Raw genomic sequence first — 71,706 nt, 5'->3', positions numbered from 1 at the left:
TCCTTATTTTTTTAAAATTCATTCTTAATTGTTTATGTTTTTTTACTAAATCATTGCATATCAAAAATCTGCTTAAATTTTGAAAAATTAAGGCATTATTTGTTATAGTTCATTCAGATATTATTTTTATAAAAAGCTTTAAAATCATTAATCCATCCCTCATTTTTATTGTGAAATGGTTTGAATTCAAACCTTAGGTATTCCAGTTTGTAATACCTAGTTTTGCATATTTTAGATTTTAGTCTATTTTGTCCCTTTTTATTCTAATTTTTGGTTTCCCATTAATATATCCGATTTTTTCCCTGTTTTATCTTACTTATTTTTCCGATTTTCTATTGTTTTTCTTTTTCCTCCCAGCCCTTCTAAGATTTTTTTTTACATTCTATTCATTTTTTATTCATATTTCAGAAATGAAATGCAAGTAAAATGTCAGTAGTAAGTGAGTCGTAACAAGAATCGGAAAAGGAATAGGTAATCATGAAGAAAAAAAGGTCTGTCAGTCATGATGAAATTTTGAGTGAAAATTCCTATGACATATGCCCATCTAATCTACACATTGTTTTGTTCGTCTGTTTGTTATTTGGAGTGCTAGATCGATTCCTAGATTTTTTATGTTTTCGCAATTTTCTTAACTCCTTTTAAAGATAGAGGGCTGAAATTTTCAGGGGTTAATTAATTTACATTCTACATAATTCCACGAAGTTTGCAAAACAACTTCGGGGACTCTAGTGAATTTTGATTGGTTGGATTATTAAGTTGAGTGTTCAAACGTTTCATACACTAATTTTAATCTACAGAATGGGTAATTTTGTGTAACATCATTGTAGATATACATCAATTTAACGGCCATGGTCTTATCCCTTTAGATATCTGCATTATTAGGTAGCAATCTTCCTGGGTAAAAAGTAAGATAGAACTGTAATTTTTTTTATAATTTGACCTTAATCTTAATGATAAATGATATTTTTTTCAGGTATCATCTTATGATAGGTAAACTTTGAAAATGAATAACTGTAGATACTGCAACAAGGAGTTTACAAAACTAAGCAATCTAAAAGAACATGAGAGAAAACACACAGGAGAGAAACCATTCTCATGTCATATATGTGATTATACTAGTGCATATAAAAGTGCACTTAAAAGTCACATGAACAATCATTTAGAAAACAAACCATCTTATTCTTGTGATGTTTGTAAGAAAACATTTTCTCATAATAATACATTAAATGATCATATGAGAATACATACTGGAGAGAAACCTTATTCTTGCGATTTATGTGAACATACATTTAGGACATATAGTTTGCTTTATTCCCATAAAAGGGTTCATTCTGGTGACAAACCATATTCTTGTGATATGTGCAACAAAGCTTACTCACAAAGTTATAGATTAACAATGCATAAACGAGTCCACGAAGGAATAAAATCATTTTCATGTGATTTTTGTGACAAGAGTTTTACTAGAAGGGATGAATTAATTTTGCATAAGAGAACTCATACCGGTGAAAAACCATATTCTTGTGATTTATGCGGTAAGTGTTTTGCACAAAATAACAACTTGATTTCTCACAAGAGAGTGCACACAGGCGAAAAACCTTACTCTTGTGATTTATGCGACAAAACATTTACTGTAAAGAGCAGCCTAAATGTGCACAAACGCATGCATGCAGGAATAAAACCATTTTCATGTGATATCTGTACACTATCTTTTTTCACAAGTTCATGCTTGTCAAATCATAAAGAAACAATGGCTCATAGACAAAAGGCCGAGCTAAAGACATTACGTTTGAAAACTGATTTTATTTGTAAAGATGGAGATGATATTAAGCATGAAGGAAAATGTTTAGCGGAGAATTTTGTTGAAATAAAGATGGAGATAGAAAATAATGAAAATCTTGAGGATTATATAAAAGTAGAAATTAAAGAAGATGGTTCTTAAATTTTTATATCGTTTATTAATGATAGATTTGATTGAATATTACAAAGAGTGACAGGACTAATGGGAGATCTTGCTTCTAGGACATTTAGAAACACCATAGAAGGCAAAAAAAATCATTTAAAGATTCCTATCAATAAACTAAAGGGGTAGTTGCACGATATGCATTTGAACTTAAATTTAGTAAACTGAATATTTTTTCCTGTTCACTAAACAGTATAACGACTAATTTAGTGATGTCTAATTGTTTGTTATTTATTGTAATACAAAATTATATAGGTATGTTTGATGGTATACTTGTAACTTTGCTTGAAATCATTTTTCTAAAATGCACTTCATTCCATCACCCCTATAAATTAATTTGAGATATATTTGTTATAAAACTTAAAAATGATTTGTTTGAATTTATTCTATACCCAGATTTCTCTGCAATGCGATTGATGCTTGTTTATAGATACCGTAATAACACATATTAGGTAGACTGTTTTTTAATCATTTTTCAAGGGGTATCAGAAATAATTTTAGTTTTTTGATAAAATTTACATTTTTCAATATACTTTGCTTTATTTCAGATAATAAAATGAATAATAATGTTTTTAATGTAGAATGTTGATACCTGGATTGTAGACATTTTGGTTGAAAAACTGCTGTTTCAGGTAATGTCATGTTAGAAGCGTAGCTACTCTATCTACAATACAAAGTAGAATGATGTTTGTCTGTCTGTCAGTCCGTCTGTCCCTTTAAATCTCGGTAACGACTGAACCGATTGGATTCTACTCAACAGGGAATATATCTACTAGTCCTGTAATGGTTTTAAGCTATTTTCTTGGGGGTGGAACACCCCCAACCCCCTCCAAAAAAAACATAAAAGATCCCCCTCATTTTTTTTTAAATGGATAGGTACAGGCACATCCAATTTTTAATTTTTTTTTTTTTAATTACCTCTTGGGGCAAAGACCCTAGAGGCTAGGGGTAAAGCCGCTAGTAATATGATATTGTATAATCGCACGTTCCATAGCCAAAACTAAAAATGTTTTTCTACATTCTCCAATGCCACACAAAAAAATATTCACTAATTTAAACTCTTTCTCGTCATTTATATTAGTCATGAATCGTCCAAAACAATGGTCTCCAAAAACTATTCTTATATGTTTGGGTGTAATACTTTTTTTTTTAATTCCCTGCTTCTGTTTTAAATGCCCTGCTTCTTTGCCAATTTTTATAAGATTAACATTGAAATAAATAACACATCATTGTGCACTGTTTTCTTTTTAAAAACAAGACAGACATCTAACTTGCATGCACCACAAGAATATGATTCTCAAGTTTTGATGTTTTTGAACTACAAGATATAAAATTTAGATAAAAGCCCTATAGATGTAGTTTTAACCATTGAGCAGGAAAATAAATGCGGTTCATCTAATCGTTTTTATTTTAAATAGTAATGAATTGAAAACTTCTCTTTTTGATTACACGATGTTTGTAATGAAGTCTTAACATAATAAATTCATGTGTCTGTCATGGTCTTATAATATTGCAGTAATAATTTAGATTCAATTTTCTAAGTTGTTAAAACCTTCTTTTTTCAGGTGCTCAAAATTCCAAGCTTAAAGTTGAAAATTGTGAAATAATTCAAGATGTTTGTGTGCGAAATATGCAACAAAACATTTACAGAGACCAGATACCTAATTGAACACACGCGCAGCCACACTGGAGAGAAACCATTGTCATGTGATAAATGCCAGTTTACCTGCGCCTACCAGAACTCCCTGAAAGCGCACATGAATACGCATTTGGACGTGAAACCTTACGCATGTGATCAATGTGATTATACCGCCTCGTATAAAGCATCATTGAAATACCACATGAAATCTCATTCAGATGAAAAAGAACTATTTGCTTGCGATATATGTGATAAAACTTTTTCAGTTAATGTTAGTTTAGTAAGACATATTCAGATACACCATTCCGATGAAAATCCGTATTCTTGCGATTTATGTGAGATGGCATTTAAGACTTTGGGGTTATTAAACACTCACAAAAAGATACACACAGGTGAAAAATCATATGCTTGTGATTTATGCGATAAAGCATACTCACGAAATGATGCATTGAAAAGGCATAAAAAGTTACACACAGGCGAGAAACTAGAGTTTTCTTGTAATTTTTGTGACAAGCAATTTTTACGAAAACAGGAACAGGTTGTCCATGAACGGATTCATACCGGAGAAAAGCCATATGATTGTGACATGTGCGAGAAAAAGTTTGCTCGGGCCCATAGTTTAGCTGAGCATAAAAGATCCCATACCGGCGAAAAGCCGTTCATTTGCGATATTTGTTACAGAGCTTTTACCGCAAGAAGCACCTTGAATAAACACAAGCAAAAGCATGCAGAAAATCTACCATATCCATGTGATACATGCAATCTTACATTTCAGACCATTCTAGACCTGACAAAACACAGCGTATCATCGCTCCATAAACAGATGCTTAATGCGAACAGGATAGAATCAAATTCCTCAAGTTTTATTGATTGTGGCGAAGCTGCTGAAACTAACGTAAAGGAAGAAGTTGATTGCTATGAGGGTATTGAAACTGTTGTAAAGGAGGAGGTTAGAGAAGAAGGAGAAACTGATGCGAGTCAATTTGTTGTTATTTCTATGGAAGCTGAGGAGGATGAACAGGAAATTATTAAACAGGAAATCAAAGAGGAGGTCGACTCATAACTTAAAATTCAACTTCTGAGCAGTTTAATATTCTTTTGATATGATAATAGTGCTTTAATTGTATATGAATTAGGTTTGTAGGTAGTATAAACCTTTTTTGTTTTGATAATATTTAGAAATAAACTAAAAATAATGGAGTTAGTATTTTTTGTTTGTTGATTGTTCAATATAGTTTAGGTTGTATATGGTACTGGGTAGTCCCGTGGATTAGAATCCCCTGCAGGTGATAGACAAAGGAAGATAAAAAAAAATAATCCCCCCCCCACTCAACATATATTTCAATCAACTTTTAAATTAAGAGGCGAGGTATTTTCAGTACTTGAAATAAACTTTTAGCAAAAGTATCTATTCTTTAGGTATAAAGTTTGTTAATGTCAAAATTATAATGTATATTATTTTCAGATTAAAAAATGTACCTAATGCTATAGAAATATTAGCGAGTTATCAGGCCTATGAGGTAATTTGATTTGTTTTGCTACAAGATTATAAAGTAGCACCATACTTTTATCCTTATCTAAAAGTAATAGTATGTCCGACTGTCTAATGTACCAAAGGATCTCGCTAATCGCTGAACCAATATGATTCTCCTTTACAGTGTAGCTTCTTTTTGGTCCTGGGAAGGGTTTATAATTATTTGGGGGGATAGTATCGATACCACCCTTAGAGAAATTGTCCTTTAAAATGTACCCCTTTCCCTCTTTTTAAAGAAAAAAGGAATTTTTGTCATGATTTTTTATGTTCTACTTTTGGATGTCGTCAACCATAATAATTAAATTGATATACCTATACTTATCTGTTATAACAATTTTATGTTGTTTTTTGCTTATTGTTGTTTATATATTTAGGTTGAATCAATTTGAGGCAACACAATGTATAATTGTGATATATGCCCGAAGGCTTTCCAGAATGTCAAAGGCTTGAATGCACACAAGTTGGTTCATGTCGGGGGTCAACATTACTCATGCGATGTATGCCAAAAAACATTCTCCAGAAGTAGTGAATTCAAAACGCACAAAAAGATATATCACAATACTATAGAAAAACCATTCTCATGTGACATTTGTGATATAACATGTACAACAAGTTATGAACTGAACACACACAGACGGATTCACACGGGTGAGAAGCCGTTCTCATGTAGTCCATGTGACAAGTTTTTCACACGCAAGTCCCAACTAACTGAACACTTAAAAACACGTATACATGCTAAAAGAGTGGAGGCAAATAAAGCCAAAGCTCTACTCTCCGCCTCTAAGAAGTCTGATCATGTTGATGAAATTGATGACAATGTTAAACATAAAAAAGAAAAGAGTGAAACTATTGATATAGCTCCTGACCCTATCAAGCAAGAGACTCTCTTATCAAATAAAATTTAGAATTTTTGTTGGAAGTATATACCTGGCCTAGTGTAGCTACTTTTTAACTAAATTATTTCTGTCCGTACATAAAAGTAAGTAATACCGCGCCCGTGCATTCAAAGCAATTAAGCTTGAAAATACTTTTTGAATACACTCTTACATAGTCCATTGCATAAGACAACATTGTTTTTTTATATTTAATTTTAAAAATTTTACTAAAGCAATTTATTATATTTTGAGAGTGCGTTACAATTTACTGCTCTTATTTCATTTAAAACTCATAAACATTAACAATACTTCGCTACTTATGGAGATAGTTGTTCTTTTGAAATGAGAGTGCCACGAATTTTATTTGATGAGATTTGGTCTAAATAGATAAAGAAAATTATTGTGATTTTAACTTAAAGGGGGGGGTGGGGAGGCGGTTGTGGCACTTCTAGAAACAAAGTCAAAGGAACTCAACTAAATAAATAAATGTGGCATGGCTACATAATCTGTAACTGTGAAGCACCGCTCTCACAGAAAAGCTCAATTAGTTTGCCTTTTCTCGCTAAATCAGACGATTGGGAATCATCTGAGACAAAGTTATTTTTTTCCCTCAAAATTTCGCTTATAATTTCATTTTTTAAAATACAGGTCCAAATATTAGAAAATTTAGTTGTAAAAAAAGTTTGAACCAAGGTGGGGAGGGGTTCTGACACATTTGCGTAAACCTGGTGCATAGACTTTATCTTTGGACTGAGAGGATAGGTTATTAAAGATAAAATCATTCTTATATGGTGAATTTTTAAGTTTTTTTTGGATAGGCCTCCAGGTTCCGGAGGTCCAGGCCTCCAGGTGGTCTCTGTACAGGTAAAAATGAAAAAAAAAAATTTTTTTTAAGTTACAGGTCAACTTATAAAACAAAATATGCATCTTTTTAATATTATTCAAATATTTGAAGAAAAAAGATGCATATTTTGTTTTATAAGTTGATTTGTGACTTATGAAAAAATTTTTTTTTCATTTTTACCTGTACAGAGACCACCTGGAGGCCTGGAGCTCCGGAACCTGGAGGCCTATCCAAAAATCTTAAAACTTGGGAAAATTCACCATATAAGAATGATTTTATCTTTAATAACCTATCCTCTCAGTCCAAAGATAAAGTCTATGCACCAGGTTTACGCAAATGTGTCAGATCCCCTCCCCCCCCTTGTTACAAAATTGTTTAATTTGACGAAAAAGGAAAAATTAAACATTTCAACGGAAAACGGCGGATTTTGGCAAGTTCGGCAGTTTCGCCACTATTTCTTCACATTTTTATATTATACCTCTTTAAGGCAACTTGTACTAGGCCAGAATAAAGAGGGCCAGTATTTTGAACTATAAAGGGGGGGGGGGGAGGAACTTGAAACAGCTATCTGTGGGAAGAAAATGGAAGACATCTTTTTCTGTAAAATCATTACTCGTTATTTGAACGGTAATATAATTTACCTAAAAAACATTACAATTAGTAAAAGGTAAATTATATATAAAAAATGAAAAATTTAAGAATTAAATTTAAATAACTAAAATAATTTTAACTTTACAATGAAAATTAAATTGACTAGATTACTAATACTCTTTTCGAGGGTTTCTTATGTAAAAGTTTCTTACTTCAGACATCATGGGTTGAAAGGCTCAAAGCATAGGATCTTAAATATCGAATTCCTCATGAAGGTTATGGCATTAGACCAGAAAGAGGCCAGATTAGCCAAAGGAAAGACCATCAAAAAGGGTTGATACTCCGGGGACGTCACCATAGCTTTGTCCTTTAGGATCACAAGTAAAGCATAAATAGAACATAACTAACAAAGATCTGAAACACATAGTTGACTCTTAAAAGAAAATATTTGCTTTTACTTTAAAAGAAGAAACAAAATAAAAGTAAAGTAAACTTTGAATTATTTATAAATAAATTAATATTAACTTAAATAAAGAGAATTAAACTAAAATCACTGAATTATTTGAAGTTGATACATTAATTGTTAAGAGACAACTGAACAATTGAATGAAATAATATTGAAAAGTAATTTTACAATGTAATAGAGAGAGAGGGGGGGGGGGGTAGTCAAGTACAGATGAGTTGGAACAAAACAAGTTTGAAGAAACAAGAAAATTTGTACTTTTTAAACTTTGAAAAAGAAAGGGTTGTAAAAACCAGAATCTAAACACAAAATCTAGTTTGAGCTTATTTGAAAAAGGGTAAATTAATATGACAGTGTTCATACAAAACATATAATATAATAACACATATATGTCAAATAAGAGCAAATAATGCAGTCAGATGTTTAACTACAAAATAAGGGGAAAAAAGGGGATTGATACTTTCAGTGTCAATTCGACTACAACACAACTGTCATGCCAAATTTCAGTGCAGTGACTCTTTTTTTTAGTTGAGCTTTTTTGACTTTTAGTTTTGGATTCTAAAAGTGTCACAACCGCCCTGCCCCTATAAATGCATTTATGCTTATTACATTTTTAGGATCTACTGCAGTTCACGGTAAAATATTGCTGGTAACTAATATGGCCAAAAATCTATGAATTTTAAAAGGCTGCTAGCTGCCAAACGGCTGAACGTACAGATCATGCCCTCACACTGTTTTAAGCGGCATAAGAAGGCCTACAAATAATCTGGAATAGCCATAAATCAATAATGCATAATTATCTCGCAGTGCAGAATAAGGCGCGAAAAAGGCCTATTTTACGCGTTTTTCTTCAGTGAATCTTTCCCTGTGCATAATTAGATCTTGTCTATTCCAGATTATTTGTAGGCCTTCTTATACCGCTTAAAATGGTGTGCGGGTATTATCTGTACGTTCAACCGTTTGGCAGCTAGCAGCCTTTAAAATTCATAGATTTTTGGCAATATTCGTTACCAGCAATATTTTAGCGTGAACTGCAGTAGATCCCATTTTTAATTTAGTTAATTATGTTGTATAACAAGAAATAAAATTATGAAATAAACAAGTATCTAAACTTAAGAAGTTGCGCACTTATGAAAAATAGGGTTTAATTTACTAAAAAGTGTTTGTGTAATACATTTTACAAATGAAAGTTTTTAAAAATATAATAGGTATCTTATTTGTATTAGAAAACTTTAATTTTTTATTGGATTGTCTGGGCCTAAAGATTAAGGTCCACAAGTTGCATTTAATCAAAAAATTTGAGAATCCTGAATTTTTAAAATATTTTATTAATACAACCGCATTTTATACATATGATTAATTTAATTTTTACCTAACAATGTAATTTTTAAAGTGTTGTTCAGTTTTAAAATGTTATGAATTTACATAATACATATATTGTTTGAAATAAATTTATTGAATATGTGTCGCATTTAGATCTTTTATCTATTTATTTAAAATGTGATTGTTAGAATTGAATATTATTTTAAGTAACTATTCTACATTATTTTGATCTTATTTTATAATTAAAGAAGTTCTACCCTTATACAATCAGGGTATTCCAACCTTGTCCGACGATACGATTATCCATCGTGAAAATCCATGGAGGATGGTGACATTGGGCTGTTTATTACTAGGGTTGGCAATCCGAATCCGGAATCCGCCGAATTTTTGGTCAATTTTGGAATCCGAATCCGTATCTGGAATCCATTTTTTAATGGCGGATTCGGATTCTTAATTGGTAGGCTAAAGTTAGCGTCTTGAGTTTTTTCTTTCAACTCTTGCTTTCTGAAGTCAAAGATTATCATCATTATATATAAAATCTTTAAAATCTGGTTCGATTCTCTTGAAGTGAGTTATAGAGAACACCAAGAACATTAATTTTTAGGACATATGTAGCACTTAATTTTTTTGATATAAAAAAATACCTTTTTAAATATTGCTAGAATCCGGAATCCGCCAAAAAATAAGAATCCAGAATCCGCGAGAATCCGCTATTTTTTTGACGGATTCTTGTAAGAATCCGAATCCGGTCCAAAAATTTGACGGATTGCCATCCCTATTTATTACACTAGTCACCAAAGTATTACAGTATGACCCACGAAAAAGTATCTTTTAGGGATTATAGCCCTTATTTCTCAATGTATCATCAAAAATAGCTTATATCCGTGTTCTCTGTATTTCCACACTAGCATATATAAAAAATGTAATTTTACCTCCATTAACACCGGAGATTTTTAGAGCTAAAGTTTTGAAAAAGTGACTGAGAAAAAGATTTTTTTGTTTCTCATAATTTTTGGATGGTTATATTATGTCTTTCTGATAACTGAAGAATGACATACAAATAAAAATAAGTTAACTAATTATTTCTTTTTTATTCCACCAAAAAATATCAATTTTTAATGGTAAAAATACTACCTACTGAATGAATTGATTATTTGCAAATTTTAGGCTATTTACTTATCCTTATTTATGAAAAGGATTTATTATGACAGTTGCTCCGCCCCCTTTTCTGACATCTCAATCACTTAAAAGGGGGTTAATTAACCTTTTTAGACTAAAAAATTATTATGTTGTAATTTTATTTTCTTCATAACTTTTTTGTTATTTAAGTTAGGATAATAAAACAAAAACAATTTTCCTGCTATATTCATAAAGATTTATTTGGTTTTTTTTATAAAACAATTTTGCCTGATAAGTAAGTTTTTCAAAATATCATTAAACTAAAAAGACTCAAAAATATGTGTAAAAAAATGCTTTTAACTTAAAATCTAAACTTTTTATTTCATTTTTGTATGAGTTTCTGCTAGTAACAAAAATAATAGGATTTCTATCTTAATTTTGCTGAAAAAGTCATTTCATGTTAAAAGTTATTTTTTCTCAGTCACTTTTTCAAAACTTTAGCTCTAAAAATCTCTGGTGTTAATGGAGGTAATATTACATTTTTTATACATGCTTGTGTGGAAATACAGAAAACACGGATATATGCTATTTTTGATGATACATTGAGAAATAAGGGCTGTAAACCCTTAAAGATACTTTTTCGTGGGTCATACTGTGTATATATACATTTATTTTTTTCATTTAAAAAGAAAAATGAGGACGACAACATCCATAAAAGCTAAGCTCTGAATCGGTATGACAGACGAACATTAACACTTGTAGAGTGTCAGAACTGAATATTCATAAAAGTATTGACAAAATTATACGTAAATTTGTTTTAATACTTTTTAATTACAGAATACTGTTTAAGGACGTACTTACATTTATAGGCCTTGATAGTTCAAAATCAACATGTTTAGAATGGACTTACGGACATTCTAGTAACGATTATAGAGTTGCCACGCTTTCTAAATCGTACCTAACTGTTAAAGGAATCATCACTCAACGTTTGAAAATGATAGAACAATTCTAACATTCCTAAACTAACAAAAAAAAGCCAACCGTTACGGACCGACCCTAATTATAGAAAAGCTTCGCCATTAGAATTTTTTTACGTAACGCTATATGGGAGAAATTTGAATTTCTTTTAATATTAAAGAATAAAGATAGGCCTATGATACCCTTTTCCTTAAACACTCAGTATACAACTTACTTGGACCGTCGGTCTTGCTACAAAAGACATAAAGTACTAGCGGATACGGCACTAAAGGGCTCTAGTGGCACTTTAAATGTTTTCTTTTGTTCAAGTCTCTACGATACCTACCTATGTTGCGTTCACGTCTCTCAAATATTTAAAAAAAAAATTGTGATTTCTCTTGGGAGGATGGGGGTACCCTCCACAAGATAGTTATAACCTTCCCGGGACCTATGAGATAATGAGAAGCTATCCTGTTAAGGAGAACCCGATCAGTTCAGCGGTTAGCGAGATCCTTCTGTACAGACAGACACACATCCTGTTACTTTATTGTAAGGATTAGGGTTTTTTTTATCTGTAGGGAAGGATCTCGCTTACCGCTAAACTATTATGATTTCCCTTTACAGATTACTATAGAAATTGAAGTAGGGAATTGGTCGACTTATACCCATCTTTATGTGCCCATAGAGGCCTACAGTGGGTTAAACCGCTAGTATATATATATTTTTATGATGGTTTAAAGATTTTTTTCCCTTATCATTATATAAATGCTTCTTTCTTTTTTATTCTTTCTTTTGTATGGCCACTGAACATCTACTTTATAGTTTAATTCAGGTCAGCTGAATTTGAGTTTCCGATTGTGTGATAGTTTCCTCATCCTATCTCAATATTTACTACTAGCTAAAAAATCTTCAAAATCCCCCCCCCCCCAAAAAAAAATCGAAAAATTGAAAAATAAAAATTTTAAATGTATACATTTTAAATCATTTATACATTATATCGCTTTTCCCTTAGACCGGAGTAGCTGAAAATAGATTGTGCAATATTTTAGTTATCTGCTGTACAACTTCGGAAATTAGGGAAATAAAAGGCAATCAATTTTCAGTAGATCTTAATTTATCCTTTTGTCCCTCCATGATTGGTTTTGCTTCGCTACTTATGGATATCATCCTTAGTTTTACGGATATTTGTATCCACTTTTTCTTATCAATCATTATCATTCATCTTGCAAAAAGTATGCACTAGCTTGCGATTATGTGCAAAATGTACGTTCCCTTGTACGTGTTGAACCACTTCTATGATAGACAGTAATAAAATGCCGTTTCTCGCGGTCAAGCGCAATGTTGGAAGGGCTCAGATCTCATTTTTCGTCTTTTTTTTTGCATATTTTCTCTCTAAGATTAAAGTGATGCTTGCAAGATTATTTAATTCGCTAAGATACATATAAAGATAAATCACCTCAAATCGCGAAAACTGTGATATGAAATTTGCGCCACCATTCCAACATTGCGTATGAACGCGTACGACCGCGAGAAACGGCATTTTATTACTGTCTACCATAGAAGTGGTTCAGCACAAGGAGACGTAGTTTAGTCTGTACATTTTGCACATAATCACAAGCTAGTACATACTTTTTGCACGTAGGATTTGTAGTGAAAATATTTTTATCCATCCCCTCAATGGATTTATTATTACTTGGATCTTACACCAGATTATCATGTAGTACTCTTATAGAGTGAAACTTGTAGCTGGCTAAAATAACGATCCCCTTCCATTCACCCCTTTAGCTCCCCCCCCCCCCCCTACTGGATGAACGAACTGGCCAATTACCGATTTCCATGTTAGCAACAATTTTTCTCCAGTCATAGTATCCACGTATATTCTATATCCATTAATCATTCCCTTATAAATCATAATCAACAAATTTTTTATCTAGCTTCTGGACCTTATGCCAAAGTATGTGCAATGTATTAGTGAAAAGTAATTCACCGATTTTTGCGATGATTTAAAAATTGAAACGCATCAGGAGTATTTTATATAGGTTTTAAAAGTTCAATTTTTGAGAAAAATATGTAGACTTGAATCAAGGTATAGAAGAATATTTTTCCCAGTTATTTTTAGCTACCCCTGGAGCCGGCTCATGCAAAATCATGCATCACTGATAATTAGGGTCTGTACATCCGGAAGGGTTATCTCATTTCGTTGTTTTAAACATTTTAGAATTGTCCTATCAATTTTAAACTTTGCATGGTGATTCCTATAACAGTTAGGTACTATTTTGGAGGCGAAGCAAATCTATTATCATTACCAGAAATTCCGTACGTTCATTTGAAACATACTAGGTATTTTCCTACTTTTTTGACAACAAATTTTTGTTTGATATAATTATCCTATTCATCCTTTTTTTTGGAATACTGATTCGAACTACAAGCAAAGCATCTGCATAATCTTATCTTACAAATGTAAGTATGCCCTTAAATAGTATAATGTATTTAATCAGTTTTGCAACAAATTTACTTACAATTTTGTTTAGACTTGTACATAAATATATTCTGCTTATTCATTTCTTACACTCTACAAGGGTTAATTTTCTTTTGTCCCACCGTTTAAGAGCTTTGCTTTTATAAATGTTGTCATCCTTTCCTTGTTAAATAATATGTAATCATCTGTAACACATGAAACTAAACTAATTTTATCTTATGTGACTTGTAACTCAGAGAATGTAATTTTTTGTATAACATGTAAAAAAGACATTTGGAAACGCGCTTCCTTGTAACCTTTTAAGACTTAATCTATTCTGTCATTTAAGAACCGTGCATGTTCAAGTTTTGTGCAAATATTTAAAACCTGAATTTTATTTTGTCTAGCTTTTTGCATCTTGGAAAAGTACTATGCAAGTGTACCTAAACAAGTATCCACTCAGGAATGAGGTATAGCCAACAAGCAAAATAAATCTAAAATAATTTTTTGGTGACAGGTAAAAAGGTCCCCCAACGACAGCTGAAAAGAATTTTCGAATTTATTTCGTTGTTGGTATAAGCTGTAGGGTTGGGCCGGATATCCGGTGTGGCCGGATATCCGGCCATTTTCAATATCCGGTCGGATACCGGATATTGAAACTATCCGGCCGGATATCCGGCTATAACTTTTTTTATATTTTACACCAAAAATCTCTGCTTTTTAAAATATTAAATGGCTATAATTTTTATATTATTGAAGCTAGAAGAACATTTTTTGAATATGTTTATCTTTATGTAAATTTTATATATGAAATCTCAAAAGTTTACTAATATTTTTTTGCTACTTTAATAATTGGTAATTTAGCCGGTTATCCGGCCGGATATCCGGTAATTTGGCCGGATAACCGGATATTTACCGGATATCCGGCATTTGAAATCAGCCGGATATCCGGTATCCGGCCCTACCCTAATAAGCTGGTTAATCATCAACATTCAATTTTGTTCATTGTCCGGACATATTGTGCATTTTTTATGCAAGACGCACAGACGTACTATTCATTGGCAATTTATGAAAATTCAGGTGAGGGGGGGGGGTGTAGTCATCACTCAAGCTAAATATCCAAGAGGAGGGGGGGGGGGCTGAAACAATGCTACAATATTACATTAGATTAGATTTATATCCCATAAAACATTCTTGATGATAATTTTTGTTTCGCTGCTGCGCGCGTCCAACCCCCCCCCCCCTTCCTTGTGAATGTTTATGCACACGTCAGTAAATATTTATTGAAAAGTAGAAAATAGCTTAAAACCACCAGAGGACCAGTGAGTATATTCCCAGAAGGGTAGAGCCCAATTTGTTCAGCAGTTACTGAGATTTTACAAAAAATGTAAATAATTTTTTTTTTGGGGGGGGGGTTAGTTTTGGTGTGTCCCACCCCCCAAGAAAATAGGTTAAAACCCTCACAGGTATATACCCTGAAGAGTAGAATCCGTTCAGTGGTTACCGAGATCTTAAGGGGCGGACAGACATCAAGCTACTTTGTATTATAGATATATGGATTTTATTCAGACGTCTTAATTCTTAAAAATACAAGTCATTTTTACTAGGTTATAATAGTTATTTCTCGCATCGTATTTTAAACAGCTTTCCGCGGATAACAATATATAGAATGTACAATTATAAGATTAAAAATATTCGTTGAAATCTGGATATAATACGATGCTAGACATAATTTTCTTGTATGGATGAGAACCGGTTCCTATCCACCGGATTCGTATGAATACGAGAAAAAGTATTAACAACAATTTATGACAGCAACGCAGTCTGCTAAATTGCATGTTCAGTATAAAGAAAAGATTCAGGAATATAAAGGGATATACAATGGTCGACAAATTAATGAAATTTCCAATGATGATACACAAAACTACCCCTTCTATAGATTACAATTAGTGGTTGAAACGTTTTAACACTCAACCAATTAAATTCAATGATAGAAAGTTGTTAAGCCAACGGATAAGAAAATGTTATTAAACAACTTTGGGGACAAGAATATTCCCTCTCTCCTTGGGGAGAAATGGTTATTTGTGGTCCATAATGGATAATTATAAGCGCAATTAAGCAAATTTATATTAGTCTGTAATGCATTACAACTTTGCGATAAAGACAACATGAGGGACAAGGAAAGATAAATCGATGTACACCCCAATTACGACCAACAAAACTATTAGAAATTGTAAACAAATTTGACACCAGCAATGAAGAATAGATGAAATTATAGAATCTATTTTAGCTGACGAATTTGGAGCGCGTTAATACAATTTTTAGTACCACCACCACTTGAATTTACTGATTTACATTCCAATGTCCTTTCCCTTCCTAAGAAATATGCATCTAGAAGCCTAAAAGAAGATAAATGACAAGGATGACAACATCCATAAGTAGCAAAGCAAACTTAAACATCTAGGAATCGACCTAGCACGTACCCCAATCAATACACAAATCTCAGTGAAAATATGAAGAATATGAACTTATTTAGTCCCTGAAAATTTCAGCCGTTTCTCTTCAATAGGAGCTGAGAAAATCACGTTTCCCCAAAAACTTTTCAAAAAGATGAACATTGAAAAATATAGAGTAGCTTTGCAACTAAAACATTGGCAGTTCTTTAAAGATCAATATATCGTAAATGTGACTTTTTAATAGTCCTTTTAGTGCAATTGTTATTTTAAAGACCTTAAAAAGTTAAAAAACATTTATATTACAACTTAATTTTCTCAATTACTTAATTTTCTTAATTATACCTTGTTGTAATAAAATCAAATTTTATGCTAAAAGACAAAATTTCTCGAGATTTTGTTAATTTTACTGTTTAGTTTTTCTTTGAGACTAAAACTGCTGCTAATCTCAAGAGATAAGAAAATTGCCTATAAATTGATGTATATACCTAATGGTGATACGAAAAATTTACATCTCTTGCAATTAATAATTATTGGTTGAAACGCTTGGACACTCAACTTAATGAACTAACTAAACAAAATTAAATAAAAGTTAACAAATGGAAAACGATATTAATAAACTGTGTAATAAACAGCCCGATGCATTTTAATATACTAGCGGCTACGCCCCTAGAGGCCTCTAGGGACACTTAAGAAGGGGAGAATCGAATTTGATAACCTAATTTATTATTGTAGATTTTAAAAGTAAAAAAAAAAAATTTTTTTGGGGGGGGTTGCCACCCCCCCATTTTTTTAATTTAGATTAAAAAATTTATAGAAAAAAAATTTAGGGGGGGGACTTTTTTCTAGGGGCGATTTCTCTTGGGAGAAAATAGTTATAAACCTTCCCTAGTTTTAAACCTATGAAAAGCTAACCTGTTAAGGAGGACCCGATCGGTTCAGCGGTTAGCGAGATCCTTCAGTACAAACACACAGACACCCTGTTACTTTAGTATAATGATTCAGTTTATCAATGTTGAAAAGCTTGTTCTTATCTATATTTGATCAGCCTGCCCAAAATAACACGTAAATTGCTTGCAAGAAAACTTCTCTTTTCTAGGGCTCTTTAGCCGCGCTTTGTCAGGGCCTGAACGCTACAGCTGAAGTCTGTCGACCAAGGGTCTTAAGGGATTAGACAATCCTTATAATAAACTAAAAGGATGCCCGTCTGTCTGTCTGTTTGTCACGCTAACCGATCAGGTTCTCAATTGCAGGGTAGCTTTTCATTTTAGGTTTATAACTGTTTTGGTGGAGGGTACTACCACCATCCCAAGAAACAATTTTTTTTACTTTTCTTTTTAAAACTAAAATTGAAAGTGGAGGACGAATTCCCCTCCCCACCCTTAAGTGCCCCTAGAGGCCTCTAGGGGCATAGATTGTAGTGAAAGAAAAAGTGATACATATCTCAAATGGACAAAGTTACTAATATTGATTTGAAAAGTTTGGACACTTCTATAGTCTGGAATCAATCAATTAAGATTCAACAATGGTACCCAAAAGTTTTTGGTCCAATTAATATGATTAATCAATTTTGGGTACCAGTGTAATTTACAGTCCAATATCCTCTCCCTCCCTGCTGTGGACAGGTATACAACATGTCTGTCGATGCAGACTGCCCACAAATTAAGTGTGGCTGCGGCTTCTGGCTATGTCAGTTGGTTGATTTTCTTGCGGCTGTTAATTAAGATGAGGCAAGGTGCGGCTGGCAAGACCTAATATAATTCAGGTTTTAAAGATATGCACAAAACTTGAACATGTATGGTTCATAAATGCATAGATTTAAGTCTTAAAAGGTTACAAGGTAGCGCGTTTCCAAATGTATTTTTTACATGTTATACAATTAATAAATTACATTCTCTGAGTTACAAGTCAAATAAGATAAAATTGGTATAGTTTCATGCGTTACAGATGATTAAATATTATTTTTAAAAATTATGCGAATATCTATATAACATGCCAAATGGTCTATAAGTTGATGTATATCCCCAATGATGATACACAAAATTACCCCTTCTGCATATTACAATTAGTGGAAACCAACCAATCAAAATTCAATAAAAGTCACCAAAGTTGTTAGACCAACGAATAAGAACACGTAATTATAATACTAGTGTAATAAACAGCCAAATGCCCCTCCCTCCCTGGCTGCTAATGCTCTATAATTATAATGTTTATCATAATATATTCAGCTTCGCTTATATCAGTATTGTCGTCATTGTTTTGTACTATTTGGCCAGTCTGCGCAGATTGCTATAACAGGAAAATTTCTCTTTTTTAATGCAAAATCTTCGAGGGCTTAACAGCCGCACATTCATGGCATCTGTTGACCAGGAAGACTAATGATAGAACAATCCTTATACTAAATTAACAGGATGTCTCTGTGTTTGTACCGATCGGTTTTTCCTTAACAGGGTAGCTTCTCATAGGTACCGGAAAGGTTTATAACTATTTTGGGGGAGGGTACCACCACACTCCTGAGAGAAATCGCCCCTAGGAAACCCCCTCCCCTAAAAAAAAAAATTTTATAAATTTTTTTAACTAAAATTAAAAATGGGGGGCACTCCCCCCCCCCCCCCCAAAAAAAAAAAATTCTCTCCCAAATAATTTTTTTTTACTTTTTGTTTTAAAAACTAAAATAATAAATTGGATTATAAAATTCGACTCTCCTCTCCTCAAGTGCCTCTAGGGGCGTAGCCGCCAGTAAATGATAATGTGATATACAACTTCCAAGATGATGAACAAAATTACCGGTAATATTGATTTGGAAATGTTTGACCACTACAATAGTTTATAGAACCAACCAATTCAGAATCAACAGCGGTATCCAAAGTTTTTAGCTCAACGAATGATATAGACGCAGTTTGGGTACCAGTATAATTTACTGTACAATGTCCCCTCCATGCTGTGGATTGTCCACAAATTAATTCTATAGTTGACGAATTGAAATCTTGTCGCCAAGGTTTATAGAGTAGATTAGTAATCAAAGCAGCTGTCGGCGAGGTTTCTGTAAGCCGTGCGGCTGAATGTGGCCGCGGCTTTTGGCTATGTCGATTTCTGACGGCTGTTGCTGAGGTGCGATTAGCAAGAGCTAGTCTATTATATGTATTTCAGAAATGCACGAAGCCAGAACTTGTTCGGTTTCTAAATGAATATAATTTGAAATTAAACTTTTACAATGCAGATAGATAAGAAGTTAGAAAGTTTGACTGGAAGGGCGGGAAAGCTTTAAAATATAGATGTCCACCAGTACGTCCAAGCCTTTTTGTTTTAAAGGGGTTAAATAAGTTTTAAATTTTGACGTGGACGTAACGAACATAAATGTAGAAAAGCTTTTAAAAACAACAGCGAGTTATCACCCAAATGGCTTAAAATAGTGTGATTTATGCGAATATTTTATTATGCTAATTCATAAGTATTAATGTTGGTGCAAATAATTAATTAGGCCTGCAAGATGCCGTGCAAAAAAGAGGCGCCCAGTTTTGCACAAAGTTGTATATATACATTACATACAGAAAATCATTAGTACTTCTTGCAAAAGTAGAGTTGAAGTTTTTTTCGCTAGTGCAATTACACAAGGATGACAACATCCAAAAAAGTAAAACGGTAGGACAAACGAACATAATAACTCTTGTAGAGTGTCAGAACTGATTGAGCAATACTGTTGAGAAAAAAAGTTAAAAACCAACATGTTTTGAATGGACATATGGACATTCTGGTAATGATTATAGAGTTGCTGCGCATTCTAAATCGTACCTATCTGTTATAGGAATCATTGCGCAAAAAAAAAATATAACTGGTCTAAGTTTACGAAAAAAAATAGCCGTTATGTTCAGATGGATGGACCGACCTAACTATAGAAAAGCTTAGCTATTAGAAAGTATTTATGGCAAACTGAATTTTAACTGGTTTATTAATAAAACTATTTAACTCCTGGGCAAACATGGACCTAATATTATTTTTACTAGAAAAGCTACTCTAAAATTTACTTTGTCTGCCCGTCAGTCAGTCTGTAACGCTAAGGGTAAAATGTGATTTTCTCGGCTTCTATTAAAGCTAGACAGCTGAAATTTCTAGTAAAGATTCCTACGACACATTCGCATCTATGTAGTTGTTTCCGTCTGTCTGTATGTCATGCTTCAAATGATGAAATACCTAGTAATTTTGGGAATAGTCTCTTTCGTGGCAACGCCCCTTAAGGGGCGATTTGTCGTATTTTTAAAATGGCTTTTGATAGGTTATTTTAGGTTAGGTTATATTGGGTTAGGTTATTGCCCCACATGGTTAGGCAATTGGCCCTGCAGGGTTAGAGTAACCCGCAGGGTCTAGAAATAGGAGAAAAGCTACTGTGAAAAAAAACGAAGAATCGCCCCTTAAGGAGCGTTGATACGAAAGGGACTATACCCGTAATTTTAAGTTCCGTGATTTTCTTGGAATTTTTATCTATTTTTTTTATTGTTATGAGAACTAAAAATCTGCTCTATAACTCATTTTCTCTATTTCAAAAGGTTTTTGTGCTTCGCTACTTATGAATGTTGTCATCCTTGTATATTTATCACATAAAATAATTAATCATTTCTCTAGACTTTCTTAAAAATTATTTTTGATTTCATAGAAATTGATTTTACAATTTAAGAGACAGTACAAAATTTAACGGCTGAGTGACTTTTTCACGTAGTATTCGCTTCTCCCTGTAGCCTCTAGGGATAGCGGTGGAGGCCTGGAAATTAGCATAAAACCACCCCAAGACACTTCCCTGAAAAGTTTAACCAATTTTAACTAGTATTTTCAGAAATCATTAGCTTCAAACAAAACAAAAAATTCTTGCATAGGAAGATTTTTTACTAATATGTAAAAGGTTGGGCGATGGGGGGGGGGGGAGATGACCCCTTCCTCGCCCTATACTCCGCACCTTTACTTTCCTAATACTGTATATGCTTACTAGAATAGCATTATTTTGTGAATCCTTTATTTTTATGTGAAATAACTAAACTATCGGCGTCGATGGTCGACGGGAAAACGGCGGCAAATCATTGCAGCCTTTAAACAATCTTAGATTTAAAAGTAAACAAGGATGACAACATCCATAAGTAGCGAAGCATAAAAATATGTATAAGAATTTAAAGATTAGTTGTCAAAAGCATGTATTGTATATTAGGAAATAAATCACGAAACCTTTTCAAAATTTGTTTTAATTTCATAATATTTATATTTCAGTAATACGACTAACAGACTGACGGTCAAAGTAAATTACATACTGGATGCTCAAAACAACAGGAAATTTAATTTTGATATTTTTAACTACAAAAATTTTAAAAATCGGACCATAAACACCAAAGATATGAGGAAAAATGTGAAAAATATAAAAATAGCCAAAAACCTGCAAAAAGGCAGTCTGACCACCATTGATGTTTTCTTGAAACGACAGGAAATTTAATTTTGATATCTATAACTGAAAAAAATTTGGAAATCGGACCATAAACACCGAAGATATGGAGAAAAATGTGAAAAATACAAAAATATCCTAAAACCTGCTAAAAAGCGGTCCTATCGCTATTGATGTTTTATAGTTAATTGTGCTCCTTAATAATGGGAATGTTGTCAAAAAATTTCAGCCTTTTATCTTTTATAGGAGCCGAGAAAATCACGTTTCCCCCAAACTAAGACATACGGACATACGGACATACGGACATACAGACAGACGGACAGACGGACATTTCAAATTATAGAGTAGCTTCGCTACTAAAAATGAGTTTATTATCATCATGCACTATTATCTAATGAGACAAAGTTACAAATTTATGTATTTTGTAAGGAAGGGGAAATTTGGAACTTTAACACACTAGTCCCCAAAGTTTCAAAATAACTTTTTCTTATTCATTGTATCAACAACTTAGGGGGATTTATAATGATTTTGATTGGTTGGTTACTGAAGACGGGTAATTTTGTGTATCATTATTTGGGATGTCATTTTATCGGCCATTGTCTTATCCCTCAGATCCCTATATTTTACTAAAAGTACGCGCCTAAGTCTCCCTACATCTTAAAACATTGTGATATACATATAGGAATTTTTTAGAATGGTTAATTAGGCCTGCAAGCTGCCGTGCAAAAACGAGGCGCGCAGTTTTGAACACCTGATTAAACATTACATTGCATTATTCTTTACCGATTCTTTTTAAAAGCTTTACTGTCTAAAACTAAATTACAAACACCCATATAATGAAGGAAAAGGATCTCTGTCTGTTTGTCTTTCCGAAGGATCTCGATAACAGCCTAAACGATAGGGTTGTTCTTTACAATGAAGCTTCTTATAGGTCCTGCCAAGGTTTAAAACTATTTTGGGGGAGGGTTTCAACACCTTCCTAAGAGAAATCGCCCTAAGAAAAAAAATAACCACTTCCCCCCCCCCCCAAAAAAAAAAATACTTACTTTCTCTTTTTAAAACTACAATTAAAAGTAGTGGAGGTCGACTTCTCCCCCCCCCCCCCTCCCTCTCCACCCTCAATGGCCTCTAAAGGCCTCCAGGGTCATAGCCGCTAGTATTATATAAAATAGTTAAACAAAATTAATGTCTGAAGCTTAAGATTTTAATAACTACTAAACCTATTTAGTTCTCCTTATAACGAAGCTTCACATATGTCCCGGGATAATTTTAGGCTATTTTATTTGTAGATTTAAGCATAGGATTAGTTTTAGGCTGTTCTCCTTTTAAACTTAAAAAAGCTCCTTGATGCCACATTTTGGAAAGCATAAAAAACTTTTGCGCTGTACAAGCTAATATGCTGATTTAAACCTAATCCTTAAGTTTAATGTAGTTATTATATAGCGACATAAGAATGTAGTCATAAAAAGTCAGCCCTGGCAACTTTTAGAATATGATTAAAGTCCCTCCACAGATTATGACGTCATACGATAGAATATTCAATGAGTGGCCAACATAAGTTTTACCATTGCATTGGTCAATTACAGTGTATACTGGCCTCTCATTGGCTATTCTATCGTATGACGTCAAAATCTGTGGAGGGACTTTAATCGTCTTCCCACTTTTAACTTCTGCAAAATACTGCATGTCTAGCAAGACGATAAATGTGTGTCTGTTTGTACTGAAGGATCTCGCAATCCGCTGAACTGATATTGTTCTCCTTCACAATAAAGCTTCCTGGAAATGTTTATAACTGTTTTGGGGGAGGGTACCACCACCCTCCCAAGAGAAAGTTCCTTTTTTTAAATTTAAAAAATTGGGGGTCAAATTTAACCCTTAAAACCTTAAGGGCCCCTAGCTGCCTCTAGAGTCGTAGTCATAAACTGATAAAGTTGCACGTCATGCCGACAGAATGCTTGAATTTTGCACAAAGAGAAATTTGATGGATGAATTTTTTGTTTAAGCCTAAAGCCTTAATAACACAAATTAAAACGGATAGCCTGGTATGAAATTCTGCCGAATCTTCATTTTAAGCAAGCGACTGGGACCGTTGTGGACCCTAGGAGTGTTTTTAGGACGGGGGATGGGGGGGGGGGGGGAGAGGGAGGGGTACTCCCAGCCTGACTAAGTTTGAGAAAGAAAAAAAATATTTTGTTGTTTTCTTTGGGAGAAAGAGGCGACAATTTACTAGGATAAAGGGGGAGGTAGGTTGTGTTAAAAATCCGTACACGTGTGAGTAAGCTTCCAATCAAAAGCGATTATTAAGTCTAACTATTATTCAATATGCGTTTAACTATACTATGAGTTTTGTCAATATTTAGGACAATTAGTCTTAATCGCTTTGGACTGAAAGCTTACTCACACTTTTACACAACCTACCCCCCCCCCCTTTCTTTTGGAAGAGGTGCAGGTTCCCTCCCATCAAAAAGTAAAAAAATCTCTGCGGAACCTGTAAGAAGATGCAATTCAAAGGTGAGCTAATTGGTCTTACTGTTTGTGAGATCTTTTGTAACAGATATATAGACAGACAGATTATATTTCACAGGGAGAGCAAATTGTAGTTAATTTTCCAAAGGCCCAAAATCTGAAGTTTTGCAATAATAACAGGATGTATGTATGTCTTTGTGTGTAACGAAGGATCTCGATAAATGCTGAACTTATATTGTTCTCCTTCACAATAAAGCTTTCTGGGAATGTTTATAACTGTTTTAGGGGAGGGTACCACCACCCTCCCAAGAAAAATTTCCTTAAAATGTAGCTTTTCATAGGTCTACAGCAGCTTTATAACTATTTTGACCACCCTTTGAAGAGAAATCGCTCGCAGAAAAAAATTGCCCCTCCTCAAAAAAAGATTTTTTTTACTTTTCTTCACAAAACAAAAACAAAAAAAATTATTAGGTCAACTCAAGTGCCCCGAGAAACCTCGCAAACCGTGCAAAAACCGTGCAAACAATTGAACCATGCTAAAACAAAATTATTGTTATTGAACGTATTTGCAAAATCATTTCACCAATCAGATGTACACTGTATACATATGATTCTCATGAGCTGCCGCTGCCAAGCAGAGTTAACCAACTGTATCAAGCATACAACCCTTTTTCCCCGTTTTTAAGGTGACAGACACCTGCTAGACCGAGAAAGTATGCAAATTTAAAAAGTACATATAAGCAAATAACTACTAAAATGCTGCTTTTGAAATTTAATGAATAAACTAAAATATGTACTGTACATAATCGGCCACAAAAATAACCAATCATCGTGTTTAAATAATTTACAATTTCTCGTTTAAATTGTAGCTACTCTGTAGATAATCTCCAATATCAATAGAAAAAATAAAAAAATATTAGGTTGTCATTCCTTCCTTTCTTTCTCTCTCTATTTTCGTCTCTTTCTCATCCTGCCTGTTTGTCTTTTTATCTCGCCCTCTCTTTCTGTCTGTCCGTCTGTATGCCTCTACCTGTCTGTCTATTTGTCGGCTTCAATGTCTGTATGTCTGTATATTTCTTTTCTGTCTCTATATCTGTCTGTTTTTCTCCATTCCCTCTCTGTCTGTCTGTTTGTCTTTTTTTCCACTCATTATCTTTCTCTCTCATTCTCTCGCTTTCTCTAGCTTTCTCTCTTTTTCTTTCTATCTCTCTTTCTCTCTCAGTGTATCTCACTCTATTTCTGTCTGTCTCTCCCGCTCACTCACTCTTTTGCTATATATTTCTGTCTGTCAATCTCTTTACCCCTCTATGTCTGCTTCTTTATCCCTCTATGTCTGTCTCTTTATCCCTCTATGTCTGTCTCTTTATCCCACTATGTCTGTCTCTTTATCCCTCTATGTCTGTATCTTTATCCCTCTATGTCTATCTCTTTATCCCTCTATGTCTGTCTTTTTATCCCTCTATGTCTGTCTCTATATCCCTCTATGTCTGTCTCTTTATCCCACTATGTCTGTCTCTTTATCCTTCTATGTCTATCTCTTTATCTCTATATGTCTGTCTCTTTATCCCACTATGTCTGTATCTTTATCCCTCTATGTCTGTCTCTTTATCCCACTATGTCTGTATCTTTATCCCACTATGTCTGTATCTTTATCCCTCTATGTCTGTCTCTTTATCCCACTATGTCTGTATCTTTATCCCTCTATGTCTGTCTCTTTATCCCACTATGTCTGTATCTTTATCCCTCTATGTCTGTCTCTTTATCCCACTATGTCTGTCTCTTTATCCCTCTATGTCTGTATCTTTATCCCTCTATGTCAGTCTCTTTATCCCTCTATGTCTGTCTCTTTATCCCTCTATGTCTGTCTCTTTATCCCACTATGTCTGTCTCTTTATCTCTATATGTCTGTCTCTTTATCCCACTATGTCTGTCTCTTTATCCCTCTATGTCTGTCTCTTTATCTCTATATGTCTGTCTCTTTATCCCTCTATGTCTGTCTCTTTATCCCACCCCTCTATGTCTGTCTCTTTATCCCTCTATGTCTGTCTCTATATCCCTCTATGTCTGTCTCTTTATCCCACTATGTCTGTCTCTTTATCCCTCTATGTCTGTCTCTTTATCCCACTATGTCTGTATCTTTATCCCTCTATGTCTGTCTCTTTATCCCACTATGTCTGTATCTTTATCCCTCTATGTCTGTCTCTTTATCCCACTATGTCTGTATCTTTATCCCTCTATGTCTGTCTCTTTATCCCACTATGTCTGTCTCTTTATCCCTCTATGTCTGTATCTTTATCCCTCTATGTCTGTCTCTTTATCCCTCTATGTCTGTCTCTTTATCCCTCTATGTCTGTATCTTTATCCCTCTATGTCTGTCTCTTTGTCCCTCTATGTCTGTATCTTTATCTCTCTATGTCTATCTCTTTATCCTTCTATGTCTGTCTCTTTATCCCACTATGTCTGTCTCTTTATCCCTATATGTCTGTCTCTTTAACTGCTTCACTGTCCGTATGTCTATCTATTTTTCTTCCATTTTGTCTGTATGTATATGTGTAGCAGTGTCAACATGTCTCCCAATATATCTCTCTCTATCTGTCTGTTTCTCTGTCTCCCTCTCTCATTCTGTCTATTAGTCTTTTTCTCTTTCTGTCTGTCTGTCTGTCTCTCTCTCGTTGTCTATATCTCTCATTCTCTCTCTCTCTCTCTCTCTCTCTCTCGTTGTCTATCTCTCTCATTCTGTCCCTCTCTCCCCTTCACTCTCTCTCTCTCACACACACACTTTTGCCTATCTCATAACTTCTAACAGCTACACAACCACTAAACATAATCATCTTTGTTTATTGTTTGTACAAATAGATGTAGAATATACGTGGATATTATGACATGGGATAATTTTTGGTCAATTTTGCTATTTCCCTTCTCATTTATAGGTCAGTTTGACTATCCAGTAGGAGGGGAGGGGCGGGGTAAAAGGGGAGCATCGTTATTTTAGCCAACTAAAAGTTTTACTTTGTTAGAGAACATATAAATCTGGTCGAAGATCCATGTTTTAATAAATCCATTGTATGTACTGAAGGGACCCCTAATAAGTGAATAATTCTCGTTTTCTCAACTCTCTACTCCAGGTTTCTGCAGGTGTGGGAAAAAAAATCTGCAATGCAAAACTCTAATAGTGACAAACGTTAATAAATAAAGTAGGTAAGCAGTCTCATTCCAGTCTTTCAAGGTAAAACACAAATTTAATTCTGTTTCTAATCTTTACATTGAACATAAATCGAGAATTTTACACAACTTTCACAATTTTTAAGTAACTTAATTCTTATAGTTATTTGTTTATCTTATTTGTCTATTTTGTTATCAGTTAATTTGCTTTTCTACAATTATCTCTTGTAAATGGTTTATATTTTGTTGTGTATTAGTTCAAGGACGTCCAAATGGGGGGGGGGGGGTTAAAAAATAAAAAAGCTTGGATTGGACGTCCTTGCTTACATGATATAAAGATTACTCTTCTACTCACCCCCCCCCCCCACAAATTAAAAAGCTTGGACGTCCTTGTATTAATTAGTTAGTAAAGCTATTTTTTAAAAAGTAATTTACATTGGCTACTCTTAGTGGAACATCATTGCAATTAAATGTGTTAATTTTTTTTAGATTTTTTTTGGAATTTTAATTTTCAAAATTACTTATATCTTTTTTGACAAAGCCTAAACTGTGTTAAAATTTTGTCAAAAATGATCCACGTGACGTAATAAAATGAGGGAGATGTGAGGAGAAGTGGGAAAAAAACCTAAAAAAGATTTGGATAATCCCTCATTTTTATTACGTCACATGGATCATTTTTGACACAATTTTAACACAATTTGGGCTTTGTCCTTTTTTTAGTTAGTGGGGGGGGGGGGGGGTGAGTGTCCCACAGTCCTGGAAAAATAGCTTGAAAACACCATATGACCATTATTATAACCTGATATCTTAATTGGCGTACAAACAAATGCCGTTATGCTTTGTATTTTATTGATTGACATTTCTTAGTTTTTTGTTTTTCAGTTTCTAATAAAACTCCTTCATTTTACCCCTTTCCTAAAACCTCTGTACAACCACCTTTTTTGCTATACATTAATCGTCAAACGACGCGGCAGGCGCGCTCTCTTTTCCAGAGCGCCATTTTATTTTTGCCAGTCATTTTATATGTCAACTTTCATTTTACATTATGAAAAGCGAAGCTTTTCTTCTGATTGTATTATTATTCATGAAAGAATTGTCTAATTGTTATGAATCTTGTTATGATTATTTATTTTGTTACTTCCAACAAGTAATGATTGATTTACAAGACAGAGCATTCATCCAGTTATTAGTTTCATTACCTAAGCTTCGCTTTAACTGACGTTGTCATCCTTGTTTCCATTTTCTCTCTTTACGGTTTCCGGCCTTCCTTCAATTTGCGCATTTCCATTTTCTTCTCCCCCTCCCTTTTTCTTGTTTGCAATTTCTTCCCCTTTGAATATCTGCATTTATTTGAAACTAATAAAAATAAAAAACATGCAAATTTCACGCGCCAACACACACACTCACATGCAAATGATCAATTAATGTTAGTAGCTCCATAGAGCTCCGAGCTTGGGACTACCCCCCTTCTTTGAAACTCTTTATTTAACCCCCCTCAAATTAAAAAAAACCATTAGATTACCCTCCTACAAACCCCACTGCACCGGAGGAATTCTTATGGGACTTTGTTACAAACAAGGATGACAACATCTATAAGTGGCGAAGCACAATAACGGAAATCGGACAAAGTTATTTAAAAAGCAGATGTTTGGTGTTAAATAAGTTTTAGATATCACAAAACCTTTCTCATTTTTTTTACACTAGCGGCTTCGCCCCTGGCCTCTAGGGGCTTTGCTCCAAGAGGTAATAAAAAAAAATTAAGTACCTGTGGTGCTGCCACCACTAATCTAAAATAAATTTTAAAAAATTGAGGGATTTCTTTTGTTTTATTGGGGGGTTGGGAGTGTTCCAACCCCCAAGAAAATAGCCTAAAACCTCCACAGGACCAGTAGGTATATTACCTGAAGAGTAGAATCCGATCTGTTCAGTCGTTACCTAGATCTTAGGGGACGGGCAGACGGACGGACAGACATCAAGCTTCTTTGCATTATAGATAGGTTGACTGACTATTTACTGGTTGCTACTGGTATATAGAAAATCTGTACAAAAAAATCATCAAGCTTCTTTGCATTATAAATAGTTTGACTGACTATTTACTGGTTGTTACTGGTATAGAAAATCTGTACAAAAAAAATCAGCCATCTAATTATCTTGAATATCGTTACGGTCTGAAAGACAAAGTGAGTTTTAGAATTATAGATTAGTTTTTACACTAAAAGGATTAATTATTTTCTTAAGGAAAATTTTTGTTAATCTTGACAAGAACAATACCTCGGCATGAGTGCGCAGTGCAACATATGTACGAAGCCTATGGACTCTCTTAAACCAAGATATGGAAGTAAGTTTTAGTAGCAAAGCCACTAGTGGGTTAATTTTCTTGGTCAGTCCGTTAGTCTGTAAAGCTATGGAATTTTTAAAAGCGAAGCTCTTTTATAATTATGGTCGGTCCGTACGTCCGTCAGCCCGTAACGGATGGCTTTTTTCTTTAATTTAGGCACGTTAGAATTGTTCCATCGATTTCAAATATTGCACGGTGATCCCTGTAGCAAATAGGTACAATTTAGAAAGCGTAGCAACTCTATAATCAATATTATTTAATTATCCGATTGGTCTGATTTTTGGTGTACTGATTCCTGGGACTACAAAGTACAATATTATAAGCGAAGCAACTCTATAATCAAGTCCTAAAAATGTAGGTTTGTCCTTAAACATTATCCTGCATCAAGCAATTTGTCAACAAATTTACTTACAATTTTGCTTCGACCTTAATACATTTATATTCTGATTATTCAGTTCTGATACTCTTCAAGTATTAATGTTCGTTTGTATTACCGTTCAGAGCTTCGCTTTTATGGATGTTGTCATCCTTGATTTGATGAGTCCCTATATGTAAGAGCATAAAGAATTGAATGATTGCTCTGGTATATTGGCAGCTGTGCTTCAAATATAAATATTAAAACAATAATTTTTTTACAGACATTTATTCAGACATCATAAATTGTTTCGTGCATGTTTGCACTCTTCAGGTGTCAATGTAGAAACATTTATTTAACAAATTGCAAATTTTTTTTATATTTATGAGCACTAAACATCTGCTTTCTACTTACTTTGTCCATATCATGTCTATGATTTTTGTGCTTTGCTAATTAGGGATAAGGCAATGACCAATAAATTGATGTAAATCCCCAATGATCATGCACAAAATTAACCTTTCTGTAGATTACATTCAGCGGTTGAAACTATCGGACACTCAACTTAATAAACCAATTAATCATAATTCAATACAAGTCCCAAAAGTTCTTAAGCCAACGATTAAAAAAATTATTATAAAACTTTGTTGTCTAGTGTAATAAACAGCCTAATGTCACTTGATTTTCTTGTTGATGTGTAGGCCAGTCATGCTGCCTCTCCTGCAGAACTTTCTTCCGCAGGAGTGTTCTCAACGGAATGTTCCGGCTCTGTAAACAGAATGGAAATTGTAAAATATATCCCCAAGACAGGTAAGAATTAGCTTATACCATTATCAACAACGAAATTAATGCGGAAAAAGATCACGAAACCTATACGTCATTTCAGCTGTCGTTTGGGGTCAACACATCGTATAATTGTCGCCCTCTACATCTGCCCCCCAAATATTATTTTAGATTTATTTCGCTTGCTGATTTTACCATAAGATTAAAACTCTAGAGGGAGAAAGGATTAAATAACTGTATCTCCCCATAGCAACCACCTTGTGCAACCTTTCTATCTGGTCATTGAAAATCAACCAATATAAAGTCGCTTATATTAAAACAGCCAAGAAGCAGAAAATAATTTAAAAACAGACGAAGAAGGTCTTTGAAAAAGGAATGGAGGTAGTTGTCTTTATATAGATCTATACTATAGATCTGTTATTATAACTTATTCCTTGGTAAGAATAATGCATATCCTACACATTAAAGCAGTGCAATGTCTGCCAGTCTGTATCAAAATATATGATGCTTTCCCTCAAAGTGCATAGCGAGCACAAAAACCAGGGGGAAGGAGGGAAGTAAAACACAACCGCCCCCCCCCCTGAACCCCATTTATTTCCAAAATTCAAGTAAATTACAAATTACAATTAATTAAAGAGGTAAAATTGTAAACTAAGGTTGTTAAAATGTTCATGATTTATTAGTCATTTTGTTCATCCAGTAGGAGGGGTGTAACGGATCGGACGTGATAGATAGCTTTTTAAAAACTATTAAAGCCCGCCTCGAGCGGTGTGGCGGCACTTCACGTTGGAATGGTAACGTTGTGGCTGAAGCGATCCAAGAGCGAAGCAACTCGTTCCCTTCGTTTGTACGTCTCCGCTAAGTTAAATAACGAATACTACACGCAAGTACCCACAGGGGATTTTGTATGTTTCTGGATAATTAATTGCAGCTATGATTAGCTGCCCACAAATTGGAGTTGATACTCTACTAACAACTGTTTGTGCGGAACTGATGTATTTTCAATAGACAAGTATAGTTTACACAAAATTAATGAATACATATTATATCAATATACATATAGGAAAATTACAGAGAGTATTGAAGTATTGAGGGGGCGTTTCTGATCATACAGGGATGGCAAGGGATACACGTAGGTCTGCATAGGTTATATCAGCAGGCCGGAGTGTATGTTGAGTTTCCCGTTTAGTCACGTTCAGTTGTGCAGGGGAAATCTCCGTGATGCATTGAGGATGCCAAATCCCTGGATAACTGGAGCTCTCTTCTACAAAAGTACATAAGTTAAATATCGCCTAAAACCTACACGCGTAGATGATAGAAAGGTCAAATATACATATAAATGCGGAGCATTATATGTATATTGATTTCTTGGAAAAATATGGCCTCATATGAGATATCACAAGATTTTAACAGAATATAATAAGTACAAATGTTTCATAATTAAAACTCGGGATCCGTCATTTGTGGGCTTAAAAATTCAAATAAAAGAAAAATCAATGGAGAAAAATTAACGCTTTAAAATGGTACTAATTTCATAAAAATCTGTCCACTCGTTTAGGATCACGAAAATGCCATTCTGCTTATTTTACAAGTATCTCAAGTAAGACCCACTACATTTTCTCCCCTTTTTATCTGGCGAACAGACGTGCCAGATAACATAACGCTCAAATTGGCAAAGACAATAGACTGGTCGGCCAATATTACCTATTGCGATGTCATGGTATTAAGGTTGATAGCCTAGATGTTTTAGTCGCAGTGCTGTATGATGGCAAGGATGCAGGATCTAACATGATGGGCTGTATCTCTGTCATCTGGATCTTCGGGGTTGATGTCGTTGGTAATAGCGACGTTGTCTCTGCTGTTGTCGTAGGTTCTCGCCTCTCAGGTCTGGTGTCGGCCTTCTTCTTTCTCATAAGCTTCTGGTAGGAATGCTTATTATAAAGACAAAGGTGGGCAATTAAGGCGATGGCGGCTCCAGGTCCTACACGTAAAAATGTGAGGATAATGCATATCAGATCAGTAATAAATTTTAGCCCTAGGATGACCAGGCATGCGAATGCCATTAGGTCGCCATATTCATGGAGCCAGCTCTTGACGCTGCTCCACAAATCAAGTTTGCGTTCCATGTCCGGCACTAGATTCTCAAGGGTGTACAGGGGTAGGTTGTTGGTAGAAAGTTGGTTACAATTTCCATCTCCGATGCAGAGTCCGTAGGTGATCTCCTTCAGGCTTGCCTCGGTGTAGGAGGGGAAGGTGAGGGTGTGTAACCATTCAGCTCTCTCTCTTTCCGTGTAGATTCCTCCATGGCTGAAATCCGTCCAGTTAACTAGAGGGGTGTCGATGGTCATTTCCATGGGGGCCTGAGTCTTGATGATGGCGGGAGTCAGCTGAATCCATCCTTCTTTAGACTTGACAGTTAGGGGGAAAGTTGCTGAACACGTTACCCTTGTAGAATGCAACTTATAATGTTTAGTTGCAGCATCTGCATAACCATCAGGATCTAAAGGTATATCTTGATAGCAGTTGATGTCGTCCTTGATCTTCTGAGTCCTCTTGGTGCACTGGAAGGTCATCAACAGGTCTCCCTTCAAGAGTCCGTAAGTCTGCTCATGCAGCAGCACTGGTTGGTCTGACTTTCCATGATAATGGGTTTCGCATATGGTCTTCCGTAGTGTTACATCTAGTTGGCTGAAGGTCTGGCGCATACTGTAGGCTAAATAATTTAAATGTACTGCAGCTTGAAGATTTACATCTATTTGTCCGGGGTCGATGGTGGCGAGTCTGCTGAGTTCGCTGGTCTTGCCCAGGTAGATGCCGTCGTGGTCCGTGGTGATGACATTAAAGGGGCAATGCATTAATTTCATTGCGCCTGTAGTGTTAAGTAAAACTTGCTGCTGGTGGTCCACTAGGTAGGTGTCCATGGTGGTGAGGGGGTTGATGGTGTTGACCATCTGTAGAGTGCAGGAGCTGTCGTTGATATTCCAGACGAATGTCGCGGCGCCAGTGATGCACTCCCCTTTATGATATGGACATGGTAGAGATAGATGATCCGTTTCACTCTCTACCTTGTTGTTGCTAACCAGGAAAGTTTCTTCTTTAAGCAGAATCTGGTACTCAGCTAACTTCAGGGTGTTGTAGTGGATGGTGTCGCCCATGCGGATGGTCTGCCCAATGCAGGTGATCTTGTCGTCTTCCATCTTCAGGGATCCGGCCAGGGTTGCCGAAACGTAGGTTGGGCGGTTAAGTTTCACTTTGATAGGGTCACCGTAGCCGGAAATTTGATATTCCTGCACCAGTGACATGCGGCGGCAATTTTCTGCAGTAATTTCTTCGTGCCTCATAGTTTGGGGTACCTGTTGTAACTTGAGGTGGCCCCAAACTCCGCACTTGAAATGGTACAAGGATACCCTCACTTCGCAGGAGTATCCGTGTACCTTCGTCAGGGTTGGCCTCTGTAGAATGGTGTAGCGCTCCTTCACTGGAACTTCTTGTGTAGGTTCCTCTGCTCTGCATATGGTTTCCTTGTTGAATTTCTTGATGGTGGAAGGGTTTGTGCAATCTACTATGTCTAATGAATATGCCTCACTGGTTGGTGCTACCGAAGCCATTAGCACCGCGATCAGTGGTAGGAAGATTATCGACATGATAAAATTCCACCTCGCGAGTCTCTAGGATCACCGCTTGACACACTCGTTGATTCTTGTTGAACTCCACTGCTTCGGTACTCAAGTTCCAGAAGACTGCTTGTATCTCGCCGGTGTAGTCGCTGTCCACTAATCCTGCCAGTAAAATTACTCCCTCCCGTTCTATGCTAGAACGGCCGAAGAGTTTAAGAAAATATCCGGGGGGTACACGGGTGTGTAGCTTGAGAGGGACGCAAGTCTGTTGCCCAGGGGGAAGGATTGTGTGGGCGGGGCAGTATATGTCGTGGCCCGCACTTTCTTTCGTACCCTTGTACGGCAGCTTTGCTCCGCGTTTGACGGGGATTCTGATTGTCCGCGCAAGTGTAGCCACTGCAGGCGGGTCCATATCCTCGTCCGAGCTGTCTAACACCTCTTTGCTCTCCTCCACTTGCTGTTGCCAAAGTGTCCCACTCCTCTGCTTCTTTCCTCCGGATTTAACCCTCTCCCCTTTTTCGGGTGAGTCCGTGGACGGCTCTTCATTGTCGCTCAGAGCGCGCTTCTCTACCCGGGGTGCGGAAGGGTATGTGTACGTAGCTCGCTCGCGCTCTCTATCTCGGCGCGGTGTCTGCGGGGGCGAGCTTCTTCTCGGGCTTCTCTCTCTATCGGGGGTTCGCTTGGCATCTCTCCGTTGAGTGCCCGAACCGGACGGTTCGCAAGATTGATCTCTCTCTCTCCCTCTCTTCTCACTCTGCTCTCTGCGCGGTGTGCGCTGCATCGCTGGTGATCTGGGCGGTGGTGTATCCGGTAGGGGAAGGTTGAGGGGGTCAATGTTGGGCGGTGGTGGTGGTGCTCCTCCCGGTCTATTGGGGGGTCCTCCCTCATCATCGCTGTCATCCCCATTTGAGAAATCAATTCTTGGATTAGGCGGCTTCGCCTGCCTTTCTGGATTCAAGGGAATTTGCTCCCCTGCCTCATCTCCGTCTTCTTCAAATGGTTCCGGGGGAGAAGTTGGATCTCCATCTGTCATTGCTGGGGGGTAATATGGTTTTAACCGACCAACATGCACAACCAAGTCCTCCTTTTCTCCCGCTGGTATTGTCTGAATCTTGTATAAAACGTCGGCACACTTCTCGGTAATTAAGTATGGTCCACTCCAATGTTTGGTCATCTTCTTCTTTGCTTTACCATGGTTGGGTGCCAAATAGAAAACTTTGTCGCCTACTCGAAATTCGCGACTGCCGTGATATTGCAAAGCATTTCTTCGAATAGTGCTTGCTTGACTCTTCGCCATGGCTTCATACATGGTCGTGTATCTGTCCAATAAATTTCTCACGGCTGTGGGAATATCCTTGTCATCGTCAGGGTTTGGTAACCGCAAAATCAAATCCGCGGGTAGAGTAGCCTCTCTACCCTGGAAAGCCAGAAAGGGGGTCACGCCGGTGCTGCTGTGGATCCTCGTGTTGTACGCCAGGACAACTCCAGGTAAGTATTCTGGCCATAGAGTCTCCCGTCCTTGGATCACGGTTCTCAGCGTCTCTTCCATGGTCCGGTGCCACCTTTCTATAAGGTTGCTCTGGGGGTTCGCCACGGGGCCTAGCTCGTGCTTAACACCGAGCTTCTGCAAGAGTTTCTTCATGATGGTGTTGCAGAACTCTTTTCCCTGGTCACTGTGGAATGCCTGCGGGCATCCAAAGGTACAAATGAATTTGTCCATAATTGTCGTGGCGACCTCGTCGGCGGTCTTCTGTTTCAAGGGGTACGCCTGAACGAAGCGTGACCATCCGTCCTGTAGCGTCAGGATAAAATTGTATCCTTCTGTAGTTGTGTCGAACTTGCCCACCACATCCATATAAATTGTCTGGAGCGGGTATCCGTTTTGGATGGGTACGTGCGCTCCTATCTTGATGTTGGCCTTGATGTTCTTCTGAACGCAGTCATGACAGACAGCGATCCTCAGGCGGATGTCTGCTTGATGTCCCACATAATAAAAATTCCTCAAAAACTTCGATATGGTGGAGTGCATTCCAAAGTGCGCTCCGGTGGTAGTTCTGTGGCAGTGAGTGAACACCTCTTCTCTCAGGGACAAAGGGACCATGATTCTGCGTCGCTTCCCGGTGAAGGTGTTGATCTCCTGCTCAATGACTCCATCTTCTGCAATGCGCAGAGTGTCGAAAATCTCAGCCAGCCGGTGCACGTCCCTACTCTCTCCACGCAGGGTTGCCTTGTCTGGTGCACGCCGGTCAACGCCAATCCATCTACGAACCTTCTCCAAAATAGGGTCGTCTAACTGATGCCGGTACACTCTATCTCTGTACCGTTCTCGGCGGTCAGGAAGCTCGTCAGCAGGATCATCCACGGCTCCGACGTACTCTTCCTGCTCAGCCTCTTCCTCGGCTGTGGGGTCTGGCATGTCAGCATCGGTACGCCGGCTTAACGCGTCGGCGTTGGTATTGAGTCTCCCCGGCCGATGAACCACACGGAATTCATAACCAGCCAGCTCCTCAGTCCACCTGGCCATCATGCCAGTGTTCTTCTTCAGTGACTTCAACTGCTTGAGGGCGCTGTTATCCGTATTAATTTGGAACGGCTTGAAGCTCAGGATTGTCCGAAACTTTCTGATGCCATAAATAACTGCGGAGGCTTCTCCTTTCCATGAGGGATATCTCTGCTCCGCGCCAGTCGTCTTACGTCCCATGGCGGCGATCAACCTCTCGGCGCCATTCTGAACCTGACTCAGGATCGCACTGATTGCTCTTCCTGAGTAGTCGGTGGTCAGTTGAAATGGGGTATCCGCTTCAAAATCAGGCACAGCGCGGATGGGGGCATTCTGGAACTTGTCCTTCAACTGCTGGAACTGCTCCTCCATCCCTGGGGTCCACTCTAGCTTCGTGGCTTTCTTCTGTGCATTCATCTCACACGTCAAGTCGGCGTACTCCGGTATGAAGGTCCGGTAGTACCCGTAGAAACCAAGGACACTATTCAACTCGGCGACAGTTGAGGGCGGCGGCCAGTTCTTGATACGCTCCACATACTCTGGCACCATACCGATACCCTCGTGACTTAGCATGTGGCCAAGATACTGGATCTTCTTCTGGAACAGCTTGCTCTTCTTAGCCTTCAGCTTGATTCCAGCCTTGCGGTGGGCCTCAAAAACCTGTCGCATCTGTGGTACATGATCCGCAACTCTCAGGTTGTATGATATTACATCATCGAGGTAGCATTGCGCTACCTCGCTTCCCAGCGGGTTCATTGCGGTGCTGATGAATCTGCTGTATACCGCTGGTGCTGTGCTGATGCCGAAGGGCATGCGGCGGAATTGCCACAAACCCGTTGGCGTGGCAAAAGCCGTCAGCTCCCTGGATGCTGGATCGATGGAGATGTTGAAGTAGGCGGCTGTGGCATCTAGCGTTGAATAAACACGATGTCCTCCTGCGCGGTCCAATAGCGTCTGTATCCTCGGCAGCGGGTAACTATCTTGCTCTAAGCAACTGTTTAACCTGCGGAAGTCCACTGCCCATCTGATCTTTCCATCTTTCTTGCGCACGGGAACAAGGGGGCTCGCCCATGGCGATGAACTCGGCTCGATTACTCCTTGGTTGAGCCAGTCGGCCATCTGTGCCTCCAGATCCTTCAACATCTTAGGGTTCAACTCCCTGTATCTCTGCCTGATGGGCTCCGTCCCTGGCTTGAGCTTCAACTTCATGGTTACCAGGTCTGTGTGCCCAGGGGCCTCTCGACTGAATATGTCTCTGTATTCGTAAATGAGCTCCTTGACTTGCTTCTTGACATCGGGGTGCTCGTTCAGTAGCTCGTTGTCCTCCATCTCCAGGTCCTCCCAAACTTCCTTGAATGTGGGGTTCTCCATCTGCTCCTTCGTCATGGGCTTGGTGGCGTCGTTCGTCTTGTTCTCGGACATTGACTGGATAACTTCATGGGGCTCTCTCAACACTAAGCTTTCGGTGTTGATCACCATACTGCTGTCCTCACAAATCTCGGCGGTGAACACACACCCGGCCGATGCAATGCACGGCGCCTCCTGCAAGTTGACGACAGGGATGCGGACTATCCCATTTTGCTGGGCTCTGTATACTCCTTCCAACACACGCACTGGACTATCATCTAAGACGGTCTCTTCTACCATGACAATCGCTTGCGGTCGGAGTTCTCGGCTCGGAAGAAAATTAACGACAGACACTGACTCTGGCGCGAGAATCCTAGTCGCTTGGACGGACAAACGGACAGGACGCGGCCGTTTACCTACTGCGACGGTTTTCAAACGAACGGCCGGCCCTTGGGAATTACGAAGCGGTCCCTTGACATTACGTGTCCAAACGTTTTTGCGCTCAAAATCTGCTTTTGCTTTGTGCTTAAAAGAAAGTTGCGCAACATATGATTCGACGGAATCCGGTTTAAGTGCTAAAAACTCACGTGAATGGTGCACATTACCATTCGCAAAATTATCTTCTGCTTTACATAAATCTTTAAAAGTGGGCGTACAAACATTTACAGCATTACTATAGCTACTTATTTCTGCATTCAGCTCCTCGAAGGCTCGTAATGAAACACTTATCTGAGGATTGGGGGGCGAGTGCTCCCCCGGCGGTTTTCCAGACCGCTCTTCGTCTTCTGAGGTACTTGGAACCTCGTAGTCGATGGACTGCACAAGCGGGACTCTCGTCTGCTTCACGACCAACGCCGCCTGCACCGGTGATGAATAATCTAGAACTCCACGAATCTCCTCGACCCACTTGCACCCGAGATTGATGGGGGTGCGAAGCTCAGGTATAACCAAGGCCTCTCGAATGTAGCTAGGACAGTCGTCTCCCAAGATAACGCTGATGTTGTAAACACGGCCGATGACGTCCATATCGCCGCCGTTCGCCGCTGTTCCCACTGATAACTCGCAAGGAACGATCGGCAACTGTAGTTTCCGGGCTAACTCCTCATTTACGGCGACTCCTTCGTGCAACTTGTTACCGGTATCGATGAGACCATAGGTCCGCACAGTCGGTCCATTTGCACGCAGGCTGATCTTAACCATGGCCCGGGCGCCTCTCCGTCCTTGCATCTGATTGAGGGTGGTAGGGTCTACAGCTGCTGAGGGACTCCGACCTACCGACGGGAGCCCTCTCTCACATTTTTTGAAGTCTTGCTTCTGTGGCCAACTGCTTCCAAACAGTTGACATCTCCGTAGAACTGCGCCTGGTCATCATCTCCTACGCCACTGTCCGCGTCTCCAGGTTCGTTGGTACGCATCTCTCGCACGGCGTGCCGGCCACGATCTTGATATTGTCGGCCGCGTCCGCCGCTGTTGGCGTTCTTCTCCTGGTTCCTCTTGCGCACGTTCGCCAGCTTGTCCTCAGGAATGGTACACGTCTTCTGCCAATGGCCAGGCGTGCCACACCTCCGACAGTTGCCTTTCGGTTTGTCTTTGGTGGCACCGCCTGTACCCTTACTCGCTTGCTGTTTCTTCTTAGGGCAATTACGCGAATAATGGCCTGTCTGGTTACAATTGTAGCACTTGACGCTACTGGTTCCATCTCCGACAGCGTTGACCTCCATATCCTCGGTGCCGTCGTTGCGATAGATGACACGGTTGGACGTGGCGAGGCCATCCATGGAGGTATCCTCAGCATCTCCATGGTGAATAAGTTGGCGCTGTGTGGCAATCTCGTTCATAATAACATTCCGTAGGACACCCATGCTGGTAATACTAGGTAGCTGACAGAAAACTCTTTTTCGTACCTCTCGATGGCGTAAACCAAGGGTTACCTCTTTCCGGAATTGGCCTGGATCACGGTTGTCTGGGGAGTAGGCCTTCAACCACATCTGCTCTTTCTTGGCAAGGTACGTCTGCGGAATCTCGTTCTTGCCCTGCGACAACTGCTTATACGCGTCCTTGTTGATGTCTGAATCTGATGGTGCTAGGAATATGGCATCCAGCCTATCCATTACCTGCTCAAGGGTGAGCGCATCTTGGTTGTCAGCAACTTCTCGGGCCATCTGGAACGCTTCTCCGTCGAGACTCATGATGTACTGGCCTTTCCTGCCCTCTTGATCCGATGGGTGATGACGGGCAATTCTAAATGCGTTGGCCATCTTGGTCTTGTGGCCATCCCAATCTTCTCCGGCACGGTTGCAAAACCGGGGAAAATTCTGCTTGTTAAGCTTCCGGCGCTGGTTCTCCAACCAGGTATTGCCTAGCGCAATGAGTTGAGCGTTCTCATTCGGCGCTCCTTCTGCCTGTGCCTCTTGAATAGCACGCTGCAAATTCAACTGCTCTAGATCAGCGGCCTGTTGAGCTTGCGCCATCTTTGAAACTTAACGAAATTTCTTCAAAATTTAAGGAAAATTTTACCAAGTTGATGTCCCAGACGTCAGAATGGTCCCACACTGGTCTCCAAACACAGGGGTCTTCGTCCTTTCTGATCTCAGTTCTCATAAAACTCGTCTGGATGTACACAATCGTCCGAAATTACCGTAGTTCCTCTGGGTAATTTCCTCGTAAATCTCCTGTTGAGCACTGCGGTTTATCCAAGCACAGCTGTCACCAGTTTGACTGTAACGGATCGGACGTGATAGATAGCTTTTTAAAAACTATTAAAGCCCGCCTCGAGCGGTGTGGCGGCACTTCACGTTGGAATGGTAACGTTGTGGCTGAAGCGATCCAAGAGCGAAGCAACTCGTTCCCTTCGTTTGTACGTCTCCGCTAAGTTAAATAACGAATACTACACGCAAGTACCCACAGGGGATTTTGTATGTTTCTGGATAATTAATTGCAGCTATGATTAGCTGCCCACAAATTGGAGTTGATACTCTACTAACAACTGTTTGTGCGGAACTGATGTATTTTCAATAGACAAGTATAGTTTACACAAAATTAATGAATACATATTATATCAATATACATATAGGAAAATTACAGAGAGTATTGAAGTATTGAGGGGGCGTTTCTGATCATACAGGGATGGCAAGGGATACACGTAGGTCTGCGTAGGTTATATCAGCAGGCCGGAGTGTATGTTGAGTTTCCCGTTTAGTCACGTTCAGTTGTGCAGGGGAAATCTCCGTGATGCATTGAGGATGCCAAATCCCTGGATAACTGGAGCTCTCTTCTACAAAAGTACATAAGTTAAATATCGCCTAAAACCTACACGCGTAGATGATAGAAAGGTCAAATATACATATAAATGCGGAGCATTATATGTATATTGATTTCTTGGAAAAATATGGCCTCATATGAGATATCACAAGATTTTAACAGAATATAATAAGTACAAATGTTTCATAATTAAAACTCGGGATCCGTCATTTGTGGGCTTAAAAATTCAAATAAAAGAAAAATCAATGGAGAAAAATTAACGCTTTAAAATGGTACTAATTTCATAAAAATCTGTCCACTCGTTTAGGATCACGAAAATGCCATTCTGCTTATTTTACAAGTATCTCAAGTAAGACCCACTACAAGGGGATTGGATAAGGGGGATCGTTATTTTAGATATCTACAAGTTAATTTAGAGTACATGATAATCTGGTGTTACATCCAAGTATTAATATATCCATTCCCAGCTTTTATAGCCAGCTTCCGTTACATAAATGCACGAAATTATTTGCATGGCTTTCAGACAAGTAGTAAAAATTTGAATACAAAAAAAAACAAGAACGAATACTTCAAATTTAAGCGAATTTGTTGGAAATCATGAACTAAATATATGGACAACTATTATTATCCCTAAAGAAAGTAGAAAGAGAAAAAAAAAGATTTATGAGAAAAAAAGAGAAAAGGGATGTTAGGCTACGTATTTTGCTCGTCTAATCCCATTTAATATACATTCGTTACATCGATTTCCGTAAATTGGGAATGCTTCGTAAATTTTTGACGGGCTAGTAGAAATACAACCCTAGCAGCACCGACTGACATACACACACTTAGACAGAAGGACACTAACTATTATAGAGAAGCTTTGCACTAGAGAAATATTAATTTAATCAATATATTATTACTTGGATGTTGCACCAGTGTGTTTCATGTACACTGACAAAGTAATGCTCGCAGCTGGATAAAATAAAATCCACTCCTACTTGATGAACAAAGTGATCTATAAATGAGGTCCATATTAGCAAGCTAAATTAACGACAAATATTTCCCTGTAATTATATCCAAGTATATCCTATATCCATAATTATTTACTAATTATTTTGTTAGGGTGAACTGTGGTCCGTGTAGATACAACAAGTGTTTATCTGTTGGTATGCAGCCTTCTAATGTTAGAATTGAGGTAATCATAAATATTATACAGTGTGTTTTTTTTATGAGCACTTTTTTGAAAGCAATTTTACCCCACTTATAGTTATCAGAATTTAATGATTAATGGCTTATTTTCTTCGTTTTTTAAGGGAAATTATGAAACAACCAAAAAAAATTACAGTTTTTGTTGAAAAAGTACAGTAAAGTTGAAAATTAAAAACTTAGGTGTCAACATCTAAAAATGGTTTTAGCGCATTTTTCTTATGTTCAAATATTCTACCTTTTGCAAGAATGGCTGCAAAACGCTTCAAAGTTGAGATATAGAGCTATAAATTTATACAGATACTATTGGGGACATGTACTAGAATAGGTCAAAGTTTGAAGGCCATATCTCAATCAGGGAGAAAGTACTGGCCCCCCAAAGTCGACTACTGAAAATCCAATTTTGAACATAAGAAAAATGCGCTAAAACCATTTTTAGATGTTGTCACCTAAGTTTTTAATTTTCAACTTTACTGTACTTTTTCAACAAAAACTGTAATTTTTTTTGGTTGTTTCATAATTTCCCTTAAAAAACGAAGAAAATAAGCCATTAATCATTAAATTCTGATAACTATAAGTGGGGTAAAATTGCTTTTAAAAAAGTGCTCATAAAAAAAAACACTGTATCTCTAGACAGAGGCGTGCAGAGGGGGGGATTAAGGGGGTGGATTCTAGGGTTGGGCCGAACATCCGGCAGGATACCGGGTAATGAAATTATACGGATACCGGATATCGAACATTGGTCAGATATCCAGCTGAATACCGGATTTCCGGCATTTAAAATCAGCCGGATATCTGGTATTTGGCCCAAAAAGTATACGGCCCAATCACAGGGGATACATTCTCCTAGGTTTCCCTACCCCACTCCACCCTTAAAAATCTAAAGAAGGGCGTCAAAGATATTAATCCCCCGCCCCCTCCTCCCAAGTAAAACTGTAACTACGTTAAAAATAAAATCATTAAGAAAATTTTTCTTCCGATAACCCATCTCTTGGCCCTGTATGAATCATTGCATGTTTTTTATGTTCAATATTCAACTATTGAACCATATGGCATATTTGAAAATAATTAAAACATTGTACGTTGTACAACAAAGAAACATTTTAAAAGTGTACACTTTACTACTGATGTGCAAGAGAGGAAATTAAGGAGAGATATTTGGGTGATCAAACAGATGTTTAAGCCAAATCAACTATTGTACACTAGCGGCTTCGCCCCTAGTCTCTATATTTTATCACCTCTTGGGGAAATTTTTTTACCCCCCCCCCCAAAATTTTTGCCTCGGGGGTAAAATTTCCTTGGGGGGGGGGGGGTAATTACCCCCCCTGAAATCTGTTGGCAGGGGTAAATTTTTTTTACCCCCTCAAAAAATTTACCCCCGGGTTAAAATTTTTTTGGAGGGTAATTTGATAGTGTATCAATATTTATTATTAAAAATGCGCGCGAAGCGCGCCAAAATTTTTTTTTGTTAGGGATTTTTTTTTTGGGGGGGGTATTTTCCCCCCTAAAATTGTTTGGGGGGGGACACCCTCCTAACTGGTTGGGGGTGCCTACGGCACCCCTAAGGTAGGGGTAAATTTTAAATGGGAGGGGTAAAATGAAAAATATTCGTTTGGGGGGGGGGAGGGGTGATCACCCTATTACCCCCCCTTGGAGTCTATGGTAGCAACTCTATAATCCTTACCAGAATGTCCGTTCTTCCATTTTAAACGTTTTTGATTTTTTACTTTTTTAACAACATATTCTTATGTGATCTAGTAATCTGATTGTTCTGATTTTTGGTATACTGATTCCTGGGACAACAAAGTACAATATTATAAGTAAAGCAACTCTATAATCAAGTCCTAAACCCAGAACCACTTCATTATGCAATCTACATTTTCCTGGATATTTTGTCTACGGTAGTCCATAAGTGTACAGCTTTACAGTACATTGTTTCTATTTGTTAAAGCAACACATATGATACAAGAAAAAATTTCTTTTTAAAGTAAAATGCTTATATTTTAATCAAAATCTATATTTTTGTATTTTTTACCGATCCACTTCATTATGCAAATCAAAAGAAAATCAATGGGAAAATGTAGATTGCATAATGAAGTGGTTCTGGGTTTAAAAATGCAAGTATGTCTATAAACATTATCCTGTATCAAGAAGTTTTTCAACAAATTTACTCACAATTTTGCTTTGACTCTTATTCATTTATATTCAGTTCTGACACTATACAAGTGTTAATGTCCGTTTGTCCTATCGTTTCAGAGCTTCGCTTTTATGGATATTGTAATCCTTGTTATATTTTCAGTGGTGTCTTTGTAAATTTGATTTTTATTAACAATTTTTTTCTGAATATGATAAGTTTAACAATCCCAAATTGTGCAGTTTTGTGTAGCATGAAAGCTTCATGAGAAATAAAATTAAGGTATACAACAGACGGAAGAAAAAAAATCATGAAAGCTTTGGATAATGTTTCTTTGTATTTCAAGAACCAATGGCAGAACGAGTTGGGGGTAGAATCATTTATTATTCATTGTCCCCTTTCTCCCTCTCATTTTTTTATATCTCTCTTAAACTTTATCAATTTTAGAATGGAAGGGACCTAAGTAGAAGAGATAGAAATGAGGATCAGGACGTTGATGATCCTAATTCAGCTGATGATGACTATGTAGACATAATTTTCATCAAACAAGAACCAGGCACATCATCTGCCACCAACACCAGCAGAAGCTCATCTACGATCACCTGGAATAATCCTTGTGTTGCTACAGCTCCAGTCAAACAGGAGCCAATGGATACAGATGCCAACACCAAGAAGCCAGGTACAATAAAGATAACCTAAATGAAGCTTTTCTTAAAATATCAATTCATACAAAAAATTTATTTATAATTTGAAGCATATGACAAAACATATAATAAGTTAGTTGTAAATAGTTGGAAGTTTCTAGAATAACGTTAGCTTCCTAAAAATTATACTGTCGAAAAATGTCGTCGCAAATAATGTCGCCCGTTTCTTGACTGCAAAAAAAAACCTTTTAAGTTGGACAAAAAATGGGGTCAGATGGATCATCTAGTTATATATTATGTCTATTCCAGGTGTAATCAAACAGGAAAGAACTTCATTTGACTCAGATTTCTACACAGAGAGAAACAGACACAATGAAACAACTTCCTTTTCCATTAAACAAGAGCCGAAGAGCTACTGTGATACACATGCTATCAAACATGAAGTTGAAATACTTGACATCAAAATTGAACCTATCCAAGAAGTAAGGAAAGCTGAGCCTGTATTCATCACGTGGAATGAGCCGCCTGTTATTGAGATCAAGGAAGAGCCTCAGGATGACATTAACAGCTCAACTCAATTTAATTTTTCCAACTTTAATCAGGGTTGGAATAATACCTGTAACCCTTTTAATATCAAAACAGAAGTCAAAACTGAACAAGGTAAACATCTTTTTAAAAGTCTATGATAAAGTTTAAAAATACATTATGATGAAGTGCTAGAAAGTGTCACGCATGACGTCACAAAAGTACGTCTAAATCCATCTGTTTTTCAGGGGTTTTCTTTCCAACTTCTCCTTTCATCCCAATCAAATAAAAGATAACCAAAGTGTTTTGAATAGGAAAATGTGGTTATAAATCTTCGGGGAACACAGTAATAGTGTCTGACTGATTATGACGTAACAAAAAAAATTAGCCAATGAGAGGCCACTATAAATTTTAGCATTGGTCAATAACGGCCTCTCATTGGCTAATTTTTTTTTGTTATGTCATAATTAGTCAGACACTATTACTGTGTTCATCTTCGGGTACTAGTGTAATTTACAGTCTAATGTCCCCTCTAACTGAAATACTATTTTTGTTAAAACAATTTCAAAACCTTCATTTTACAGGAACTTCTGCCATTGCTCGAGTTTCTGTTATTCAACTAAATCCTGCTCTTAAAAGTAGAAGATTTTAAGTGTACAAAACAGGTAAATTTAAAATGAAAGATTTTTCCAAAACTTGTATTTTCCTTTTTACATATTTTTATCCCTTTTTAACAATAGATGTAGAATCTACGTGGATATTATGTCTGAGGAAAAATGTCGTCAATTTAGGCTGCTATTTCCCATGTCATTGTTTGGTCAGTTGTTCATCCCGTGGGAGGGGAGGGGATGGAGTAAAGGAGGGGAGGGGGTCATTATTTTAGCCTGCTCCAAGTTTTTAGAGTATATGATTATCTGGTGTAACATCTAATAATCTATCCATTTTGTATTTAGATGTTGACAGATTCCTGTGGCCAAACTTTGTGAGTGTATCATTCAAGCAATAATATTGTTGTATGTACTATGAATATCTTATTTCACAAGTGTATATTTTATATAAAAAATGATCATGTCCAATTGTAAATAAACAATTCCTTCTTATAATGTTTTTTTTAAGAGAAGCTTTTCTATAATTAGGGTCAATCCGTCCGTACGTCTGTGACTGATAGCTTTTTTTCGTTAATTTAGGCATGTTAGCATTGTCCTATCAATTTCACGATTAAGAAAGCGTAGCAACTCTATAATCATTACCAGAATGTACGTTCATTTTGAAAATGTTGATTTTTTTACTTTTTTGACAACAAATTTTTATGTGATCTAATCATCCGATTGATCTGATTTTTGGTATATTGATTCCTGGGACAACAAAGTATAATGTTTTAGCGTGATCTAATCATCCGATTGATCTGATTTCTGGGACAACAAATATAATGTTATAAGCGAAGCAACTCTATAATCAAGTCATAAAAATGTAAGTATGTCCATAAACATTATCCTGTATCAAGCAGTTTACAAATTTTTATGTGATCTAATCATCCGATTGATCTGATTTTTAGTATATTGATTCCTGGGACAACAAAGTATAATGTTATAAGCGAAGCAACTCTATAATCAAGTCCTAAATATGTAAGTATGTCCATAAACATTATCCTGTATAAAGCAATTTTTCAACAAAGGACCACCCTCAACGTCACAAAAAATTGTTTTGGATATTATAGCTCCCATATGGCCTATATGAAATATTAAAGACCACTTTCTCCAACAATTTGGGGTCGGAGATTCCGAATCTGGCGTCCATTTTGATCCAGCTGACCTCCTTCATGCTGAAAAATGGCGCCAAAGTTGACTACCCTTCGGAAAATGCGCGAACGACAATTTTTGCAAAAAAAAATCTACCAAATTATTATTATCAAAATTTAAATACCTCACCACCTTTCCCCCTTTTTTATTATGCAAAATCACCCCCTCCCCTCATTCCTTACCTCCACTTGAGGAAAAAAATCATCTTTTGTTTTTTAATAAACAGTATAAAACTTATGCTCATTAAAGCATCATGTCTTTTTATTTATAACCAACTGAAGATTGTTTTTTAACATGAAACACTGTGTATTGGACTTATCAAATAAAAATAACATGTTTAATTAAACTGTGTTGATCACTCTATGTAAGATAGATAGATAGTAAGATTAAAATCTATAATTAATTTGATTTATTTCTTAAACGTCGAGAGAAAGAGAGAGAGAGAGAGAGATAGAGAGAAAAAGAGATAAAAAGAAAGAGAAGGATAATTATGAAATGAGATAAAGAAAAATATCTTTTTGCATATAATGTTGTAGGACCTTACGAATAATATAGTATATAAAGATAGATAGAAAGAGAGAGAGAGAGATAGAGAGAAAGAAAAGGAGAAAGAGAGAGAGAGAGAAAGAAAATAAGAAATAGAGAGAGAGGGAGAGAGTGAGAGAAAGTAAGGGAGAAAGAGAGAGAGAGAGCGAGAGAGAAGGAGTGAGAGCGAGAGAGAGAGAAAAGGAGAAATAGAAAGAAAGAGAGAGAGAGGGAGGGAGTGAGAAAAAGAGAGAGAGAGAGAAAGAGAGAAAAAGAGATAAAAAGAAAGAGAAGGATAATTATGAAATGAGATAAAGAAAAATACCTTTTTGCATATAATGTTGTAGGACCTTACGAATAATATAGTATATAAAGATAGATAGAAAGAGAGAGAGAGAGAAAGAAAAGAAGAAATAAAGAGAGAGAGAGAGAGAAAATGAGAAAGAAAGAGAAAAAACAGGAGAAAGAAAGTTAGAGAGAAGGAGAGTAAGAGAGATATAAAAAGAGAGAGAGAAAATGAGAAAGAAAGAGAGAAAAAAGGATAAAGAAAGAGAGAAAAAAGTAGAAAGAAAGAGAAAAAAAAGAGAAAGAAAGTGAGAGAGAGAAGGAGAAAGAAATAGGGAGAAAGAGAGAGAGTAAGAGAGATAGAAAAAGAGAGAGAGACAGAGATAGATAGAGAGAAGGAGAGAGAGAGAGAGATAGAGAAGTAGGGAGAGAGAGAGAGATATAGAGAAAGAGAAAATGAGAAAGAAAGAGAGAAAAAAGGAGAAAGAAATTGAGAGAGAGAAGGAAAAAGAAAGAGGAAGAGAGAGAGATATATATAGAGAGAAAATAAGAAAGAAAGAGAGAAAAAAGAAGAAAGAAATCGAGAGAGAGATAGAAAAAAAGAGAGAGAGAGAGAGAAAAGGAGAAAGAGAGAGAGAAAGGGAGAGAGATAAAATTAAGAGAGAGAGAGAGAAGTAGGGGGAGAGAGAGAGAGAGAGAGAGAAAGAGAGAGAAAAGATCCCTTTTCTAAGAAATAGAAAACGCAACAAAAAGATATAATAAATAGTTATAAACCTTACCAGTTCCTATGAGAAGCTACCATGTAAAGGAGAACCATATCGGTTCAGTGGGTAGTGAGATCCCTTAGTACACACAGACACATGTAGAATGTATTTAGATCCCGTTACTTTTTCATAAGGATTCATAACACAGATACTCCACAATCAGTGTCTGTCTGTACGTCCATTTTCTGTATTTAAAACAATTCAGAAAATAATTATTTGGTACTAGTGACTACGCCCCTAGAGGCCTTTAGGGGCACTTAAGAGGGGGAGAGGTCATTGAATTCAACAACCATATTTTTTTAATTTAGATTTTAAAAAAAATTAATTTCATTAAGTTAATTCTATTTTTTATTGTGTTGGGGGTCTTTTTTTAAGGGGCGATTTCTCTTTAGAGGGTGTTGGTAACCTACCAAAAAATAGTTATAAACCTTTTTAGGACCTATGAGAAGCTACATATTAAAAAAAGAAGCATATCAGTTAAGTAGATACACAGATAGATATCCTTTAACTTTATTACAATGCAATGCTTTAGCAAAGAAATATGATTTTATCGACAATTATATTGACCCCCCCCCCCACCCCTGTTAGTCCCCGTTTTATAATAACTTTTTCTTGTTCGTTGTCTTACCAACTTTGGGGAATTGTTTTTGTATTTTGATTGGTTGGTTTATTAAGTTAAGTGTCCAAATGTTTCAACCACTAAATGTAATCTACAGAAAGATTTTATGGTACAATATCCCTGAGTAAGTACATCAATTTATCGGCCATTGACGTATTACTTTAGATCCCTAACAAATACATTTCTTAGTTGTAGATGCAATTATAGATATACAGACGGACGGATGTACAGACAGACCATAATTGTAGAGTATCTGCGCTATTTTTATGAATCCCTAGGGATAAGACAGTTGATTAAATTGATGTACAACGTATCTATGTATGAAGAAAGTCACAATGGTTTTTAAACCTGCGAATGAGTGACTTTCAAACTTTGGGGATCTTAAGGGATAAGACTTTTTTCCTGTAGATAAGACAATAGGTCTTAAATAAATATACATCCCCAATTATTATAAATAAAATTTCCCTGTCAGTATATTAAAATAATTGATATAAAGTTTGGACAGTAACAGTTTGGAACCAACCAATTATAATTTATAACATTACCTAAAGCTTTAGTGAAGATAAGATAACTTGGTTAAAGAACTTTTGGTACCATTATAATTTTCAGCCGATTGTTCCTCCCTCCCTGACTGTCACTATACAATGTCCTTTATTTTGTTGAGCTTCGCATTTATGGATGTTATCACCCTTGTTTATTAAATATTTTACCTGAGTTAATTCTTAATATATTTTCATTCCCTGAACTTATGAGAAGCAACCCTGTAAAGGAGAACCCTAACGGTTTAGCGGTTTATTATAAGGATATCATACGTAAGGTCTTACATTTCTCTCTATTTCTCCTTTTCTCTCTCTCTCGCTCTCACTCCTTCTCTCTCTCTCTCTCTTTCTTCCATACTTTCTCTCTCTCTTTCATTATCCTTTTTCTTTCTCTCTTTCTTTCTTCTTCTCTCTCTCATATCCTACGTAAGGTCTTACATTTCTCTATCTCTCTCTCTCTCTCTCTGTCTCTCTCTGTCTCTCTCTGTCTCTCTCTCTCTCTCTCTCTCTCTCTCTCTCTCTCTCTCTCTCTCTCTCTCTGTCTCTGTCTGTCTGTCTGTCTGTCTCTCTCTCTCTCTCTCCTTCTCTCATTGTCTCTCTCCCTCCTTCTCTTTCTCTCTCTCTCTCTTTTTCTCACTCCCTCCCTCTCTCTCTCTTTCTTTCTATTTCTCCTTTTCTCTCTCTCTCGCTCTCACTCCTTCTCTCTCGCTCTCTCTCTCTCTTTCTCCCTTACTTTCTCTCACTCTCTCCCTCTCTCTCTATTTCTTATTTTCTTTCTCTCTCTCTCTCTTTCTCCTTTTCTTTCTCTCTATCTCTCACTCTCTCTCTCTTTCTATCTATCTTTATATACTATATTATTCGTAAGGTCCTACAACATTATATGCAAAAAGATATTTTTCTTTATCTCATTTCATAATTATCCTTTTCTTTCTTTTTATCTCTTTTTCTCTCTATCTCTCTTTATCTCTCTCTCTCTTTCTCTCGACGTTTAAGAAAGAAATTAAATTAATAATAGATTTTAATCTTACTATCTATCTATCTTATGTTAAAAATAATTTGGTGGATTTCTTTTTGCTAAAATTGTCGTTCGCGCATTTTCCGAAGGGTAGTCAACTTTGGCGCCATTTTTCAGCATGAAGGAGGTAAGCTAGATCAAAATGGACGCCAGATTCGGAATCTCCGACCCCAAATTGTTGGAGAAAGTGGTCTTCAATATTTCATATAGGCCCTATGGGAGCTATAATATCCAAAACAATTTTTTGTGACGTTGAGGGTGGTCCTTTACTTACAATTTTGCTTCAACTCTTATACATTTATATTCTGATTATTCAGTTCTGACACTATTTAAGTGTTCATGTCCGTTTGTCCTACAGTTTCAGTGCTTCGCTTTTATGGATGTTGTCATCCTTGTTTTATCAAATTTACTTACACTTTTGCTTCGACCTTATACATTTATATTATGATTATTCAGTTCTAACACTATACAAGTGTTAGTCCGTTTGTCCTACCGTTTTAGTGCTTCGCTTTTATGAATGTTGTCATCCTTGTTTTAAAAAGATGTAATAAAGTTGAACAAATTAATTTTTAATAAAATCATAGCTTTATTTGTTTATTTGAATTCAATTCTCAACATCCTTACGTGAAGACTTGGCTTCAAGAACATTTTAGAGTAGATGCCCATAGCAGAAACACATTAAAAAATCTTTAGATTTAAAAATTATTTTTCCTGCTACGTACGAAAAACTCTGTTAATTCTTTGATATTATACAGAAGGGACTAAAATACGTGAATATATTGACATGGGAAAATTTGTCGACAATTTAGGTTGCTAATATGGACCTCATTTATCAAGTAGGATGGGGTAAAGGCAAAAGAAGATAACTTTATCTTCTTTGGGTAAAGAGGGTGAATGTGGGAGAATTTCGCCAGCTGATAGTATAACTCTATTAGAGCACATGAAAATCTAGTGCAACATCCAAGTAATTATATATTGATTAAGATATATTCTTTTTCAAAAATTCATTTGTAGTTTTAATGTCTGACAGTAACATATTATTATAATTGAACAACGTTATATTTATCCACAATATCATTTCTCACAAATAAATCATTTTTCAAATCGTTTCTGTGGCGAAATCTAAAATATAATTATATAGTTAGAATGTAGAAGGTTGAAAATGTTTTCTTTTCTTAAATTAGCAGAAAGTTAATTGATCTGAGATAAGATAAGATAAGACAAGATAAGTTAATAATAAAAGATGATTTGGGTATAGTCATTTCCACGACATCCCTGCATAAGGGGCGATTTGTCGTATTTTGAAAATGGCTTTTTATAGGTTATTTTAGGTTAGGTTAGGTTATATTGGGTTAGGTGATTATCCCACAGGGTTAGGTAATTGGCCCTGCAGGGTTAGAGCCCCCCGCAGGGGCTAGAAATAGGAGAAAACTTACTGTGAAAAATACGAAGAATCGCCCCTTATGGAGGGATGTCATGGAAAGGACTATACCCGATGATTTAAGCTTGCCATTAAAAATTTATATGAATTAAAGAATAGGGCCTTGAAAAAACACAGGTCTATAACTAGTTATTTATTGCATTGTTTTAAAGATGCTTTCCACGAAATTTAAAATGAAAATTAGATGATTTAAACAGGTGTAATCTTTTTTTTATATTTGATATTAGTGGAGAGTTGTCTGTAATAATATACTATACACTATTTTTCAGTATGGCTGATAACCGTTTATAATCCAGTGGATATTGATTTATTTCGAAGCCATACTGGAATAAAGAATGATCAGATCAAGCCAAAATGAAATTATAAGATTAAAGATCCCACAGATTCTATCATCGGGGTTTTATATTATTTTAGCTTGAAAAACAGCATTGTGATTTTTAAAACTAAAACTAAAAATAGTTTAATTGACTATTTCTCATTCAATAAACTTTATTAGACCTATACAAAGCTTCACTGCAAAGGAGAACACTTTATAAAACAGACAGACACCCTGTTACTTTAGACTAGAAGATTTTTGTTATGTAAATAGATTTTAAGTGAAGTTTACCTTGTGTAGCCTTTATCTTTCAGAAAATCAATAATGATTTCAAGAGATGAATCTGAAAAAGAATTAAGTTGATTTATTCATTGACAATTTTTGTTTGTATGACAAAGATTTTTTCCAAATTTAAATTTTACCTTTCATCATAATTCCTGCATGAATTGTTTCTATTGATAATACCTAAAATATATTTTGTTTCCTTAGATGAACTAAGTATTATTTTTCTATAGTTAAGTATTTGGAAGGTAAAGACTAAAGAACATAAAAGGTAAGTTATAAATTTCAGACTGACAACATATAAGACAAAGTATTTCTTTCCAGTATGTCTATGAAACCAATTAATATCCACTGAATTTAAACTGGTTCTCAGCCATAGAGAAAAATTATGTATATTACAGATAATTTTCCATGAATAATAAAATAAAAATCATAAAGTTAATACCAGTTTTGTTAGCCTGAACCATCTTTTCATTTTTTATTTTAAAATCCGCTGAAAGCTATGTACAGGGTGGGGAACATAAATCCGGCCATAGCATCAATACTACTTGACCGATCAGGACGTTTGACTTTTAGATACATAAGTTAGGTACTAGAAATTACTAATGCTCTCTATTCAAGTTAGCTTGGCCGTAGTACTTTGGAAAATTGGCACATAGCAGATTGTGAGATGTCAAAAACGTCAAAACCTTGAAAATTTCACGATTCTCCTCTTCAGGGGCCCATATGGAACCTTGTTTCTAGTTTTAGACTATAGGTTGCGTTTACAACACTAGCTAAATCTTCATGCCATTTCCAAAAAGGTATAAAACGTCGTTCTAGCTCAACTGTGGCCCAAATAAGAGCCGCCGTGTTGAAGAGTAGCTTGAAAGATGGGAATTTGGCTCCTGCGGTTACTCACCACCCTAAGAAAATTTGGCCTCCCAGCAGCCCGATCTTAATTCAATGAACTTTTAGGCCTAGGGCTACTTTGAAGCATGTACCAATAGAGGTGCTCATACCACAAAGAGCTCCCTTGTTGCCACTATCAAGGAGATCTTCGCCAGCTTGGACAGGTACATTTTGACCTGGGCCTGCCGGCGGTTTAGTAGGCGGCGATTTATCCTGGCAGCCATTTTTTTGAATGATCTAATAGTCCTACACCTATCCTGCCTCCCACTTTTTAAAATTCAATAAAATCTTCAATGTTCATTTGTTTAAAAATTAGGAAAAAGTCCGGATTTATGTGCCCCACCCTGTATATCAATATGTACCTCTATATTAACTTTTTCCCAGTTAATACTTTTCAGGACAGCAAGCTCAAATCCTTCAATATCAAGAACAAACAAATTAACAGTAGGCTGACCAACTGCATTTAGTATACTCTCCAAATTGAAACATTGAACCTTAAATTAAAAAAAAATATAATTTAAAAAAATAATTGTCTTGATTTTGATTTGCAAACAGCCATAATTTGGGTAATACATTTTTATTGGCATAATAAATCTTAAATGATAATCAAGGTTTTTAATCAATAAATATCCAATATTTTTTTATGAGAACATTACCATGTTGCTAATAAGACATCAAATTCTTACTATACTTTTGTTTTAAAGCATTTTCAGAAGCTTCTAGCCCATTAAAGCTAAAAACAGGGTATTGAAGAGATTGAAAGAAGCTGGCCCACATCAAATTAAAATATTATTTAAATTATAAAAGCTTCTTGACAAATAAGGGACAACAATGTATTTAAAACTCAACAATAATTGAGAAAGTTTGTTAACAATAAATTTTATTAATTTTGCCACTCAAAACAAAGTTAAAACCCCAATATTTTACCTGGAAAACTTCTCCTTTATGGTTATCAGCCCCATTAAATCCTCCCATGGTTGTTCCGTTATCTTTTGTGGTTCCAGTGCTAATGTTAAGAAATAAATATATGTTTATTTGCTCAACTATTTATCAGGGATCTAAAGGGATAAGAAAATGGCCGATAAATCTATGTAAACCCTCAATGATGATACACAAAATTATCTCTTCTGTAGATTACAATTACTGGTTGAAATGTTTGGACACTCAACTAAATATTCCAACCAATCAAAATTGAATAAAAGTCCCCAAGGTTGTTATACCAACAATTAACAAAACTTTATTATAAGACTTTGAGGACTAGTGTAATAAAAACAGCCCAATGTCTCCTACATCCCTGGATAAAACCAAATTTAGTTTGAAGGATAATTCTTCATTATTTACCATCAATGAATGATAATAAATCTATTTTCTACATAAAAAATCTACAATTTTTAATTTGACTTGGAAAATAAATTAGGAAATAAATACCTAATAATTTTATTTAAAATTTTTTATTTACTTTCATGAGTGTCAAAATATTAAGTTAACTAAGTATTTTTATACAGGTTAGGTTAGGTTAAGATATAAATATTCAAATAAGCCCCCCGCAGAAATTTGGCATTTAAAAAACCTATAAGAAAGTTTAAAATAGGGTAGGATAGGTTAAGTGTCAACTCAGATGTTTGACACTCCTTCGTTTGTCCTATGACCCTTACATTAAACTTGTTTGAAAGTTTTACCTGACAAAATTGAATTCAGCAAAATGTGCCCGTTTTTGGGTTCCAATGCAGTTGTGGAGTAAATAGGATTTTCTCTTTTTCTAGAAAAGGACACTTTTATTTTGAAGTTGAATGAATGTTTTTCAACCTATGTTTAATAAACATACATATTCAAATACACAAAGATATTTCGATTTTAGCAATTATTTTCAATTCATTTTGTCTAAACAATAATAGATATGATAGATAATAACAAATTTTATAGAAGATATTTTACATAAATTTTCAAAAAGAAAATTGTCACAGATTATGATGAAACTTATCAGACAACGGTCATGCAATCAAAGAAATGGTTGTCTGATGAGTGTTACTTAACCTAATACCCCGGATGTTTGGACAGAAAAGAAGAGATTTGGCTCCCCTTAGTTATCCTTGGTTGTTGCACCTGGCGTTTGAGTGTCATGGACAGCATCCCCGCCCGTATGAGGATATTGATAGATCCCTCCTGAGAAATGGAGGGTAACTCCATTCTCTCCAAAAAAAATACCAATCCTCCAATTTTCTCATTTTTGTACGTACAGAAGTTAACAAAATACAAATTACTTCTAAACATACTTACTTTTAGGCATCTGTCAAACCACTTAGAATTTGCTTCAATTAAAACACCTATAAAAGTAGAAATCAACAAAATTTTAAATAGTCCCTTTCGTGGCAACGCCTCTTAAGGGGCGATTCGTCGTATTTTAAAAATGACTTTATATAGGTTTTAGGTTAGGTTAGGTTATATTGGGTTAGGTGATTGCCCCGCAGGGTTAGAGCCCCTCGCAGGAGCTAGAATTAGGAGAAAAGCTACTGTGAAAAATACGAAGAATCGCCCCTTAAGGTGCGTTGCCACGAATGGACTATACCCAAAATTTTGTGACCTATTTGTCTATTGTCTTGCTAACCACTGAACTGATTGATTTTTTCATACTATTTCATTTCCAAATAGAAGTCTATGGAAAGTTTTAAGCTATGTTTTTTTATCTCTCCATCCTCTTAAAATATAGTGTCTCTAGATATGACAGTAGAGCTGATATTGGGGGTGGGGTATCGTTGACATTAGACAGCCAGAAGAAACATTTTATCATGGCATATAAAAAATCTCTCTCATTATCCAGGTACCATCCCTTAAAATAGTTATAAACCTTCCCAGGACCTATGAGAAGATACCACCTGAAAGGAGAACCATAGCGGTTCAGCAGATAGCGAGATCCTTTCTTACAGACAGACAGACAAACACAAAAATATCCTGTTACTTTATTATAAGGGTTTACCTGTCCAATTATAATTATATTCTAGAGGAAGGGAAACAGAAAATTCACAATCCGCGGCCCCAGCTTCCACGTAGAATCCATTCTGAATAGATTTATAGAGAAACAGATAGATAATATGGATTATATAAAATCTATCTAAAGAAAATTTGCCTTTCATCAACAAATTAACTGTTGGTCCAAATACATTGAGGGAAATGGGTGTTAATTTGAACCTAATTTAGCTAAAAGTAAAATTAGAAAAAAACTAACCCCCTAATTTGATTCAAAAGGGGGGGGGGAGGGGGAGGTTCTGGGCTCGACTAGACACTAATAACAAATTTTCAAATTAGAACTAATTGAAAAAAATTCTTTCTTTACTCCTAAACTTTTTAAAACTATAACCTTTCTTTAAGGAAATAGAAATGAAAAAAGTTGTTTAAAGAGGAATTTTTAAACTGTTATAATTTCACGATCTTACCAAAGCCTTTGACTAAACTTTTAATCTTAAAATCTTAAAAAGCTGATTCCTCCAAAAAGTAGGAAACAAATTTGTTATCATTTAAGCTTTAATTAGTAAATACTCACATAAAGTTTATTTTTATAGACCATTTCCATAACATCTACTGCTTGTGGCTGGGATTTCATTTCTATTAAATATCAAAGAAGATTTTTATAATGCCTATAAAAAATGATGTCATACAGGCCTACAATTGCTCAATTAAAATGTATATTGACCTTCTATTAGTCTGTGTATTGGCCTTTACTTGTATGACGTCATATTTTTATTGGCACTTTAAAGAGCTTCAATAACAACAAGAACATTACTTTTGACAATTTTTAGAGATGGATAAAAACTTGAACAATTAACAGCAATAAGTTTTATTTTTTGCAGCGCAGTTTGTATATTAACAAGAATGACAATATCCATAAAAGCGATGCACTGAATCGGTAATACAAACAAACATTAACACTTGTAGAGTGTCAGAACTAAATAATCAGAACATAAATGTATAAAATGGAAACAAAATTGTAGGTAATTTGTTGAATAACTGAGCTGCGTAAAATTAAATACGTAATAATGTTTAAGGACATACTTACATTTTGGAATCAACATGTTTAAAATTATAGATTTGCTACGCTTTCTAAATCGTAGCTAACTATTACAGGAATCAACATCCAAAGTTTGAAATCGATATGATAATTCTAACATGCCTAGATTAACGAAAAAGCTATCCGTTCCAGGCGTTCTAATGGACCCTAATTATAGAAAAACTTCGCTTTTAATAAAATTACCCAAACTTTGTTTGTCATTAAGAACATATCCCTCACTATAGTTAGCAGGCGCCACTAGATAATCCTTTTTTAAAACATCTACAAAAAAAACAAGGATAATTATTACACATAGAAGATAAATTATATAATAATTTTTTTTATAATGTTAGATTCAGGCACCTTGTAATAATCCTAGAAACCAGGAATTATTCATTACCAGAAATATTTCACTGTTAAATTCCCTCTCAAAGAAACGAAAACTAACCCCCTACTTATTTTTGATTTATTTTAAAAACAGAGAAAGGGTGGGGGGGAGATTTGCTCAACACAGCACTTTTAGGGATAGCCTTTAAAACCACCCAACCTTTAAATCAAAACCTTTTTGAAAAAATTGAAAAAATCACAAAAACTTGAAAATCTAGGAATCGATCTAGTGTGGTATTCGGCAACCGTGAGCCATGCCTATGGCACCCCTGACCGGGGTTCGGTGGAGGGTCAATGGCCCTCCCCCGAGTCCTGGGGAAGGGGTCTGACGACCCCCTCCCTATGCCTAAAATTAATGATTGAATCTGCCAAATTTATTATGGTTAACTGTATTGTTAATTCCCCCCACCCTTTCCAGGGATGGGGGATCATTATTGCCCAAACTGACTATTGTATATGTATTATAATGCTTTTATGTTATGATTATTTATTCCTATCTGTGTAGTTATTGTTTGTTGTATATAGCTTTAGTACCCTTTAGACCTGCAATAAAGTGACAACTGAAATAGATGTTGATTATTATTTGGTGAATGCTAGAGAAGCGTAGCTTCTCTATAGTAAGGTGTCCACGTCTGTCACACTGCCGTAATCTAATTGAACTCCGGTGTCTGCCATTTATCCTCGGCGGATACCACAACTTTTGGTGACAGCTGTGTGAGATTACGGCAAACCACAAGTGTAGAGCAGACGCGCAGCTGAGGCTAAGGTACTCCCAGCAGTGAAACTGGCAAAACTGACACAAGCAACCTGACTTACCCACCCTGGACAGCAAGGTCTAACTCTGCATCCGGCAGTTGTGGAAGTGAAACAGCGAAACTTGACGAAGAACCGCGAGAAGCGCCGACATCTAACGGAGAATTGAGCGCTCAAAGGGCTGAAACAGGCCTGCGGACCGGCTGAAACAAGCCAAATAAGTGTAAACGGCTGAAAATAGGCCAATTTTACTGCAAGAGATAGCAGGATCCGAACCAGTGGCGCTAGCAGGACGGGACATTCCCTGCCGCCATCAGCCGGATTTGGATCAGCGGCGCTAGCAGGACGGGACATTCCCTGCCGCCGATAGGCTGAAACACGCCACATAGCTGCGAGCTGCGAGCCAACATACGAGTGTAGTGCACCAAAACAGAGAAAACTACGCCAACTCCAAGTATCCTGAGAGGCTACAGCGCAGCCACCCATCTAGAAAAACAGATATTATATCACATTGCAGGGATTACCACCCTGGTGTGATGGCTAAACAATAGATTTATGAGCAAAGATTGACAAACAATTTGTTGTGTTGTGATAAAACTAAAAATAGAACAGGCTTGGATTTATTGTGTATTGTGATAACAACTAAAAATAGAACAGGGTTGGTAAACAAATCTGTTATGTAATTGTGATAAGGACAAAAATAGAAGCTAGATGTAATATAACAAAGGCCCTGATACACAATCTAATCACCTCAAGCCTACAGCACAACAACAATACACCCCTTATTTCAGAGGAAAGGGAGGAGCCCACTCTCCACTGAAGGAAATACAATCAAGGTGATATAATAGATAAGCCTAGGATTAAGGAGAAAAGGCACCATTACCTCATCACACAGTTACCTCAAACCCACAGCACTCCCCCCTTCCTCACAAGGGGAACGGACGGATTTACCCCCGTCCCCTCACGCGCTTCCCCCCTCCTACCCACACTAGACTAAGTCCGTCCACGGTGTGGAGCTAGTGACCGGGAACACAGAGCGCCATTCACGGGTAGCGCAACGGAGTGCGGAAATATCATAAAATTCAACGGACAAAGCGGACCAATGAGAGAGCGAGTTGAGGGATAAGTGCGCGTTTTACCTGTGTGCGCGGATTTGACGGTGCGTAAGCGCGTTGCAAGGACAGGAGATTTCACGCACACACACACACCGGAGCGGAGCTACTCCATAGCATCTAACAGGGGTATTTTTTAGAAAATAAAGAATTACAAGCTCCCTCCTCCTATCTATAGTGTGATAAAGGAAAACCAAATCAGTTCCTGACAGCAGTTCAGACCCTCAACACCTATCTACTCCTACCAGCCTACTCTACAACCTCAGAATCCAACTAGTGATAAGTACAGCTAAGTTATATCTTTGTAACTAAACTACCAACCTAGTGATAAAAACAGTGTTGGCTGTTAGGCTAGAAAGCCTCAAGTGACAAATCATTATCCTATTGCTTTATAACTTTGTGTCCCGCCGTTGAACCGTTGACCCGATGGAACAGCCGCAAGCGCCAGGAGGCGATCAAGCCCCAGGATGGCTCCAGGATGACCCTCAGCCGGCTCCAGCCGAGTACCGCAAGCTGATGCTGAGTAACCTGCCAGAGTATAGAGGACCGCCCAAGCAATCCTGGAGTTCACATATCCGCAGACTCGAGATGTCATGGGCGGCTTACCGCGTGCCACCCCATGACTCCCTCAACCGCTGCAATGCCCTCTTACTGTCACTAGTAGGGCAAGCGGCGGAAATGGCGTCCCATCTGTTTGGCGAGGCAGGCCAAGCCTTGACCTACGAACAGGTCAAGGCCGAGTGTGAAATGTTATTTCGTCCTGCTTTTGAATCCCAAACGCTTAAACAAGCGTTTAGGGATTACAAGCAACACTCGACAGAACCTATACAAGCATACATATCAACCAAGTGTGCCTTGTATAGGGACGCCTACAGCCATGAGGATCTCGAGTTGTTGGTGGACGAATTAAATCGTGGCATTCGTAACGCTAATGTGAAACGTGAAATGATGAGTCATGAGATCACGAGTGTACCTGAGTACACTCGTAGAGCCATGTTTACCGTCACCATGATTACCAAGCAGCTGAAGGAGGGTGTGTGCCTAGTGGACTCTACCGACGGGCTCACTGGATCGGCCAGCATCCAGTTGCCCCAATATGACGAGTCGGAGCCAATGGAGATTGGCGCCTTGGCTCCGGGTCTCCACCAGATGGGGAAGGTCGCTCCAGATGACAAGGTTCCAGGTCGCTGCTTCCGCTGCCAGGGGAGAGGTCACCGAGCTCGAGACTGCCCGACGCCTATGGAAGTTAGCCTAGAGGAGAGACGCACCCAGCCACGCCGTGACCGTTCTGCCAAGTGCGAGCGTTGCCACTATGACGGTCACACGGCGGCCGAGTGCAGAGCTGACTGGGCCCAGGTAGCCAGCCGCAGGCGCACCGCCGATAAGGGTGCCCCTCCAGGGAAGCCCAGCAGAGTGGCCCATATGGAAGGGAGCGCGCCCCCAGCACCACCGCAGCAAGCAGCCGCCCCCAAAGCAGTGGACCGAGCCGACGGGATGCCGCAGTTTGGGACCGTTCCAGCTAGGATCAACGTACTGGGCGGCGCGGCTGAACCCAACCGGGTTGGCCTGGGCTTCAGTCTAAACCACCTGGGGCCGGAGTTGGTGCAACCCTACAACATCGCCGAGCCAGAAGTCCTGAGGCCCCAGCCTTTTAGCCTCAACATGATGGAGCCTGCTCGGCCGAGCCTACCCAGCAAGAGTGGAGGGGCGCTACCCAGCGGCCCTGAGACGGTGTACGGGGAGGCCCTGGCGGCCGCTGAACGAGAGAGGCAGGAGGCGCTAGCCAGCGCATCAACATCGATGTATGGGGCGCCATCCGGCGCCGCCACCTGTGATGACTGGGGGGTGCTATCCAGCGCCTCCCACCTGGTGCCTGGGGCGACAACCGTCGCCGCCACCGAGATACCTGGATCCTGGAACGAGCCAGCCTCCAACCTGGTGCCTGGGGCGACAACCGTCGCCGCCACCGAGAGACCTGGATCCTGGAACGAGCCAGCAGTCCCAGAGGAAGGGGTGACACCCGTCACCCCCAGCCAGCCAGCGCCACCAGCCTGCAGGGAGAGCCCAACTACATGCCATCCAGAGCCCCCTGCCAGCCGAAGGAACCCAGCTGCCCAGCACCCCCAGTCGAGCCAGGATAAGTTAAATTTGATAAATGTGTTGTATCCAAGCCATTGTAAAACCCCAGCCTTGCCTGTGCCCCCTGCACCAGAGGCTGGGGAGATTGAAATTTGGGAAAATAAGGACTTGCCTGTGCCACATGCACCTGAGTTCCTAGGGCAGGGGAGGGACGTGAGTAAGGGCGAGTCTGTGCCACACGCACTTCAGCCCCATGCCACTGGGCATGCCTTGGACAAGGGAAGGGACCACTTGGGGCTAGGGGAGCCGACACCCAGGCAAGTGCCAGTCGCTTGCCAGTCTGTCATTGGGGAGGGTATCGGGGTGCCCCGGCCACACAAAGATAACGCTCAATGGAAACTTGTATCTAGCCAGGAGCAGCCCAGCCGTGTCCAGCCCCAAGAAGCAGCCGTGACCCGAGCCGAAGATCCCCAGCCGCGTGTGCGAGGTAGATGGCTGCCTGGAAGCTTCTCCCACTGGTGGATGGTCCTGTGGGGCCTCCTGCTGGCAGCCGTGTGGCCTACAACCAGCTACGTCCTGGTGGGATGGGACTGCGCCAACCCCACCCACGTCACAGCCTACAATAAAGAAAAGATGTGCAACACGGAACCTCTACACCAGGAGGTGCCCCTGGGCCATGAAGTACACGTCCTGCAGCAAGTCAAGGTGAGGGAAACAACAGGATACAGTTGCCAGCTCACTGTGTCCCAGTGGACATTCAGGTGTGGGGTATGGGGTCACCTCAAAGTGACCTCGGTCCCCACCCTCATGAGGCCAACCAAGATAGATCCAGAAACGTGCCGAGACCTGGCCAGGAACCGAGTCTACACGCTGCCAGGCAAGACCCAGCCACTGACGTTCCAGCTGAACCATCCCCTGTTCTTCACCCTCGATATGGTGGGCGCCCTCGTCAACAGCCCCGAGGGGGTGGGTTGTGAAGGGGAGGACGTCCACTTCGAGGGCCAGCTGTACCGCAATGAATTAGTGCTCCAGGAGCGATGGCTGCTGGTTAAGGAAGAGACCTACGTAGTAGAGGATGGACAGGTGGAGTCCCAATCTGACCACCTGACCTTGGAGTGTCCCCATTCAGAGCTGTCTTGCATCACTGGGGAAGCAACCTACGTGTGGGACCACCTGGGGAGAGATTGCCCCTTGAGGCTGATCCGCAGCCTCCAGCCCAGCCTAGTGATGGATGCGTTCCTGGTTGACCATCAGGCCCAGTTTTTCATCAACATGACCAACCCCACCTCAATAGTGAACTGCGACTTTGAGGCCCATGCCACCAACCACCCAGCATTGTTCGTGGCAGCTGACCCAGCCGCGGCAGCGCTACCCAGAGTATCGGCCAGGGATGTTGATGTCCCCCTGCAGGCAAGATACATGCAGGTTATATTGGATTTACTCTGGAGACACGCATGAAAAGCACAGCAGCAGAAGAAGTAGCGGCCAACTGCTGGAAGCTCCAGCAACTAGACCCGGCCCACCCGGTGCGTGTCCAGGGGAGCACGTTCTCGGTGCTGAGGGGAGATGTCCTGCTCCAGCTGACCTGCCAACGCAACAAATATGTTGTCCGTGAACACAAGGAGTGTTGGGACAAAGTGCCAGTAGAGCCCACAGGGTTTGTAGACGCCATGACACGAGTGTATAGCGGCCACGCCACCAAGATTCCCTGCTCCTCCACATACCCCCTGACTGTCCACGCGGAGGAAGGCTGGATAGAGTTAACCCCCGCGCCTAAGAAGAGGCCACCCCCGCTGGATACGCCTAAGCAGCTGCTGACAGAACCCTTGGATGACTTCAGTTCAGGGGGCTTGAATTCGCAGGCTGAGTTGAACGACTGGCAGCAACTGCTGGCGTTCCCAGCATATAAAAGCGCCATGCTGACCGGCCTGTCCTATGGCTCATGCATTCAGCAAGGTAGCTGTTCGGCCACAGGTGACCATGGGATAGTGTCCTACAACATCGACCGACTGGCGGAGGAAGGAGAGGCCGCCCTGGATGTCTGGGCTGGGTTCAGACAAGCTATTCACGAGTGGGGAGATGGCGCAGCCATACTGTGCTTGCTGTTGTTAATCCTCAAACTGCTGGGGGATCTGACCATCATTTCTCTGGCAGCAGCACAAGGAGGTGTACGGGCAGCCCTGAATGCAATGTCACAAGTGTTCCTGTACCATCCAACTTTGTACAGGAAGGCCTTGGCCAGAGCCCGGCTCACCCATGCCAAGTCCCGGGACTTTTCAGTAGACTGGGATGCCATTCCCATCGGCCGGGAAGCAGCCGAGGAAATGGTGTCCATGCAATCAGCCGATAGCGGGCATGACCGCCCAGGCAGGCCAGGACCGCACTCTGGAAGACCCCGCGGCCCCTCAGGAGGTCAGGCTGCCGCCCAGACGGTCAACTTGGCAGCCAGTGCCCCAGCCGCTGCCAACAACAACCAGCATGCCCCACTGCTGACTGTCCCAGCAACAACTGTGCCACCCGCCAACCTGACACCTGCCGGCGCTGAACAACGTGTCCAACCAAAGCCAGCCTCTGCCTTCTATCCCACGTTGGGAGCCCATCAACCCTGAGAAACACTCACCACTAGGATTCCATTGAATCATTATCGTTTGTATATATCTTAGCCCTAAGGAGCGGACCGAAGGCCTCAACCACTGTCGGAAGTCTGGTAGGGAAACCCTCTCCCAGCCTTCCGAGGGGAGAGTTGTGGTATTCGGCAACCGTGAGCCATGCCTATGGCACCCCTGACCGGGGTTCGGTGGAGGGTCAATGGCCCTCCCCCGAGTCCTGGGGAAGGGGTCTGACGACCCCCTCCCTATGCCTAAAATTAATGATTGAATCTGCCAAATTTATTATGTTTAACTGTATTGTTAATTCCCCCCACCCTTTCCAGGGATGGGGGATCATTATTGCCCAAACTGACTATTGTATATGTATTATAATGCTTTTATGTTATGATTATTTATTCCTATCTGTGTAGTTATTGTTTGTTGTATATAGCTTTAGTACCCTTTAGACCTGCAATAAAGTGACAACTGAAATAGATGTTGATTATTATTTGGTGAATGCTAGAGAAGCGTAGCTTCTCTATAGTAAGGTGTCCACGTCTGTCACACTGCCGTAATCTAATTGAACTCCGGTGTCTGCCATTTATCCTCGGCGGATACCACACTAGCACCCCAAATAACATACAGATGGACAAAACAATGCATAGACTAGATGGGCAAATGTCCTAGAAATCTTTACTACAAATTTCAACTGTCTATCATCTTGAATAGGAGCCGAGAAAATCATGTCTTCCGCATAGCGTTACGGACTGACGGAAGACAAAGTGAATTATAGAGTAGCTTTGCTACTAAAAAAAGTTAGTCTTGCCACCAAAACTGCATATTAAACTTACCTTCTAAATAAATTTCATCAGCGTCTAGGCAATTTAATAAAGGCCTAAAATGAAAATATGTATCAGTTATTTTCTTTGAATGCTACATAAAATTTCAAAAAAATCTTAATCACATTGTTTGCTTAAACGTAACAAAGTTAAATCCACAACTATTTTATTTGCACAAGTCTACCCTATGCTATCTTTCTTTTTAAAAGCGAAGCTTTTCTATAATTAGGGTCGGTCAGTCCGTCCATTTGTCCGTCAGTCAGTCCGTCCGTCAGTCAGTCCGTAATGGATAGCTTTTTACGTTAATTTATGCTTGTTAGAATTGTCCTATCGATTTTAAACTTTGCATGATGATTCCTATAGTAGTTAGGTACCTTTTAGAAAGCGTAGCAACTCTATAATCGTTATCAGAATGTCCATACGTCGATTTTAAACATGTTAATTTTTTACTTTTTTAACAATAATTTTTTATGTGATAAAATCATCCGATTGTTCTGATTTTTGGATTACTTATTCCTACATTGAGCGAAGCATCTCTATAATCCAAAAAATGTCTGTATGTTCTTAAACAGAATTGTGTATTTAAGAAATTTTGCAACAAATTTACGCATGATTATGTCAAAACTTATCATATTTTGTATATTCAGTTCTAGCACTCCACAGGAGTTAATGTTCGTCTGCCATACCATTCCAGAGCCTCGCTTTTATGGATGTTGTCATCCTTGTTACTACAAATTTTTCTTCTAAGTTTCTTTCTTTGCTTCGTGTTTGATTCCCTTATTTTATCTTTGTTCTTTTCTCTGTTAGATATTGCCCCTTTTTAATAATAACGAAGCTAGTCTATAATTCACTTTGTCTGTATGTCAGTCGGGTCGTAAATATTTACATCAAATTATCTTACCTTAGAGGAATATTCCAGTGTGTTTTATTTGATTCCTAAAATTGAGTATTCTATTGAATGATATTTACTGCACTGATAGTTCATTAAAAAATTTTGATTCGTTTTATTAGAACTGTTATGAATTGATTTATTTGCAAAATCTACATTTCACATTATCTATGTGCATGCAAATTCTACGCATGACTGTTAACTTACATAAAAACAAGGATGACAACATCGATTAAAGCGAAGCTCTGAAACAGTAGGAAACGGGCGTACTTTCATTCTTAAAATTTGATTATAGAGAAGCCTTGCTTAAATTATCGTACTTTATTGTCATAGAAACTATTATTTCAAAAATTAAATGAATAGTACAACTTGCTACTCTTCCTGAATCGTATCTAACTGTTATAGGAATCATTATGCAAAGGTGCAGGAAATAGCTAACAGTTTGGGACGTATGGGTCGACACTAATTATAGAAAAGCTTTGCATTTAAAACTTAATTTTTTATGGATCATTTACTTCATAAAACAAGGATGACAACATCCTTAAAAGCGAAGCTTTGAAACGGTAGGACAAATGAACACTTAAGTAGAACTGTCAGAACTGAATAATCAAAATGTAAATGTGTTAAAGTGGTACGAAACAAAACAATAGGTAGATCTGTTGAAAAACTGCTTAAATACAGGATATTGTTTAAGTACATACTTTTATTTTCAAGACTTGATTATAGAGATGCTTTGCTTATAAAAATGTACTTTGTTGTCCTGGGAATCAGTATTCCAAAAATGAGACCAATCGGATAATTTTATCACATAGAAAATTGTTGTTAAAAAAAAGTTGAAAAGCAACATGTTTATAATGAACGAACAAACTTTCTGGTAACAATTATAGAAATGCTACTCTTCCTAAATTGTACCTAACTGTTAGAGGAGTCATCATGCAAAGTTTGAAATCAATAGGACAATTTTAACATGCCTTAATTAACGAAAAAAGCTATCCGTTACAGACGTACGGACGGACGGACTGACCCTAATTATAGAAAAGCTTAGATTTTTAAAATAAGCCCTACAAATTCATGCTTTGAAAAGTGACCAAAACTGGACGTAATATTTACACTCTCTGTTTAGTGTTGAAGAGAAAGCCTTTAACCCTTACAGATCGGGCCCCAATTCCCACCTTAATAGATCGGGGGGGGGGGGGGGGCTCTAAGAGCATTTTGCAGCTAGGATGACCAAATTTTAGGACGAACTTTTATTTTTCATAACAAAAAAATTACTTTTTCTGATCATCGCCAAAAAACGGCAAATAACGGAAACCGCCATTTTCGGCGGTTACGGCGGCAAAAACGGCGGTTGGCGGCGCCGATTAATATTTTTATCTGTTTGATGTTGCTCAAGGATTTACCAAAAAAATTTATAGGACTCTAGCTGTAATAGAAGCCACGATATTCATGATATATGTCTGTAGTAAAAGCCGGACAAAAATCGGTTATAAAGTCGGTCAGGGAGCGGTCAAACGGTCATAACACATTTTTTCTCAGAAGGTCATTGATATCTAAGTATTCACCAAAAAAAAATTTAGGTTTCTCCTTATACACAAAAGTCATAATGTAGAAATTAAGATTTTTTTAGAATTTTTTTCTAATTTTGGTGCTACCCAACCGACTTTGACCGGACACCACGACCGACACAGACCAGATATCCTAATAAAATCAACTCTTGCCGACGTATAATTATTAAACTTAAAAAGTCATGAAGTCACAGCACTCCATCTTACCTACAAAAAAAATGAGATTGAAAAAACTAGAGGGGGGGGGGGGCTCTTGGAGCCCCCCCCCCCCCCCGATCTGTAAGGGTTAAGAACAAGTGTTACAATATGCAGGTCTCGGCTGCCGCGCCTCAGACGCGCATAAGCCTCAAATTTAATCACGCTTGTGTGCATGAAAAAAATCTGAAAAGATGGGTTGTCTGTTTGACATCCACCTAAATTTTAAAGTTATTATACATGGCAATTTCACTGAGGCTTACACGCGGCTGCCGAGCCCTGAGTTAAAATGAATATTGATCATGAATATTTAAGTCTTACCCCATCATAAACCTTGATACTTTGAAGATAGGTAACATCAGAAAATTTGCCAGGCTCGATTTCAGCGTTTGTCTAAATTAACTTTTCATAAAACGGCCATAGAATCCAACCTAAAGTCGTTGGCCGTAGTTTGTTCAGAAGCAGCAACTCTTTTATTATTTTTAAAAATTAAAAAATAGACAAATTGTTCAATAAACATTAAACAAAAACTCTTCAGGGATAAGACAATGGCTGATAAATTGGTATAAATTTCCCAATGAGGATATCCAAAATAACCCATTTTAGAGATTACAATTATTGTTTAAAACGTTTGGACACTCAACTGATTGAATCAACCAATCTAAACTCAATAATCAAGAGTAAGAAAAAGTTCTTGTAAAACTTTGGGGATTAGTGTAATAAACAGCCCATTGTCCCCTTCCTCTCTGGATGAAACTGCAGTTATATGCATGCATGCTTATATTCTTTCAATGTTTAAAATTTATATTTTTGTAGCATGGCAGGCAGACCAACTGCAGATATTATGACAGATGAAAATTTGTCGGTAATTTAGGTTTCTAACAAGGAAGGGATGGGGGGGGGGTAGGTTGATCTAGCCCGCTGCGAGTATCGTTTTATTAAAGTGCATGAAAGTTGGTGAAACACCCAGGTAATATAATATATCCATTTATGAAATACCTTTAACAAACGTTGCAGTTCATCACAGTCCACTCCAAAATTATTAAATATAGAACCTGAAAAAATTTCTATCCAGTATAGCTTTGAAACCGATTAATTCCGCTTCTCTTCCCTTTTCTCCCATCTCTTTTGAAGAGATTTTCTTCCCCCCTTCCCTTTTTCTTTCTGACGTAACTGGAATCGCACTTTTAAAAGTGATACAAAATCGGGACAGATTGGGCTTTCTCCTTTTAAGCCCATTTTTCTTTCAAATGTTTTGCTTAAGTTTAAAATTCTTTTCTTAGATGTTGGTCTTTTTTCCACGAATGTTAAAATAAAAACCATTAAATTAATACCGAGTGGCTGAAGGCCCAGGGCTAACAAAACTGGTCATAATCTTAATATTTTTCTGTTTAAAAAACAGCAGAAAGCTGTCTGCAATACGAAACGATAAAGTTTGGGCTCAAGTTTGATAACTAGGAAGAACTAAAGAAATTTTTTTACCTTTAATATCAGGTTTTATCAAAGCATTGTCTATTATCGTCAAACTAAAAAAATATAGCAAGTATAGAGTGGACAATATTACTGTTCGCCCCATAATTATAATGTTCTTGTATTAAATCTGTTTAGGTAAATCAGAAATATAACTTAGTATTATCTTTTGTATTTTTGATTCCTTCCCCCAAAATATGTAAATTAAGGAATCTATTGTTATTCAGGTTAACCCATCCTAATTTAGTATTGTTTTGTTTATGTATAAATAAACTTGTATATAGAAACCTCTGTGTTACTGGACATTAGAGTAAAACACTAGAGGTCATTGGAAATCAACCAAATGTTGTCGCTTATACACAGCCAAGTAGCAGAAAATAATTTAGAAGCAGACACGAAAAAGGTTATTAAAAAAGGAAGAGAGGTAGTTGTCTGTATATACATCTATGCTATAGATATCTTTACTGGATATTAAAGCAAAACTTCTCTGCAATAAAACTGAATAACGTCCGTCCGTCGTGTTCCGCCGCTCGCGCTTGTCAAGCTAGACAAGCTTGACAATATCCATAAGTGACAGTGCACAAAGATATCTTGAATGTCTAAAGTTTCTTTATAGGCAAACAAAACTAGGTTAGGTTAAACAGAATAATACATGGTTGCTTCCCTTTTTATATTTGGGGGATGGAATGGGCAGAATACAAAAATAGATTACATTTAAATAAGCATAATGATTTTAAGCAGGATATAAACAAGTACATTATTGTCCAGGGGAGCATAGCTACACTATATGTCGGTCTGTCCCGCTAAAAATTAACAAAAATCGAAGCTATTCTTAAATTATAGTTTGTCAGTCCGCAACTATAAGCTCTTGTCGTTAATTTAATAAGCGAAGCATCTCTATAATCAACCCTTAACAGGAACATCCGTACGTCGATATCATGTATCCGTTATTTAGGGTATGAAGCGAAATATTCACTTAAGATTTTTGCACAGATTTGAAATGTTGAAAAAATGTTTTACCTGTAAATATAAATAATGAATATCAAAGCTCCAAAACTTAAAAGTTTACATTTTTTTCTTTTGATCATTTTATCCTGAAAATCTATCAAAAATCTTATTTAAAGAGGTTATTTTTTTTAAAGCGAAGCTTTTCTATAATTAGGTTTGGTCCGTCCGTCCGTAATGAATAGCTCTTTTCGTTAAATTAGGCAAGTTAGAATTGTCCTATCGATTTCAAACTTTAAAAAGTTTAAACCGTCACCAGAAAGTTCGTATGTCCATTTAAAACATGCTGGTTTTAATTTTTTGACAACAATTTTTCATGTGATCCATTTATCCTATTCATATGATTTTTGG

At 37.7% G+C, this 71,706-nt stretch overlaps 4 protein-coding genes and 2 long non-coding RNA genes across 11 annotated transcripts in view; 4 read left to right on the top strand and 2 right to left on the bottom strand.

Moving 5' to 3' along the window:
• The window catches only part of LOC145303842 (uncharacterized), a 3,478-nt gene extending 978 nt beyond the window's left edge, over positions 1-2,500 (top strand). Inside the window, exons 2-3 of one of the 2 annotated variants that reach the window (XM_080145520.1) lie at positions 1-471; positions 974-2,500. The exon at positions 1-471 is cut by the window's left edge and continues 308 nt beyond it. In XM_080145520.1, coding sequence (XP_080001646.1) covers positions 1,004-1,939 — 936 coding nt within the window. In that variant the 5' untranslated portion in view covers positions 1-471; positions 974-1,003 and the 3' untranslated portion in view covers positions 1,940-2,500. Of the gene's footprint in view, positions 492-973 lie in introns of both variants that reach the window. The other variant, XM_080145591.1, reaches the window with a different exon arrangement.
• Positions 2,501-2,506: 6 nt separating this feature from the next.
• LOC145335516 (uncharacterized) lies at positions 2,507-6,718 on the top strand. Of its 3 annotated transcripts, none has more exons than XM_080145403.1 (4): positions 2,507-2,592; positions 3,526-5,119; positions 5,508-6,052; positions 6,338-6,714. In XM_080145403.1, exon 2 carries the CDS (start codon positions 3,574-3,576, stop codon positions 4,660-4,662), a length of 1,089 nt encoding a protein of 362 aa, XP_080001529.1. In that variant the 5' UTR covers positions 2,507-2,592; positions 3,526-3,573; the 3' UTR covers positions 4,663-5,119; positions 5,508-6,052; positions 6,338-6,714. The 3 variants fall into 3 exon arrangements, with proteins under 3 accessions (XP_080001529.1, XP_080001462.1, XP_080001401.1); XM_080145336.1 differs by having other exon boundaries at positions 6,334-6,714; XM_080145275.1 differs by having other exon boundaries at positions 5,508-6,718.
• Positions 6,719-7,445: 727 nt separating this feature from the next.
• LOC145335462 (uncharacterized) lies at positions 7,446-7,774 on the bottom strand. Its single transcript, XR_013885233.1, has 2 exons — positions 7,656-7,774; positions 7,446-7,493 (listed from the first exon to the last, which is right to left on the bottom strand). It is a non-coding gene; the product is annotated as an uncharacterized LOC145335462 (long non-coding RNA).
• Positions 7,775-8,424: 650 nt separating this feature from the next.
• LOC145335406 (uncharacterized) lies at positions 8,425-9,370 on the top strand. The gene is made up of 2 exons (XR_013885221.1): positions 8,425-8,541; positions 8,944-9,370. It is a non-coding gene; the product is annotated as an uncharacterized LOC145335406 (long non-coding RNA).
• A 17,794-nt stretch (positions 9,371-27,164) lies between these two features.
• LOC145334957 (uncharacterized) lies at positions 27,165-46,620 on the top strand. 3 transcript variants are annotated; one of them, XM_080180629.1, is made up of 7 exons: positions 27,165-27,302; positions 29,505-29,604; positions 30,658-30,766; positions 42,569-42,641; positions 45,234-45,465; positions 45,740-46,090; positions 46,540-46,620. In XM_080180629.1, the coding sequence occupies exons 2-7, from the start codon at positions 29,544-29,546 to the stop codon at positions 46,605-46,607; spliced, it is 894 nt and encodes a 297-aa protein (XP_080036755.1). In that variant the 5' UTR covers positions 27,165-27,302; positions 29,505-29,543; the 3' UTR covers positions 46,608-46,620. The 3 variants fall into 3 exon arrangements, with proteins under 3 accessions (XP_080036755.1, XP_080036823.1, XP_080036904.1); XM_080180697.1 differs by having other exon boundaries at positions 27,218-27,330; XM_080180778.1 differs by lacking the exon at positions 27,165-27,302 and adding an exon at positions 29,134-29,158.
• A 5,873-nt stretch (positions 46,621-52,493) lies between these two features.
• Positions 52,494-71,448, bottom strand: LOC145331985 (uncharacterized). Its single transcript, XM_080176885.1, has 16 exons — positions 71,371-71,448; positions 70,363-70,406; positions 69,880-69,935; positions 69,202-69,273; positions 67,133-67,167; positions 66,244-66,287; positions 58,678-58,755; positions 57,970-58,031; positions 57,406-57,487; positions 56,709-56,755; positions 56,111-56,190; positions 55,359-55,437; positions 54,794-54,925; positions 53,681-53,723; positions 53,550-53,601; positions 52,494-52,623 (listed from the first exon to the last, which is right to left on the bottom strand). Exons 1-16 carry the CDS (start codon positions 71,436-71,438, stop codon positions 52,542-52,544), a joined length of 1,056 nt encoding a protein of 351 aa, XP_080033011.1. The 5' UTR covers positions 71,439-71,448; the 3' UTR covers positions 52,494-52,541.
• Between the last annotated feature and the right edge of the window lie 258 nt (positions 71,449-71,706).

This window comes from Acartia tonsa, chromosome 1, assembly GCF_053477335.1.
Source record: "Acartia tonsa isolate MP-2025a chromosome 1, ASM5347733v1, whole genome shotgun sequence".
Lineage (NCBI taxonomy): Eukaryota > Metazoa > Arthropoda > Copepoda > Calanoida > Acartiidae > Acartia > Acartia tonsa.
The sequence above is the reverse complement of the archived record's forward strand: the minus strand, read 5'-3'. Positions and strand labels throughout refer to the sequence as shown.

Excerpts from the sequence above, each read along its gene's own strand:
- LOC145335516 (XM_080145275.1), top strand. The coding sequence starts at position 3,574 with ATGTTTGTGTGCGAAATATGCAACAAAACATTTACAGAGACCAGATAC.
- LOC145334957 (XM_080180629.1), top strand. The coding sequence starts at position 29,544 with ATGAGTGCGCAGTGCAACATATGTACGAAGCCTATGGACTCTCTTAAA. Across the intron at positions 29,605-30,657 it reads TCTTAAACCAAGATATGGAA|GCCAGTCATGCTGCCTCTCC; the intron begins GTAAGTTTTAGT and ends GTTGATGTGTAG. Across the intron at positions 30,767-42,568 it reads AAAATATATCCCCAAGACAG|GGTGAACTGTGGTCCGTGTA; the intron begins GTAAGAATTAGC and ends TTATTTTGTTAG.
- LOC145331985 (XM_080176885.1), bottom strand. The coding sequence starts at position 71,438 with ATGATCAAAAGAAAAAAATGTAAACTTTTAAGTTTTGGAGCTTTGATA. Across the intron at positions 55,438-56,110 it reads GCTGAATTCAATTTTGTCAG|CACTGGAACCACAAAAGATA; the intron begins GTAAAACTTTCA and ends TCTTAACATTAG. Across the intron at positions 54,926-55,358 it reads ATAAAGGAGAAGTTTTCCAG|GTTCAATGTTTCAATTTGGA; the intron begins GTAAAATATTGG and ends TTTTAATTTAAG.